The following is a 62,186-nucleotide window of genomic DNA, read 5'->3' on the forward strand; positions in this document are numbered from 1 at the left end:
CATCATTTGAGGCATGTCATTTTTGAAAACTACCCGAACCAAAATTGATATGTATGCTGAAACTTTATCTATAGAGTTTGCTGATATTGTTGTTCATTTTAACATTTTTTATGCGATGAAGTTTCCAGCTAAGGACTACTTTGTGTTTATGATTGATATTCTAGATGTTATTGTTGATAAATGTGTTGTTGAGGAGTTTGATTCTTTGTATGATAAAGAGCATTCTTTCCAATCTTCTCTACATACATGCATTGAATCTGAATTTGAGTTTGAATCAGGATATATTGATGATGGGGAATTTGATGTTGGTTTTGATCTTGATGGTGATGAATTCGTGATGGATATTGATTTTCAGTCTGATGAGTTGGGTGTTTTGCCTTTGCATGTGAATTCTATAGAGTCAGAATGCACTAACCACTTTGAAGGAAGTACAGATGAATCTGACTTGCAGGCACCCAGTCTTGAGCTGAATCAACTCCTATATAACTTCAAGTACATGTAATGAGAAGAAGCTTGTGATTATTTTCACCTCCCTTGATGTTGTTCAAGAGGAGAAGTTGATGAACGTTCTACGAAAGCACAAGAAGGCCATTGGTTGGACCTTGACTGACATACCTGTGATGAGTCAATATTTTCTTTACTTCACTTAGCTTATTGTACTACATTTAAGTAGGGAATTGTGGTTGAATGTCCATTATTTTCCCAATTTTGCTAATTGTGCTTAATTTGACCAGTAATTCTTATTTTATTTAATTTGAATTATCTTAGGCTAATGATTGTCATTATTAATTGCAAGGGAATTCTTGAAGTATATTTGGGACATCAAGAGGGAGGCCACGTCATTGGCCACATCATTTTCGTTCATCTACATCAGCATTGTAGTTTAAATTAAAAGGTAATTTCGTGTTTTTAGGTATTTTTGGGCAAGTTTAGGTTTTGGCCATTTTTGGCCATTTAGGATTAGGCCCATGACAATTCTGACCTAGGGTTGTGGGCAAAAAACGGGGCAGACCCTAGGGACTCTTCCCCATTTTTTTTTTTACGTTTTTCTTTAGAAGCTTGAACATGAAAGTGGTCTCCCATGGAGGTTTTCATTTTCTTTATTATAGAGTTTGAATGAAATACAATTTTGGTTTCTTTTCTAATTCCATTGTGTTGATTTCGTTCTACTGCACTTGTCTCAATTTCAGTTTCCTCTTCTTGCTTGTTGCCGCATTTCGTTTTAGGGTTTTTCTTCTATTTTTGTTTTAGGTTTTTCTTCTATTTTCGTTTTAACCTTACAATTTCGACTTGCTTTTGCTGTCCAACTTCAAATTCCGTTTTCATGGGTTCGTTTTAGTGTTAGGGTTTTCGTTTTCTGCATTGGGTGTTCGTTTTTGTGGATTGAATTTGCCTTTTTCTCCATTAGGTTTGTGTTTTGTGCTTTGGAATCCCCTTTCTGCATTAATGTTTCAATTCTGTTTTGATTGTTTAGAATTCGTTTCCATGAAGGGGTAAATTTGTTGTGTTGGTAATTTATGCAACTGCATTGTCTCCGTGAGATTAACTTGATGTCATTGTGCTTCCGACTTTGCATAGTATTAATCTGTTATGGGCTTTTCACATTAGGTATACGCTTAGTTTCCTAATTCGTGTGTTCAGAATTGATTCATCATGTGCAATTGCGTTTGCTTAATTCGTGATTCGAAAACCCAATTAATCTTCGCTTAGTCAGTTGATTGGTATTTGATTAAGGAGGGAGCAAATAATTATTTGTAATCAGGGATTGGAGTAATTGCAGGGAAACCAATAACCAACTTGTCTTTAATCTGTGTTTAATTTTGTGTGTTAATTAGTCCATTTTTGTTTCCCAAAACCACTTTCAAAATCCCCCACCATTTTGATTTAATTCTTGAACCACATTTGGTCCTTAAGAGACGACCTAGGGGTCATTCTCCTAGCTTATACTGCACTTTAATTGCATATTAATTTGATTAGGATACGACCTCGATCAAATTTGTCGTCGTTGCCAGGGACCAACTGTTCAATTTAGGTCTGTGTTAGTGTGTGTTTTGTGTTCAATTTGTGTGTTAATCAGTCCATTTTTGTTTCACAAAACCACTTTCAAAACCCCCCTAACCATGTGTTTGATCTAATTCCTAAACCACATTTGGTCCTTGAGATACGACCTAGGGGTCATTCTCCTAGCTTATACTGCACTTTAATTGCATATTAATTTGATTCGGGTACGACCTAGATCAACCTGGTATCAGCCCATCCACTTGCATGCATAGAATTCTTTTGAAGGATGGAGCAAAACTAGGTAGGCAGCCATAGAGAAGGCAAAACCTTGTGATTATGGATGTCATCAAGAAGGAGGTGACCAAGCTTCTACAAGATGGGATCATCTATCCAATATTAGATAGTTAATGGGTGAGCCTGGTCCATGTTTTGCCCAAGAAGACTGACCTCACTATGGTCAAGAATGAGAGGGATGAGCTGATTCCCACAATAATGCAGAACAACTAGAGAGTCTGCATTAATTATAGGAGGCTCAACAAAGCAACTAGGAAAGATCACTTCCCATTGCCCTTAATTGATCAGATGTTGGAGCGCCTGACAGGTAAGTCCATTTATTGCTTTCTTGATGGTTTTTCTGGGTATTTTCAAATACGCATTGCTCCTGAGGATCAGGAAAACACTACATTCACCTGCCCTTTGGCACTTTTGCTTGTAGGAGGATGCCTTTTGGCCTATGCAACTCCCTTGGTACCTTCCAACGGTGCATGCTTAGCATTTTTAGCGTTTTTCTTGAAAGTTGCATAGAGGAGTTTATGAATGATTTTACTGTATAGGGATCCTCATTTTATGCATGCTTAGACAATTTGGAAAAGTTTTGAAAAGATGCATTGAAACTAACCTTGTTCTCAATTTTGAGAAATGTCATTTTATGGTGGAACAAGGTTTAGTTCTAGAGCATATATTTTATAGCAAGGGAATAGAGGTAAATCCTGCAAATATATCTGTGATTTCACAATTGCCTTGAGAAATGTCATTTTATGGTGGAACAAGGTTTAGTTCTAGAGCATATATTTTCTAGCAAGGGAATAGAGGTAGATCCTGTAAATATATCTCTGATTTCACAATTGCCTTACCCCCCCCTTGCGTGAGAGAGGTGTGATATTTGGCCTGATTTTAATTCTTTGTTTGTGTTTTCCTATTATTTTCTGAGTGTTTTCTTGTTTATCTTCAGCTAGTCAAATCCTATTTCTCTTATGTTGTATCCAGCTAGTGTTTTAGGTTTTTACTTGTCCTATTCTCCTAATTTTATAGCCTAGTTTGACTTTCTCGTGATTTTATGTGTGTTAGACTTCTTTCAAAGGATCGACTATTTCTTTTCTTCTTGGTGTTTTAGACTTGTTGTGTGGATATTTGTTCTTTCTAATTTTAGGGTTTTTTGTCCTAACATTTAGGGTTTATTTTCTATTCTTCTAGTATAAGAGGTTTCCTATTATGTGGTGATAACAGTTGAAAAACTGTTATTTTCATGCTTAAAATTGATATTAAAAGCAACCTTTAACACTTAGAAACTAGCTTAGAATCATGCTTTTGTTCATATTTTTAGAAATAAGAGAGTTGGACAGGTTTATGCTTGATTTCAGTGTTTTATGCAGGTTTTAAGATGAATTTGATGAAAGAAGAGAAGAAGGATATAGATGGAATCAGAAAAGAACTCAAAAAGTGCAAAAGAAGAGAAGCTGCAAGTACCGCTCAGCGCCAGTTTACGTTGAGCGGCACTCAAGAACACCCGTTGGCTCCGTTGAGGGGTGAAAGTGCAGCTGAGGGGAGAATTGACTACGCGCTGGTACCGCTGAGAGGCAGTTTACCGCTGAGCGGTGGTATTTTGGGCTTAGGCCCACTTTTCTGTAATATTGCGAATAGTATATAAGCTTTAGGACTTTCTAGGGTTTGTATTTTTGGCTGGAGACGAAGCAAACACACACCTTTCCACCCCTTGGAGGAAGATCTTGGATGCTAAGGCTACCTACTCATCTTTCTAGGGTTATATCTTTCACTATCTCATTGTATTTCATCTAGTTTCATCACGAATATGGTGAACTAAACTCTTCTTGTTGTTGGGGAATCAATGTAATCTTGTGAAACTCTCATATATGGAATTTTGTGTTTAAACATCATCTCTTTGATACATGCTTTCTTTCATCATTAGTTAGGTTTTTTCCTCTTTGCTCAAAGCATGCATTGTTTAACTCATTCGATGTCATGATTATTGATTTTAGTGATATGGACACATACGGTAAAATCTAGATCCGGGGAAATTCTCCAAAAAGTAATATCGCCTAGACATAGGGATATGAGGGTTGGTTGCCTTTAAGCTTCTGTGCTTCAGAATTAATTATTAGGAATGCTAGGAATTATATGAACTCGTAATTAAGGATAGGCTTTCTTCGCCGAGACATCGAGTTTAAGGTAATTTAGAGAGCGGCATTAACGTTGATGAAAAGAATGATGAATTCCTAAAATATATGAGAGTGGATAAGATGAAATTGATTTCCCCAACAACATACTCATCCATTTAATTCATTCCGTGTTTGTATTCCTCTTTTCCATTGATCAAAACTCATGCATACATGTTTAATTATTGTCTTTTGCATTTAAAACTACAAGAATTTGTTCACAAGTCTTAAATAATCAACAAATCATATAACTAACTAGGCCGTGAGTCCTTTGGGAGAACGATATTTGGTCTTACCGAGTTTATTACTTGATACGATTCGGTCACACTTGCTAAGGGTTAAACAAGTTTTTGGCACTGTTTTTCGGTGTTCATAAATTTGTCATCATGTGGTTACCTGTTCTTTTTAACTTAGGGTTTTCTATCCTAGCGTTTAATGTTTGTTTCCTATTCTTCTATTCTATGAGACTTGTTATTATGTGATTACCTGTTCTTTCTAACTTAGGGTTAGCGTTTAATGTTTGTTTCCTATTCTTCCATTTTATGGGACTTCCTATTGTGTTGTTTAGTTAAACTTCAAAACCAAGGATCCTATAAATGAGCTTGTCTTATCCTAACAATCTTGACTTCTTCGTTCTATGTTGTTTAGTTAAACTTCAAAATTAAGGTTCCTATAGACGAGCTTGTCTTGTCCTAACATAGTTTGCTCGCTTTGTGATGAACGCGGTTTTTTCCTGGTGGGTGGTACACAGGGATCTAGTTGTACCCGAAGTAGGCATCCAAAAAACTTAGAACTTGGTGGTTAGACGCTCTGTCCACCAGACTGACTATACTGGGAATAAGATACGCATCATTTGGGCATGCCTTATTGAGGTCTGTGATGTCTTTTCACATCCTCCACTAGTCACTCTCCTTCTTCCCCATAACCACAATGAAAACAAGGAAAATAGTCTTAAGGCTCAAAGGGTTTTCCAATGGATTAATGTTAGGACAAGTTTATTTTCCAAGTAGCTAAAAGCAGAAATGTCTCAATCATATCAAATCATGCATATTCACCTCAATTGCACAACATAGAATCAATTTAAATATTAGAGTATCAACAAAACATGGGCAAATCACTTAAGTAAAATAGGTATGACACATGATGGTCCATCCGTATCATTAGGCCAAAAACTAACATGGTTCTAATTCCTTTCACTAATGTCCAACCAAACAGATTCAGACTACCATTACAATGGATTTAAACTCAGCAAAACGAACTACAAACATTAAAGACAAAGGCAAACAAAATAGCAACCGAAATTGGAATGAAAATGCACAAGCAAAAACAGCAAAACGAAATGGAAATTGCAATGAAAGCGATAACGAAATTAGAATTAAAACTGTAAATCAAAACTCAAAACGAAATGGAAAACATAACTATCAAACTGAAAACAAAATGGAAAATGAAGTTATCAAACTGGAAACAAAATAGGGAAAATGAAACTGCAATAGAACAAAGAGAACAAGAACACAAAATTAATTGGAACTGCAAATAAAAATGAAATTCAATACATAAAAGGAGAGAAGAAATGAAACTGAAACCTAAACCCCAAAAGGGGGAAGCTGTTCACGTCCTAGAGCACAAAAGCAAGAATGAATAAAGAATGAGAGTGTTTTTGCTGTCTTGGGGTAGTAAAACCTAGGCACCCAATCTTCCCTCCAAATGGGCCTATCTCAATCTAACCTAAAAATAGGGACAAAGTTTAATCTGCCCAAAATTACAAAAAGGAGAATAAAAATGAAATTACAATCTAAATAAACATAAAAAGTTGAGGTGGAAAATGGTCGCTAACGTGGCACCTCTCTTAATGTCTCAAAATATAATCCCAAAATTGCTCTGAAAATAATAATGAGAATAATTAAGCTCAGATAATTCAAATTAATTAAAATAAGAATTACTGGTCAAATTAAGAGCAAATAACGAAAATGAGACAATAATGGAGATTTAAACACAATTCACTAATTAAATTTGGTACGGAAAGCTAAGTGAATAGGACAAAATAATGATTCATCATCGACCGACAACATGCTCAGCCCTCAGCGCCGCTATCTTGATCTCATGCCTCTACTGCATCTCCTACATTTGTCGCTGCATCTCTTAGATAAAGATGTATAACGTCGTTATTTTTTGGCCTTTCACGTCGAATTCGAGGTTGACGTCATATCGGGAGACGTTAAATTGACATCGAATTTAAAAAATTCGACGTTAATCAAATTGACATCGAATTTTGTTAATATTCGACGTTAAGCAATTTTTTTTAATTAATTGTAATCCTTTTTTACAACTCTACGAGACCTGAAAAACAGAAAAACAACAAATTTCAGTTTTTGGTATTTTATAAAGCATGAACTATGAACATGTAGTATAGTATCAATAACAAACAATAATAACAAACAAAAAACAAGTTCAATCAAAATACAACAACAAGAAACAAGTTCAACCAAATAATAACAACAAACAAGTTCAATAAAAAAAAACAACAACAAACAAGTTCAACAAATAAGTTCTTCAAAACGAAAACGAAAACGAAAACTAACCTTCAAAAGGTGGGTTCGTCACAATAAAGTGTTTCCATTAGTGAGAGAGAAAGCAGAATGCGCCTATTAAGGACAAGAACACGAAAATAATCGATCAAAACAAACGAAAATTATACATAAAGTAGTTAATTAACATGCATTTGTATCAAATGAAAGAAAGATTACATGTGATGGTCGTCAAACTTCGTTTGAGAAAAGTTTGAGAAGAGAAGAAGGTCTCGCGCGCTAAGATAAAGAGAATCAATTTTCAATCTCCCGCTCAAATTAAAAAGGGGAAACTTTTGGCTGACAAATAATACGTTGAAGCTCCTACAAAATTCGACGTATTATATGTGGTTTAAAAGAAAAACGAAAAAAATAATTAAAAAGGGGTTACTTTTTGGCTTCTGGCTGACAAATAATATGTCGAAGCCCTTACAGAATTCGACGTATTATTTGTTGTTTAAAAGAAAAAAGAATTAAAAAGGGTGACTCGCTTCTGACTAACAAATATTACGTCGAACCCCTACAGGATTCGACGTACTATTGATGGTTTAAAAGAAAGAAGAAAGAGAATGACGCGCTGGTTTAAATAATTACCATCATAGAACGTCGAATTGAATGGGGCTTCGACATTTTACAATTGCATTTATTTACAAAAATGTCACCGGTCATTTTTAACATTGACTATTTAGTGGTTGGATGTTGAACGCGTGATGTTATACGCTGTTTTTGCACTAGTGATAGGATCTTGTTGATCGCCCATGTTTCTCGTAATCATCATTGGGTTTCTTCGTACATCCTCGGGCCCCATGGTTTCTCCTCACAATAGTCTTCAAACTCCAAGCTCGGGTCAAGATTCTTCCTTCACTCCACACTTGTCACCGTTTGGATGAATTGGGGAGTTACCTTCAGAAGACACTCCAATGCTAAAGTCAATAAGTGTCTGACACTATTAGCAATAAATGTGCAATGAATGTAACCAACCTACCACAATACCACAAACCTATATTTATAGATTTCGAGATTGGCTTCTAGTTAACACTAGCTTAATTAGGGCCCAATTGGTAATGGTCAGGCTTAGGCTTAACATAATCATCTTTAACGTTAACTCTAGTTTAGTCTGACCACTCGGCCACCTGACCGGTTCCTTTGGGGTCGTAGAGTGGTCAACCGTTTGGTTCTTATTAGGCTAATCGAACAATCATACTATACAGTTCTTTTAGGCTTCTCTCTAACAATCAACCATTCGGTCAATAACTGACCTAACAATAAATCGTTCAATATATGACTGACCAAACGATAAACCGTTCAATATATGACTGACCAAACGGTCATATGGTACAAATATGGTAAAAATATTAGGAATGCATGAACTTGGACCACGACTAGGAGAAGAATAATGCAGTGCGTTGGTTTTCGGTAGCATTAATTTGTGATGCAATTAATTTGGAGATAAAAGGATATTAAAGATAACATAATAGATATTAAAGATAGCATAATAGTATATGGTTAGCATATGGGTGGAAATTTCTTTATGGTTACGTAGACACCAAATTAAGACTTTTAATTTATTTAACTACTTTAGTTTTAAAAAAACAATTGTTGCATTAAATATTTAAGTAATACGTATTTTGTGAAAGTTATTTTCTTTTATAGGTTTGGCAAATGCAGCACTATTGTCTTTAAATAACTGTTGCAAGTTTTGTTTGATATTATTTATAAATATATTGTAAGTAAAAGCTAAGGTTGGTTTAACCAGTTTATAAGTTTTGGCGTGCTTCATTTATTATTTTATTGGTGTAGAAAAAAAAATAGATTTACAACTAAGATGCCATGATTGAACTAGAGGGGATGTTTCTATGACATGGTTTATAAAGTTGTAGTGATTTGGTATATGTGAGATTAAATTGAATTACATATGTTGTGATGGGAATTGGTAGATTGTATGAATTAGTCATTTGAATTGTGAATATGTGTGGTGATTCAGTAAAAGGTAGAGACACTCTATTAGTTTTTAGTAGTGAGCTTGAATGTTAACTTTCCTAGTAAGGCTCTTGGAGAGTAGAGGGAAGGATAACTTTGTGTATAGAAGTGGATTTCGCTAAAAAAAATTCTGAGAAAGTGATGAGAAGTGACATTTGTTTATTTCGTCCGTAAAACTATAGGTTGCATAAGGTTTAGAGACATTGTGATCATGCATTGTTGGATGAGTTGTATATTGTTATTGATGTATGTTTGTGATTATGATACTTGGTTTTTCTTCTATTAGTTCATCCTTGTGTCTTTGTATTTGACATACGGGAGCATAGTAATATATGATGTTGTTTTGGATTGCATAATAGTAAAAAGCTTATGGTTTGTATTGGGAATAAGGATTTGTATTTATGATGTTTTGAAACAATTTTATTTTTAGAAATAATATATATGTAAGATGATTTTGACTTTAGATATTTTTTTAATTTGAGAAGTTTATTTTTTATGAAATAAAAGGTTTTTCTTAATGCGATAAAATTTCTATGTATTTTAGTAACGTCCTCACAAAGTGTCATAGGCATCAAAACTGAAAGCAAATGCACGGGAACAACCAATTGATGACGCTGAATTGTGGCATTTAGTTGCTTGATCACCCTTATGTAGTCATCGATCGATTGGCCATGGTCACAAAAACTTGAAAGCTTGGAAAAGATTCGATTGGCAATTTTAAAAAGTAAGCAATGCGAGGCTGGATGAAGTTGTTAGAATTGTCACCATCAACCAAAACCATAATTGCAATATGCTCAATATGACCTGTGAACCCAATGGTGCTGACACCACCTACTCTTGTCATTGCATTGAGTCAAAATGATGTTTTTTTATTACAAATGTAGCATAATAGTTGGAAATTGTTTGGCCTTGAAGATTCAATTCATGACACTGTTACCATAAAAAACAAGGAAATAAAGTTTCATGTTTAATACCTACGACTTAAATGAGTTTGAAGCACATTGGAAGGACCCTTGAGAGGTAGAATTGCATGGCAACAGAGTCTTCAAAGCAATAGTAATTTGATTGAATTTGTTGTCATTCTCAAGAATGATAGTCTCCAAGATTGAAAACTAAGAATTTATTGTTTCCAGCTTTTGAATATGAGCTTGAAGGTATAAAGAATCTTCAATTAGTACGAATTTAAGGATAAATTCTCTCCAAAAAGAAGGGTATAACAGAGGATTGAATATATATGAGAAGAACTTGAAGAAAAGTATTTATAATTCAAAGGATTTATGACAAGGTCAAAGATTAAAGCATGTCTCCTTAAATCTTATAAGGTTCCATAAAAGAGGAAACTTAAATGAAGATCATGAGCACAATTAAAGAATAATTTAGAAAATTAAATAAATTGTAATTTTATTTTAATTTTACAGATTAAATTAGCTAGGCGAATTAATTTTGTGTTTATTGAGTGAGTGGGCTTCACTGAGAAAAAGTTTGCATCTATAGTATTTGTTTTCTGATATTTTTATGTGTTTTACACTTTAAGCATTATTTTAAGGTTTCTAGGTTTTTTTAAACTTATGTTCCTATATATAGAGAGGTACCAAAAGCTAATGTAAATATTTTCTTAAATTATATTTAGTCTTTTTTTAAGAGTCTTTAGGTTGTCTCATTTTTTTTTAGTCATATTATTTTTTATTTTTATTGTTTTAGGCTTCTTCTTTGTTTAAAAAAAATCCTTGGAGTTTTGTCTAGTTTTTTGTATTTTCTTTGACCTCTTGAGTCAATATTTAGATCTCATAACATTTTTCATACTGTTTGTTCGCTCTTTGCTTAAGCTACTGGAGTTCTCTATCAAGCACTAAAGGAAATTTAAGTTGAAAAATCCAAGAGAGTACTTTAAAAAAGTCTATAAGTGTGATATACTAGTGGAATTTAAGTGAAAATCTTATAAAAGTAGTTAAGGGATCTAAATATATTTTGTTATTTTGTTTTCCTAGCCTTTTGCAGGATTTATCGATTTTGAACAATGCAACATATTCCAATAGAGGCATCCTTCTGGAAATTGTGTGTTCGTGAGGCCTTGGTGGAGAATGCCAATGCCTTGTAGTCCAAAATTGTAAAGTTGAATGGTAAAACTTTTAGTATTAAGGAAGCACAAGCATAACAAAAATGTTTTCCCAAGGATTAAATCAAGTGCTATAATATCTTCCAAATATGAAGGTTATATGCATAAAACTCATCAGTATCCTAATTAGAATGCAAGTCCCATGACTACTAATGAAAACCTCAAAAACTACATTCTATATTTGAAAGAGGAGGAATAAAAGACTTTGAAAAAATTAGATGCATTGAAAAGAAGAAAAAAGTGGAACCTTAAAAGAGGACAAGAGAAAGAAGCATTAATAGAAAAAGAAGAAAGAGAAAATATATTAAAAGAAGAGAAAGAAAAGAGGAAGGGCGAAGAAAGAGAAAAAAGAGAAAAGGAAGAGAAAGAAAAGAAAGTCAAAGAGGAGAAAGAAAATAGAGAAAGAGAGCATAAAAAAAAAGAGAGCAAAAAGAAAACAATAAGAGAAAATGAAAAAAAAAACAAAAGGAGAGAAAAAAAGAGCCTCATAATTTTTCATTAAAAGAAAATACTAATTGGTCTCTTTTTGTTTTGTTGCCTAGGAAAGATTCATTTATCAAGGAACCATGGCATCAACAATGGAGGAAGACAGGATGACATAAAAGGAAGACACAAGCTTAGAACTCAAAGAACATGTGTTTGATAATCTATTAGTAGAATTTCTATTTTTTATTATTTTAGATTTGTGGCTTTGATTTATGTTTGTGTTTATGCTTAGGATCTTCTAAAATTCGAGTTGAATTCTCTCCAAATAGGACTGAATGATAAGGAGTTTTCAAGTGGTACGAATTTGAGGACAAATTATCTTCAAGAAGGACGATATGATAGAGGATTATCTCCTGAACATACATAAGAAGAACTTAACGATGATCATTTGTAATTAAGGATCTATAACATGGTCAAAGATCAAAACATATCTCCTTAAATTTTATAAGTTTCCATGAAGGAGGAAACTTAAATTTCATGAGCACAATTGAAGAATAATTTAGAAAATTAAATAAATTGTAATTTTATTTTAATTTTACATAATATTAAATTTGTTGGGCGAATCATATTTGTATTTGTTGGGTGAACAAGCTTCGCTAGGCAAAAGTCTGCATCTATAATTCTTGTTTTCCATTATTTTTATGTGTTTTGGGCTTTGAGTTTTATTCTAAGGTTTCTATTTTTTCTTAAACTAATGTGCTTATATACAGAAGTACCAAAAGCTTATATAAATATTTTGAGTCATATTATATGCATTTACTTTCTTTGGGACATGATTCTCTGAGTTCTTGGATTAGAATTCTATTCTTATCAAAGATTAATATATTTGTGAGAATCTTCACTTGACTTATATGTTAGATTGTGACCTTCTCAATCCTTTCTTAATTTGTATTCTTCTATGATTTATTTTTGTTGTGTCTTTTAAAATTTCAAATTCAAAAATAGAATCTTATAAGTAATACTTCTCTATGTAATAATTTGTCTAAAAGAAATAAGTTACAAAGTCATAATAGTTATATAAGTGTAGAAATACTTAAAACATATTACACATAAACAACACCTTAGATGAATCTCTCATGGTTTCAAGTCACCAACAAGAGGATATGATGAGAAGACTTGGTAGAATGGAAGAAGTGATGGCCCTTGAGAAGACTTTAAACATTGTAGAATGAATCACTATTTCAAACTTCTCTATAAATAAAAATCTAAAAACTTCCGCGATATTTTTTTAAAAGATTTAATTAATAATTGGTCCACATATTTAAATTTATGATTTATTTTAAATATACATAATTTTGAGTCCCAATATTTTTTAAATAAAATTAATTTAATTTATTATGTTAAATTAGGTTAAATCTATTTGATATGTGTTAAAATTTGAATATTTTTTATCTTGTGATTTTCTAATTTGTTATATGATACTTTCTAGATTTTAAAACGTAATATTTTTAAACATAATTTAAGATAATGAACCAAATTAACTCTATATAAAAAAATATTAAAAATTAATTGAATAAAAAATAAAGACTAAAGTAAAATATAGTTTAATATAAACTAAATTACTAATTAATCCTCTAAAAAAACAAACCACCAAATTCATCATTTAGATACTACGAGAGAACATTAGAATTTATGAAAGAACATTTGAACATCAGACAAGTGTACAAGAAAACCCTAAAATAACCAATTTGTTTCAATAGCATGATTATTTAAAATATATTCGTTAAATCAAATTTATTTTATAATATACATACCATATACAGTTGTTCTAGTTAAGTTCTTGAAATTAAAATTCTTCTAAAAATTCTATGTGCATTGAAGTGTAAATAAAAATATGAAATTGATATTAAAAATTAGGTGACATGACATTATAAAACCTAATTAAAATAAAATAAACCATATGGGATGATTTGAGAAATTATTTATCTGTTAAATTTTGAACGCCACGTGTACAATGGAGATTCGGTTAAATGTTTGGAGTGCTTCCCCCACTGGCAAAGTGTTCTCTTCTTTCCTTCTCCACACTCTCTGCAAAAATGCCACTCTCTCTCGTTACTATGGCGTCTCCATTAACACTTTCGCGTATAAAGCTCTTACTAAATCCACCTTCGCTTTTCTCCGCACTCACCAATCTCCGTAGAAACCAACTTCCACTCAAATCGCCGTTTACGACTTCTTCCAGCGCAATCTCATCCTCTTCGAAACGCCACGCCGATGTCGTCGTTTTGGGCATCGAAACTAGCTGCGACGACACCGCCGCGGCTGTCGTATGTAATCCGCGTTTGCCTTTCGTTAACTATTTTCCGTGTGACGGTTTCGTTTGTCGTTTAATGGTTTGTGTGTGTGGTATAGGTGAGAAGCGACGGTGAGATTCTGAGCCAAGTGGTGTCATCTCAGGTACGGTGTCTTATAATTGTGTTATATTTGCTGAATTCCCTTTCTTGCTTTGTTAGCCCGGTGTAAGAATATGTAAATATTGTTGAGATTGATGCTTGATTTTATTCTACGTACTCTTTTGTTCGAGTTGGAATGTTGATGGTGGATTTGTGTGAATTTGGATTGGCTTATTTAAAAGATAAATAAATTAGTAGTTCTCTTTAGCGAGTTCTTGAATAGGGTTTTTGAAATGATATAAACAATTATTGTATGAAAAATAAATTGAAAAGAACACGCAAAAGTTGTAATTGGTTCCATATACTTTTTTGGTGTCCGGTTTTTTCTTCTTCAACGACAATTTGTGTTTGTGCGCCTTCGTGCTTTTTGTCTCTTGTTAAAAGTTAGTTCAAATATCTTATTAAAAGAAATTTCCCTTAAGAAATCTCAAACAAACTGGTACTTGGTTAGTGATTGATAGAATTTATTTTGGTGTGGTGAGATTGCAGCAAACATTTTCATGAGGCATATTGGTTATACTGAAAATTGTGGTCTAATGCATTCCGCTTCAGCTTAAATATCTGATAGGTGGGTGGGAGTGTTATCTGAATGTGCTAATGCCACGCCTAACCCAGGCCAGAAGAAAAACTTAAGAGGGATATCCTAGGGCAGCATACTATGATGTAATAATGACCTAGTCAAAAGAATCCACATAAGAATATTGCAGAGGTAATTTTCATTGTTGTCTAAACTAGAATTAGGAACTAAGTTTTGTTAAATTGATTTTGCTACTTCTCGAAAGTTTATTTATCATTATGAGATGTAAGCACAGAGGGTGTTGATCTGCTGTGTTTGCACGTTCTGCCTAATGAATTACCACCAACGATCTAAGTATCATGTTTTTTATGAAGCACTTGATTTTATGGAACATGAAAAATGCTTAAGTTGTATCCTCTATTGGATAGTTTTAGAAATGTTGTTGTCATGTGGTTTTCACTTGTTTCTTCATGCAATCAATAATGTTAAATGTTTGATTGTATTTGAATCAAAAAGTATAGAATTTATTCTTGTAAAACATCTGATGTAATCTTTTATCGTTCTACTATATGTGCTAATTACGAAAGAATATCACCTTATATCTTCTAAAAAATGAAAAGTTTAAACAAAGAAAATAATCAGATTTCTTTAGACTGAATTTATCCTTACATCCAAGATTAGGCGGTGATAATGATTCCTGCCACCAAAATGGTGCTTCTTTTCCTTTGTCCTAAAAGGTTTATTCCTATCAGTGACTTAATTTTCTATTTATTCTTTTTTATTTCTAACTATGTAACTTCTCCAAATTAAGGCAGACCTGCTTGCAAAATATGGAGGAGTTGCTCCAAAAATGGCAGAAGAAGCTCACTCACAAGCTATAGACCGGGTACATCATTCCTGTTCAGTTCGTAATATATCCCAGCGGCTAGAACACATAGGGCACACTATTTATGTCCTGAGTATTTTCACATATTCATTTTTGGTGAACCTTTTGATAGTGTCTGCACACACACACCTCTTGTAGACCGCTTTTGTAAGTTTACTCATTTATGCACATTTACAATATTTCTTGCATATTAGGCTTCAATTATACATCTTCCTAGTGATTGTCTAGGTTGCTAGTGGAATTCCTTAAAACATAACCGTGGTGGAATGTAAGTAATTTCTGACTTACTTGGGGTGCTCTAGAATGATCTTTGGATAGTGCCACCAGGTTTTCAAATAAATGTTTAATATGACTTCTTATATGTTTTTCATTGCCTCTCTTTATCCCTCTTTTTCCCTTTCTATATGATTACTGACATGGGCATAACCTCTGGATAGGTTGTGCAAGAAGCCCTTGATAAAGCTTATATGACTGAGAAAGATCTCACTGCTGTTGCTGTTACTATTGGTCCTGGATTGAGTCTCTGTCTTCGTGGTAATGCATAATCTTAAGAAACTTTAAGAATGGAATTGCAAAAATTAGTCAGAAGTTCAGTGAGTGAATTTCGAGTAAGAATACTCATCATCTAGAGACTTAATAGTTATATTTAGAAGAATAAATACATTTTACATTTACTAGAATGAGAATAAAAAATAGACTACCTCCTTTGACTCTAATCTTTCAATAATAAATTAAATAGTCTAATTACCAACAGCACATGATATCATGTAATTTCAGCGTCAGCAACATAATGCCTGTTGAAAGGTATTAGAAGTGGACATTAATTGTGAAGAAACACTAATGTATGTGTCGCTTGGTGGAGATGCTATTTAACTAAACTTATCTGGTCGAAAATTAAAATATCAATTCAAGTTGTAGCTTTCTGATTCTCCAACTTAGCTTCTTATGCTATAAAACCACTATTTTAGGTAAAAGCACCACAAAGTATTTGCATGAAAATTGACAGTAAGTTTGTCTCCCCCTCCCCCAATTTTCTTGTAGACAGTATGAAACTATTGGCAGTGTCTCATTTTGTAATTTGGGCAACTGTACCTCAAAATACAATGAAATACGTCAAGCTTAGTCTCAGATATTAAAAATAGAATGTTCAAACTGTAGGCATGATATGTGAATGTCTGTTTTTGACTTCAAGTAATTTATTGGAAGGCATATCTCAGTCGCAATTATCCATGATTTCATTTTATTTTCTTATCATTCATATCCTTTAGAAGAATTCTTAATATTCAATATATATTCCTCAGTATTTGCTTGCACAATGCAGTGGGGGTTCAGAAAGCCCGTAGAATTGCTGGCAGATTTAGTTTACCAATTATTGGCATACATCACATGGAGGCTCATGCTCTGGTGGCCAGGTAAAGCGATAGTTCTCTAATGAATATGTAATCTTTTGCCTAATAGATAGATGTTGAGACCTGCTATTAATATTTGAAATGGATACCTTAAAGTCTTAAAAATAGAGAAACAAGAAACACTTGTTTGATAATAGTCAATTTAGAAAAAAAAAATAATATATACCTTTGTTTTGGAATCAGAAAATAAAAAAATCTCTTGAGTTTTTGTTTTATATTACACATGTTTTTCCTTATGCTTTCATATTTCCTTTTGTCTCTCTTATTTTCTGAAAATCAGTTTTATATTATAAAGGGTTAACTATGTTTTTAGTTCCTGAACTTTGATGCGAAATTGGAATTCGTTCTTGTTTGAAACTTTGATACTTTCATATATCCATTCACTTTTAAAGTTGGAGGACTAAAATGTATCAAAGCTTCGGACAGGAACAAATTCTAATTTCACTTTAAGGTTTAGGGACTGAAAACATACTTAACCCTGTTATAAATTAGATTTTCAAACTTAAGAACCAAAACACAAGCGAACACACCTTTAGTTATTGTGTGTTTTTATGCTTCTACATAGGAAATTACACTTTCTGTTGAGTCATACGTGACATTTTTGTTTTAGGTTAATTGAGAAAGATTTGCAGTTTCCTTTCACGGTCCTACTTATTTCAGGTAATACTCATGTTTTGGGTTTTAGTATTCTAGAATTTTTCTTACTCAGGTCTGTCTATTTTTCTTTCTTGGACCATGGAATAGTTGTTTCTTGTTATTGTTTGGGTTTCAAGGAAATTGGAATCTATGGCATGGCAGCATGGGTAATTAGGTCCATGGGGTATAAATAAATTAGGCTGGGGAAATTTTTAGTGCTTTTGTGATTTGAACATGAGTAGTTTGCAGGTTGACACTTGATTTTGTTTTTGCTATGATGATGAATACCTTGAGTCAAGCTTTGCCAGGAAAATTTGATGAATTGCATAAGAAATGCACATAAGATGTGACCAAGATATTTGGCAAGGAAATGCTATTGATATACATGTGCTTTAGACGTTCCATGATCATGGATTTTTGTGATGTATGTTAGACATTTGTGGTAGTATATCATACACTTGTGTGTATATATGGTAGAATCAATTAGTAACATCTTAGGAACTAAGTAGGGATTATGTATCATATGATTAGGATTGAACCACTCCTATTCATTCCAGAATCAATATATAGACATATTGTGTGGATTGTGCAGATTCACAATCTACCCCTAAATATATTGTTGAATTCCAATTATTTTGTAATCTCCTTGTCCTTATCTTTTCATACAAAGGAACATGTCTTCCACTTGTATTCTTCATTCTTTCCAATTATTTTTAAATAACTATGTTATGTATACTTGTTAGTAAATAACTACGGTTAGATAATTTTGTTTTCTACCCTCATTATTTAGAGCTTTTAACCATAGATTCTGTTACTGAGTCAGTTGCTCAGATATAGTTTGACATATCTGAGCAGCTGTACAACTGAAATTTTGATATCTATACACCGTTTATAAATGTTAGTATATCACTCCCTCTATCATATAGTTAGTCAATTTTATTGGAGATTTCATATCAACTAGAGATATGACAAAAATTACAATATACAAGTATAAATTTCACCTTACAAGTTGTTTTGCAAGGTTGAATTAGATTTAAAGTCCAATTTTTAAGATGATATCAAAGTTTATCCTAACGAGGTTTGTTAAGCCTACGGTACTACCACCAATTATCAGGTTGCTATCAAACCATTCACAAATATCTAGTCTCACATTTGAAATATTTAATCTTAAGCGTGAGGGAGTGTGTTGGAGATTTCACATCAACTAAAAATATCACCAAATTATTATATATAAGTAGATGCAAGCTAGATTTGTGAAGTTGAGTTATACTTTAGGCACGCTTTCTAAGATGGTATCAAAGCTTGTCTTAGCAAAAGTTTGTTGATCCTTCATGATATTTGCTATTGGGCATCCCTCTATTCCCACACTCACAATATTTAGTTGATTATGTAACCAAATTATAATATATAAGTGAGTGCAAATGATAGGGGTTGGAAAGTGTACAAGAGGAGAAGGAAAGTACCGAACGGTGCGGTTAAGGGAGTGGGGGTGAAGGACCAAACGGTTAGTGCGTTGGGGGAAAGGAACCGATCGGTTAGGGCGTTGGGGGGAAGGAAACGATCGGTTGAATGGTTGAACAATGGAAAGGTGGTGTCTCAGTTTGGGGAAGATTTCGGTTGTAAGGGGGAGAGGGTCAGAACCGCTATAAATAGAGCTCTTGTAACTCTGTCTAGAACGATTTACTTGTACATTGATTCTTTGGTTAATACAAACCCAGATTCTTTCTGTTTTGCTTCTTGTGATTGTGTTTGTGAGAGTGTTCTAGAGGTTTCTTTTCCCAGAAACCTAACAGCAAATCTTGTTTTATCAAATTTGTTTTGTAAAGTTGAGTTACAACCTGACAGTGACAGCTGTTCCAAACTACTAAAATACAATGATAATGATGACTGTAACTGACTCTCACAATAAACATGTAGACTCGTCTGTGTGGTTATCAGAGAATGGAACACATTAATTCTCATAACTCATGCCCTTCAACTCTCTCATTTTCTCTGTCCACTTCTATTATCTCTTTTTCACACTTTTCCAACATTTTCATACATTTGTTGTTCTTACACTCCCATTTCATATCTGCTTTGTTTGTTACTCTCACATTGTGATAAATGTCATTTACGGGGATGATTCTTGTGGTGTAGTTGCTGACTAGTCCAGTTGCAAAACTGTGATTTGATACAGCTACTGCTGACTGTATGTATATTCTTTAGGTATAATTACACTAGGCTAACTTGTGTGAGCTATATTTATAGGGGGGCACAATTTACTCATTCTTGCACGTGATCTTGGACAATACATACAACTTGGAACTACAATAGATGATGCTATTGGTGAGGCATATGACAAAACAGCAAAATGGCTTGGACTAGATTTGAGGAGAAGTGGTGGTCCTGCTATTGAGAAGCTTGCTATGGAGGGAAATGCTGAATCAGTCAAATTTTCTGTAAGTTAGCTGCACAATCTTATACCCCTCTACCCTCCCCTAGCTTGTGATCGTTGTCTTAGGTTGAATATCAATCTCTTCTGACGTTGCTTTGGCGGATGTCCTCCTACCAGTGGAAATTTAAGTTTATTACTTTGTCATTCTAGATTCCAATGAAGCAGCATAAAGATTGCAACTTCTCCTACGCTGGTCTTAAAACCCAAGTACGGCTGGCAATTGAGTCCAAAAAGATGTAAGTAAATATTTTAAGTTGTTTATTAATAGATTTGTTACTTTTTAAATAAATACATGGAACAGTGCTTGTTAGGGAGTTAATTGTATATAGGAGGAGGGGTAAAGTCACAGAGCCTAACTGCCTTGGCAGTTAGGAATAGTTTCTGTTAATGCTGTTAGTAAGTGATATAAAAGGGGGATTAGTGGTTGGTTGGGTTTAGTTTTGGAGTGTTATTGTTTGGCGGGAACTCTTGTAGTTCTTTGGAGGGAGGTTAAGCTCTCGGGTTACGTTGTATCACTATTCTTGTTGATTCTTTTCATTCTTTTCAATAAAAGGAGGCTGTATAATTCAGATAAGTGGTCTTTGTGTGTATTCGAGTGTTTTTCCATAGGTTCTTGATCCCAAGAACCTATCAGGATGAAGAAAACAGTGACAGAGTTCGTCGCGGGTTGTGTGATTTGTCAGCAGCATAAGTACTTAGCTGCCTCTCCTCAGGGTCTTTTGCAGCCATTACCAATACCACAAGCTATTTGGGAAGAAATAAGCCTTGATTTCATTGTTAAGCTACCCAAGTCACACGGGTTTGACGCAATACTGGTGGTAGTTGACAGGCTGAGTAAGTATAGCCACTTTATTGCTTTGAAACATCCTTATTCGGCTCGCACGGTTGCAGAGAAGTTCGTTCAAGAAATAGTAAGGTTACATGGGATCCCTATGTCAGTAGTCAGTGATAGAGACCCCCTGTTTTTAAGTGTATTTTGGAAAGAGCTCTTTAGGATGCAGGGTACTCAGCTCAGTATGAGCACCGCATACCATCCTGAGTCGGATGGCCAGACTGAAGTGGTGAACAGAATTTTGGAGGGATATTTGAGGTGTTTTTGCTCAGAACAGCCGAGGAGTTGGAAGTTGATGCTTCCTTGGGCTGAGTACTGGTATAATACCAGTTATCAAAGTGCAGCCAGGTGTTCCCCTTTTGAAATAGTTTATGGAAGAGCACCTCCGGCTTTGAGTCGGTTTATTCCTGGGGAGACAGCGGTGGAGTCGGTTGTTCAAGATTTGATGACAAGGGATGAAGCTTTGAAACAGCTTAAAATGCATTTAAGGCAAGCACAAGAGGTGAGGAGTAATCAGGCAAATAAAAAAAGGAAAGAATCAGACATTAAGATAGGCGATTGGGTCTATTTAAAGATTAGACCCCATAGACAATCATCCATGCCAACTCGCTTACATCCGAAGCTATCGGCAAGGTATTATGGACCATTTGAGGTATTACAGCAGATAGGGAAAGTTGCGTTTAGGTTGCAATTACCAGAGGCAGCCAGAATCCATCCCATATTCCACGTTTCCCAACTGAAGAAAGCTGTGGGGGAGAAGAAAGTGGAAAAAGAGCTTCCAGCTGAGTTACAAGCAGATGGACCACTGTTTAGACCAGCCAAGGTGCTGGACAGGAGAACTCGACAACTGGGAGCAGAGGAAATACCCCAAGTTTTGATAGAATGGCAAGAAGGGGGACAAGAGAGTGCCACATGGGAAGATGAGGTGACTATACAAGAGCAATACCCGGAGTTCAACCTTGGGGACAAGGTTGTTGGAGGAGCAGGGAGTAATGTTAGGGAGTTAATTGTATATAGGAGGAGGGGTAAAGTCACAGAGCCTAACTGCCTTGGCAGTTAGGAATAGTTTCTGTTAATGCTGTTAGTAAGTGATATAAAAGGGGGATTAGTGGTTGGTTGGGTTTAGTTTTGGAGTGTTATTGTTTGGCGGGAACTCTTGTAGTTCTTTGGAGGGAGGTTAAGCTCTCGGGTTACGTTGTATCACTATTCTTGTTGATTCTTTTCATTCTTTTCAATAAAAGGAGGCTGTATAATTCAGATAAGTGGTCTTTGTGTGTATTCGAGTGTTTTTCCATAGGTTCTTGATCCCAAGAACCTATCAGTGCTGTAACTTGATGGACTGTGTATCCCATATCTTATCAAATTTAATTGTCTAATGTGGTTAGTAGCGCAAATTTAATTCAACATAAAAAGTTCTGTATTGAAGAAATGTCTGATGACCATGTTCTGTTCAATGTTATCCTTTTATTTTTGTCAGCACAAATTTAATTTAATGTAAAAATCATTCTGCATTGAAGAAATGTCTGATTACCACATTCTGTTCAGTGTTATCTTTTATTTTTTCTCAGTGTGAGATTACTGCTAATATTCTTGTTAGGATATTTATCCTATTTTATCATCATTATATTATGTCAAGGGTTACTGTTAGGTTTTTGAGTAGGAAACCTAATTAACCACAATCATAGTAGGCAGAAAAGATAATGAAAGAATGAATTTCTCTTATTAATGGTAATCAAATTCTCTAAACAAGGATAGTTGGGAGTATAACCTCCCTTACAGGACTATAGCTGCCTGTTAACAACCTCAATAATCAAAAGCATAATCCTAACAATAAAATCTAGCTCTATTTATATTAAATATTTCTCGCCTATCTTATACTGAATATTTCCCTAGAATATAGCTCTATTTACTATAAATATCTTATACTGAATATTTCCCTGTAATATAGCTTTATTTACTATAAATATCTTATACTGAATATTTTCCTATAATATAGCTCTATTTACTATAAATATTTCCCGCCCATCCTAACTGCTACAACAGTTAGGATAGTAACTCTTCAATCGATCGGCGCCAGTTCTTCACCTCTTTCCACCGTTCGGCTCGAGCCCTCACCGCCTTCAGTTGTTCGGCTCGACCTCTCCCCGCCTTCCACCATTCGATGCCCTTCTTCTTCTCTCATATACTTTCTTCTTCTTTCGTATACCTTCCAACCCCTAACATTATCTATTACCTTATATCCTATCATTAGACCCTGCTGCAGAACAACCTTGTCCTCAAGGTTGGAACCGGGAAGCTTGATCTCATGGCTCCTCTTCATCCTCGTGTTATCATATGAAGGGGACCCACTGGCTACAGCCCTCCAATTCAGGTCTAGAGGCTTGGGTGGTGGCAATTCCTCCTCCAATGACTCCCATTCTTCCTGGATCGTATTAGCTTCCAACATTCTGGTCACCTTTTTTCCAAAATCGTAGGCCCTGAGAAAATGGTCTTCGAGGTCTTTCCATACTTCAAACAGCTCTCTCCCCTCTGCAAGTGTATCAAGAATTGCAAGTGTTAGGATATTTATCCTATTTTATCATCATTATAGTGTGTCAAGGGTTACCCTATTTATCATGATTATATTGTGTCTAGGATTATCCTATTTATCATGATTATATTGTGTCTAGGGTTACCCTATTTATCATATACTTGTGTATCAATTTATTCTTATAAATAGAAGATTGTGAGAGGGATCAATCAAGCCCTCTAGAATTATTTTACAGTTCAATCTTAAGTTGGTATCAGAGCGAGTCGATCCCGCTCTGGTTTCTGTCTCGTAATATATATTTGTCCGGTGCCACAGTTCTTCGTCGCCCGCCACAGTTGGGAGCTGGTGCCCCTTCCCCCAGGAAAAAAGGCGGTTGGTTGTCGATGGGTGTATGCAATTAAAGTTGGCCCTGATGGTGAAATTGATCGGCTCAAAGCTCGGCTTGTTGCAAAAGGTTACACTCAGGTTTATGGTCTTGATTATTGTGACACTTTCTCTCCTGTAGCCAAGATGACTACTATTCGTCTCTTATTTGCCATGGCAGCCATTCGTCACTGGCCACTTCATCAATTGGATATCAAGAATGCCTTCCTACATGGTGATCTTGAGGAAGAAGTTTATATGGAGCAACCTCCTGGGTTTGTTGCTCAGGGGGAGTCTGGTATGGTATGCAAATTGCATCGATCTCTATATGGCCTCAAGCAATCCCCGCGTGCTTGGTTTGGAAAGTTTAGCTCCATTGTTCAAAAATTTGGGCTAAAACGCAGTGAAGCAGACCATTCAGTTTTTTATTGTCATTCTTCTCTCGGGAAATGTGTTTACTTAATAGTATATGTTGATGATATTGTCATTACAGGAAATGATGTTGTTGGAATATCTCAACTAAAAGAGTACTTGTGTAGACATTTTCAAACCAAGGATCTTGGAAGTCTCAAATACTTCTTAGGCATTGAAGTAGCGCAATCAAAAGATGGAGTTGTAATCTCCCAAAGGAAGTATGCTTTTGATATATTACAAGAAATAGGCATGATTGATTGTAGACCGGTAGACAATCCCATGGACCCAAACCAGAAATTAAGGACAGGAGAAGGTGAATTATTCTCCGATCCAGAGAGGTATAGGAGACTGGTTGGAAAACTGATTTATCTCACTATTACAAGGCCAGATCTATCCTTTGCAGTTGGAGTGGTTAGTCAGTTCATGCAGGCTCCATGTGTTGACCATTGGAATGCTCTCATTCGCATCCTAAGGTATGTAAAGAAGGCTCCCGGGCAAGGATTGTTATATGAAGATAAAGGAAGCATTCAGGTCTCTGGGTATTGTGATGCAGATTGGGCAGGTTCACCTATTGATAGACGGTCTACTACAGGATATTGTGTTTTTCTGGGAGGAAACATTATTTCATGAAAAAGTAAGAAACATAATGTAGTAGCTCGATCAACCGCGAAAGCCGAGTATAGGGCAATGGCATCACTAACATGTGAACTTATATGGGTGAAACAATTCCTTCAAGAGGTTAAATTTTGTGACATCCATACTATGAAGATGTATTGCGACAATCAAGCTGCTCTCCACATTGCATCAAATCCAGTGTTTCACGAGAGGACTAAACATATAGAAATTGATTGTCATTTTGTTCGTGAAAAGTTGTTAACCAAAGAAATATGTACTGAGTTTATTAGGTCAAACGATCAACTCGCAGATGTATTGACCAAGTCATTAAGGGGTCCTCGGATTAAGTTTATTTGTTCCAAGCTTGGTACATACAATTTGTATGCTCCAGCTTGAGGGGGAGTGTTAGGATATTTATCCTATTTTATCATCATTATAGTGTGTCAAGGGTTACCCTATTTATCATGATTATATTGTGTCTAGGATTATCCTATTTATCATATACTTGTGTATCAATTTATTCTTATAAATAGAAGATTGTGAGAGGGATCAATCAAGCCCTTTAGAATTATTTTACAGTTCAATGTTAAGTGCAAGCCCCCTTTTCTGTTTGCTGGCCCACCTCTTCACAGAATCCATCCTTCTCTCCGGGGCATTGATTCTTCCATCCACCCTTCCCTCCAAAGCCTTCATTCTTCCTTCCATCACGCGTCTCTCCCAATGATCCAGCGTCCTTTCACCGTTCGGTTCGACCTCTCCCCGCCTTCCACCGTTCGGTGCCCTTCTTCTCTCATACTTTCTTCGTCTCTCGTATACCTTCCAACCCCTAACATTATCTATTACCTTATATCCTATCTGTTACCCTATTTATCATGATTATATTGTCTCAAGGGTTACTCTATTTATCATGATTATATTGTGTTTAGGGTTACCCTATTTATCATGATTATATTGTGTCTAGGGTTATCCTATTTATCATGTACTCTTGTATCAATTTATTCTTATAAATAGAAGATTATGAGAGAGATCAAGACCCTCTAGAATTATCTTACAGTTTAATTCTCAAGTATTCTATTCTTGTAGATGTAGCATTCACCTACAGGATAACTAATTGACTGATCTTGCAAAGTGCAATGTATAATGCAAGAAGTATTTTTGTGATGCATTGGTAAAATTAAATTATGCTGACACTTTTTTATTTTTATTTTTGCCTGCTCACGAGTGTATGAATATGAAAAATTGACAGTGATGCCAAAATTCCAATCTCTTCTGCAAGTGAGGAAGATAGAATGTCACGGGCTGATATTGCTGCTTCTTTTCAGGTTTGTTATACTTTCAAGTCTATTTAATGCACTCCGATTAGATTTCCTCATCTTTTTTATTCACCTTTAACCCATATTTTTTAGCATGTGTTATATAACTATTATGTATTCCATTTTCACAATGTTAAGCAGCGAACTGCTGTGTTACATCTTGAAGAAAGGTGTGAACGAGCAATACAGTGGGCATTGAAGATGGAGCCTTCTATAAGACACTTGGTAGTTTGGAATTTAAATGTTGCCAGGTCTAATAACATCAGTCCTCCTTTGTACTAAAAATCCAAATGACCTGTCTTTTTTGTTGTAGGTTGTCTCTGGTGGTGTTGCATCAAATCAATATGTAAGGGCTCGACTTGATATGGTTGCGAAGAAGAATGGCCTGCAACTTTTATGCCCTCCTCCTCGGCTCTGTACTGATAATGGTAATAATTTTTTCTTAATTTTGCTTTTATTTGTGAAAGCTAACTCAATACCGTGGTTCATTACAAATTTAACTGTCCGAAGTCAGAATAAGTAAGGGTTGTGTTAGACAACCAAATAAAAAAGTGGCCATGTTAGAATTGTATAGAGAGTAATCGAGAAAAACAATACTACTGTGTTATCATGTAAAGAAAACAGAGTAAAAGTAATGGGACAAGACTGAAGTGTGACCATTGTCACAACATTGATTACTATTATGCTCTGCATTATCGACCCTCTAAAATAACTACAGTGGTGTACTTTGCTTCTACCGATCCTCTTGCACAGTTTGTTGCTCCATAATCTGCTCCCGTCACAACATGCCATCAACAATCTTCAATGATTTCCTATGATGGTATGGGGATTGTCAAGCCTTTTGTTCCACTGCTTCTGTTACACACCCCAATAATTCTGTCATTAACGTCTTTTACTCTTTGGGCTCTAGATCCTTCATTTTGGAGCCATTGATCATATATCTGGTAATAAATATATTTTTTCTTCTCTTTCTATTTCTGGATTTTCGCCTTGGCAAATGGTTCTTAAGCACAGTCCTAGATATTGATATTGTCCATCCTATTCATTCTCTTACTATTCATAATGTTCTTTACATCCTTAGGGCTCCTTTTAATCTATTGTCGATCATTAAACTTACAAGGTCTCCTAATTGTGTCATTTCTCTTACTAAAGATTCTATTTGCTTGCGGAATTGGAGGATGGAACAAATGATTTGCTTTGGATGTGAGTCTGTTAGGCAATTAAAGGTTTACGTGAGAAGGGGTAAAAAAGGGATGAAATAAGTAGTGGGAGACGGTGGTTAGTTGGTTAGAAGAGAGAGAGGGAATATAAATAACAAACAGATTAAGGAGAGAGGGAATCGAATATTATTTTGGAATTGAGACTGGACCTCTTGGCCAGTGGAGGAAGGGAGGCTTCCTTGGGGGAGAGATAGACACCTGTATTCATCTTTTCTACACATTACATAGGAAATAGGAATACAGATACATGCATATTTCTTTATACTGTTGAGTGTGTGTGTGAGTATTTTTGCTACTGTTCGGTTCCTTGCATAAAGGAACCTAACAAAGTCTCATGGCCTCTGTCACTTGATCAAGCCTTCTCTTTTTGGATCAACAGTAGTAGATCCCCACCCCCAATTCATGCTTACTCAGGAAATCCAAGTCTTTGAAAATTGAAACAGTTAAAGCCCAGTCTTTCCACGTTAAAATCTGTCTTGTGAGTCATGTCCAAGGTAGTCAAAATCATATCTTACTCAAGATTATAAAATCCTACAAAATTTATGAAATTTATATAATATATATATATATATATATATATATATATATATATGTTTCAGTATCTAAATGAATAGGGCCGAGAAACACACCTTTCTGCTATCACCTTCCATTCTTTCTTGCTCCTGAGTCACTTGCTCCAAGCTCTTCGAGTCCAAACCGAGCGGTGGGTATCTACTAAAGGCACTTCGACGGTCAAGTCAGATTTTACTCAATGAACTTAATTCACAATTAAGTATTAGAATTCAATTAAGCTACCCTTACCTCTATAACTTACCCTTATATTTATAGGTATTTTTTGGACCCTAAATTGATGTTAGCCCAATAATATAGATATTTTGTGGACCTTACATTGATGTTGGCCCAATAATACTAATATTCGCACTGACCCAATTACAGCCCAACACTCACAGGCCCAATTCACCTGCTTACATATTAACTTAAGGAATACACCGAACGACCTTGACCATATACCGTTTGGCTAATAGATCACGTTTGTCATTGGCGCTGACTTATTACCTTGTTAACCGATTGGATTAGACACCATACCATACATATGCCCCCCAAGTCCGAGCTAACCATAGTTAACAATAGGACTTATAATAGGCTTATGTATTGAACCTCACTCGAGACAACCCTGTAACCGTTACTGCAGTTATCATGCAAAAAATATACCTATTCCTGTGTCTAGCGAAACAACAATTAAAAGAATTTTGCACCGTTGGATCTAGGTTATACATCCTTAGATGAGCATTTTATTTTCCCGCACTGTTGGAAGTTGCAGTGTCTGCCAACCAAGTCCGGTAGATCAATCTTCATCCTACGACCCTTGTTGTTTGCCAGCCCGCAATTTACTCCGGATAAATATGGTAAGACCAGTACAATTTTTCACTTTACAGTGATAATTTCAGAGCATAGCGTTGGGTCTTCATAACACAAGGTAAGAATGAAAACTGTAAACTTATCGTCTTCTGAAGAGTCAATGGGAAGGGGGAGGCAAGGCATCGAGGGTGGCGCGTCACCTGCGGTAGCGTCCCAGTCGTTACCTTCTAGCACCAAACCCAGTGGGCCAGAAGACATTAAAGAAATAATGCTTAGTGGCAAAAGGGCTTTGATCTATGGTGGCGTCATGGATGAAGGCCCTTGACAACCTGCCTCACCATCTCCCTTCCCGAAAACTGATAAATTGCCTTGGATGGGATGGTATGATCTGTCTTTTTGGTATTTTACTTTTGACATGTTCATGATTGGTCTAAATTTCATGTTATTTTTCAGGCATGATGGCAGCTCAAAAACCAAAGAAGAATTGGTTTAAATCTGTAGCAGATAAATTTGGACTAGGGGAATCATCGCAATAGCAACCGAGTTCTTCTCGTACCCCTGTAGTTCCAAGCCGAACAGCCACACCCTATCGAAATCTTGGAGTGGCTACAAGGGCTATGACAACTCGTGCACCGACCCTTGAGCCAATTCTGACAACTTGTCAACCTATTCCTAAACCAACTCTGACACCTCTTCAACCTACTCCCGAGCCATTGTTATTGTAGTTGGGCCAATTAGCACCATTCCTGCTGCCACCCAAACCGAGAAAGAAAGGAAAAGTGGTCGAGACGTGACAAAGTTGCTCATAAGAAAGGGAAGAAGGCCGCCCCCTCGTATCGTCCACGTCTTGACGGGATTTGGAGTTCAACCTTTCTTCTTGGTCACAAAATAAAGTTTAACCTGGCGGACGATGAACAAGGGGTTGTGGAAAACATGTTCGAACAACAATTAGCCGACTCAACACTCGAACTATCCTGCCGAGCGAATCTTGCTAATTGGCATTTAGCATATGCCTCTGACAGGGGTAGACTAAGGGCTCAGTTAAACGAGTCTTAGGGTGAGAATGCAACCTTATAGCTAAGACTGGAAGAAGCAATTGCTGCTCATTCAAAATGTGAGGAGAAACAAGTAGAGTCCTCCTAATTACTAGCCGACGTTGAACGCATAATGGGAGATGCTTAGAAAACCAGTCGTGAGCTTAAAAGACAAAACGAGGAACTGGCAGAAGCAGTTGAAGGCCATAAAAATCGAAACCAGGAACTCGATGAGACTGTTTTGAAGCTGAAGGAGCAGATGAATGAATTACTTGCCTTCAATTGGAACCTTAGTACAGTTGGGCACGATGTGCGACGTGAAAGGGATGCTTGATTGCCAAGTTGCAAGCCCAAGACATACAAATTGAGGAAATGAAAAAGGCTATCTATGAAGAGCATTCCCTAGGTTTTGAAAAGGCAATGAGGTAGATCCCCTACCTTCTCAATGTGTCCACTGATGGAGATGGTTTTGATGTCATGAAGGACATATATCAAGGACAATTGGTTCCTCTGAAGGACATTCCAAATGAAGAGCTTGAGGTAGAAATTATAGTGGAACCAATAGAGGAAGTGGTTGTTGAAGAAGGCAATGAAGGAGTAGACGTGACAAGCGATCCAGAAGGAGTGGATCCATCAGTAGAGGGCGCAGTTGCAGACGAGATTAACATAATAGATTAACCTGTGCCCACTTACAATATTTTTGTTGCATCTTGAAAGTGTGGTTTAAACTCTGTGATTTGGTGAACATTGGTTATGAAATCTACACTCTTAGTATTTGGAAACTTAAAATGCATGATTGTTAGTGAAAACAATTATCTGTGTTGCTTGCTATTTATTATATCAACTCGTGACAAATACACACATTCTTGCAATATGTTATCTATGCTGAAGTTAGTTGCCTGTAACATACCACCAGTGGAGTGAACATAGCAATTAGCCATACATATTAAGTGAACAAAAGTTCACTTTATATATTTACCAAACGTAATGAGAAAATGATAATGCATGTGTGTCGTTATGCACTAATTAGTTAATGACAGGCGTTCATTTAGAACATTTCCTAGACTTCATGAAAGAAGGAGAGTTCGCTGAGAGCCTTCATCACCTATCGGTTGACTAAGAGTTAACCAAGGATGTTCCTTAGACTTGATAAGAAAATGAAAGTTCCCTAGCAATGTTCCTCATCGCTCGGTTGTCGCTAAGAGTTTTTTCAGAATGTTCCCTAGTTTTCTTGAACAATAGTGAGAGTTCACGGAGAACGTTCCTCACTGCTCGGTTGATGCTAGGAGTTCACGTAGAACGTTCCCTAGACTTCATGAGAGTGAGAGTTCTCTAGGAATCATTCCTCATTGCTCGGTTGATGCTAGGAGTTCACATAGAACGTTCCCTAGACTTCATGAGAGAGTGAGAGTTCACTAGGAATCGTTCTTCACTGCTCGGTTGATGCTAGGAGTTCACGTAGAATGTTTCCTAGACTTCATGAGAGAGTGAGAGTTCACTAGGAATCGTTACTCATTGCTCGGTTGACGCTAGGAGTTCACCTAGAACGTTCCCTAGACTTAATGAGAGAGTGAGGAACGATAGGTTGATGCTACTGACTAAGATACCTCCGTTAGTGAGGAGAGAACTATAGGTTTTAGCCCAAAATGTTTCAGTATCTAAATGAATAGGGCCGAGAAACACACCTTTCTGTTGTCACCTTCCTTTCTTTGTTACTCCTGAGTCACTTGCTCCAAGCTCTTCGAGTCCAAACCGAGCGGTGGGCACCTGTTAAAGGTACTCCGATGCTCAAGTCAGATTTCAAAATGAACTTAATTCACAATTAAGTATTAGAATTCATTTAAGCTAACCTTACCTCTGTAGCTTACCCTTATATTTATAGGTATTTTTTGGACCCTAAATTGATGTTAGCCGAATAATATAGATATTTTGTGGACCTTACATTGATGTTGGCCCAATAATACTAATATTCGCGCTTGCCCATTTACAACTCAACACTCACAAGTCCAATTCACCTGCTTACATATTAACTTAAGGAATACACCGAACGGCCTTGACCATATATCGTTTGGCTAATACATCACGTTTGTCATAGCGCTGACTTATTACCTTGTTAACCGATCGAATCAAACACCATACCACGTTTGTCATTGGCACTGACTTATTACCTTGTTAATCGATCGGATCAGACACCATATATATATATATATATATACATATACACACACAAATAACCATATACATGTGCGTATTAAAGCAGCATAAATTATTGTATATTACTTGAAACTCATAATTGAAGTGGACTTAAAATGTAGTACTAAAATAGCAATTAAAGGATCAAGCTGTATCATATTATATAGAAGTTGTATTTCCGTTGAGGGGAAAAGTTGTCAATCAAACTTGTTTTAACCCATGTGGAATGGCATTGACAAATGATATAGATGAAATCTAGAGCGAGTCCTTTCCCCATATTCCGTCTCCTTGGTGCACTTCGTGAAGATATAGAAAAAACACTTCATTTCTCATTTGTAATATTTCAATTCTCTCCTTTGTAGATATTCTGCCAATCCAGAATTAGCTGTTGCATGAATTTTCATTTCGTTTATCTAATATCCTTTTTATCCAATGTTTAAAAAACAGATTAGGATGGTACTAATTCAATATGGACAAGTTTGTTTATGGTTCATGAAAGCTTTTGAACTGAATAGGTGTAATGATTGCTTGGACTGGTATTGAGCATTTCCGCATGGGAAGATATGACCCTCCTCCGCCTGCCGAAGAACGTGAAGATTTTGTGGTGTGTTTTCTTGAACATTGACAATTTATTGATTAAAGCACTTTTATATCAGCTGAATTTGCTTTTCTATTATAATTCTCTCGATGGATTTGAATAATTTATTATCCTAACTATATCTCTAGTTCTTGTAAAATGAGTGAGTTTTGACTTTGGTCCCTTATTGATTTTAATCCTTGTAAATTATTTTTCTTTGTTTGTCATCCTTCCAAAATTCTAATTTTGATCTCTAAAATCAATTTGGGATAGACAAATAGCGTTGTAGACATCTTAAAAGGTTTTTTAGAGCTACTTGCTGACATTCTATCACTTTAGCTGATACTGCCTAGAATGATTACTTGACACATAAGCAGTTAACCAGTGTCATGTAATAGTAACAGGATAAAATACAATGATTTTTAAGTTTAGAAAGTACACTCATCCTATTAGGACTAAGCATATTTAAGCCTAATTTATTTAATTAAAAAGTTTGAATAAGTTTTTAGACTCTGCAAATTAAGTGTTTTGATTTTGTTCCATGTAAATTTTTTATTTGTTTTTAATCTCTCTAAAATTGAAAGCCATTTTTCTACACGTAGTTATTATGACGTTGTTTATGTATTAAATGAAAAGTCAAGTGAGTATTCCAAGCGGTGTTTACTAATGTTGTTATCTAGTTTGCGTAAATAACACCTTAAATATATATATATATATATATATATATATATATATATTATTTATCTATTCTAACCAAAATTAGTGATTTCAATTTTTAAAAGATAAGAAAAATAGTTTACATCAAATAAAGCCAAAATTCATACATTCTATAAGGACTAAGTATAATTATTTCAAACTTGCAATGATGAAAAATAAAGAAAAAGATTTGTAGGGGCCAAAACATAAATTTACTCGTTTTAAAGTACTCAACATATTTAAACTTTGAAAAAAGATGTATGGTCGACACTTTTTTGTACCATCAGGCTGAGTAATAATTTGAACCAACTCTAAAACAATGTTATATCCATTTGTGGGTGAATCTTGCTATGAACTCATTTGGGAAATCCTGTTAAGATGAATTTAACCTCTTATAATTCTTTTCTATATCCGTATCTAATCCATTGTTTGCCTGATTGTGCTTTGGGTTTTTCACGTATCACAGTTGTGTGATTTTATTCCTTTGAATTTGTATCAATTAAACTCGGGTATTATAAAGGTGCAATTTCAGTTATGCCATCTATTCATCGCAACTATACGAGTTTAGTCCTTTTCAAAATTGAAATCTGCTTACATCGCATCAATTTATAACATGTATGGGGTATTACAATTTCACAATTAGGATATCTAGGGAATGGATCCAACTGGGAACCTGAGGGACTTAAATAGCAAGTTTTTACAATACCTCAAGGACTCGGTTGGCACAAGTGAAACCTGGAAAACTAAAACCGCACAATCATAATAGCCTGATAGTCAAAAGTGCAATTAAGCCTTTCATTTTTAACCAAATGTACTAGGCCATAGGATTTAGCATACTTATAATTGATGCTGTTGTTGATGTTACTGTTAATAATGTAAAAGTCACACGAATTTAGTGCAACACTGGACCTTCTCTTCTCTTAATTTGAGTTAACCTGTGCTGCGTACTATGCTTGTGCTTCACTAGTCTCTAAAATTTGTTGAATTATGATTTATTTCAGTATGATATACGCCCAAGGTGGCCGCTGGGAGAAGAGTATGCTGAAGGAAAAAGTGAAGCCCGTTCCTTAAGAACAGCTCGTATTCATCCATCTCTTACATCTATAATTCAAGCATCATTGCAACAGTGACACTGCTTGAACTTCCATGTTGCTTCAGCCCCTGTATGAAGATTCTCTGCAGGACAAGCCTCGCTTTGGACTTATCTATGATTTGCCCTAATGACATCCGTGGCCTGATTTTCAATATTACGTGAAAATATGTGTCCACTTTGTTGCTTTGCTGTGGAAATTGGTCATTGGCATCGAGCAGTATGTGGAGAAATTCCAGCAAAGCAATGTCACTGCAATGAGAAACATTATAATGATGGTTGGTAGAAATGAAAACAGGAGTGAGTTGGGGACAGATACAAATTGATTATTCTTTAAACAATTTTACCACTTAGAATAGGAAAAAAGGCAAGGAAATCTTGCATTTAAATCTTGTGATTTAGGCAATCTTCTGCATAACCTCTGGATGTATGTTTAGGTTTTCTTCTTTCACATCCACATTTCTCATTTCTTACCATGCATGACAAAAGTGTTAATATAACATCTGTGTAAGTCTTGACATACTTCTTTTCCCCCATTTGTATATTATGATTTTGGAAATTTGGCTTGATAGCATTCTTTGATATTATTACTCTGCATTATAATACGATAGTATTCACTTGGATCAAATTACACCCGTCAATGAAAAATTGATACCATTTAGGGTTACCAAATTTAATAATCGTATGTTAAGATTCTTTTTTTCTTAGTAAAGATGCATGTTGGTTGATTCAATATTCATTTGATTTATGAAATACGAGGAAAACCATAATAACGTTTAGCTAAAAGAACTGAGAGATAGAAGCACGTGATATATTATTGAAATTGAAGTTTTAATTATTTTTACTGTATATGATATTGTTTTAAAATGTAGATGACTATTTTTTCTTTTAGATAACTATTTTATTTATATAGTTTTTTGTGTTGAAGGTATATTTTTTACATAAAATATTATCGTAATTTTGGTGTTTTATTGATGCAATCAATATTAATAGACTTAAGAAATGGTATTACGGAAATATTCTTATTTACTATAGTTCAAAAATAATTAATATTATGAATGTATTTAGTTTCAAATTTAAAAAGTTAATTAATAATATTTTCTCTTTAAACGTTAATATTTAAGGATAACTTTGAAATAAAAATTACACAATAAGGTCTCAATATCTCATATTTACAAATGAAAAATATTAAACTTCATAATGCTCAAACAAAAATTACCAGTTTTTTTTTAATTAAATTGCATTGGAATTAACGTTTTAAAACATGCTTAGTTTAAAAAACTGCATAAATTTATGGAATTAGAGTATTTCATTGGGATGCATATTAGTTTTATTTATACTTAATTTTAATTCAATTTTGACTGAAATTTGTAGTTTGACATGATAGTTAATATTTTAACTATTATTTATTAATATTATCACAATTTTAGACTTCTTTAATAGAATTTGCAAAAGTCAAATTATCTAATTCAATTCAAATCACTTTTCCAACTATTTAGCTTAAGCTTTCAAGACACTAATTTTGGAAGTTATAAAAACTTATTTAAATTTTATTGAGGTCATAAGAAAACATGTGTTTTTTTTTTATTTGCTTGCAGTTTTGAAATTACAAAAAACAAAACACCCTGCGAAAGAACACAACACCCTGCGAAAGAACACAACACATTGATCTTCTTCACTAACGGTAACGGTAACCCTCTCTTCTTCTTCTTCTATCTCACTGTCAACCCTAATTCATTTCAATCCTTCAGTATCATGCACACATAAAATTTTGTTTGTTCCCACTTGTTATATCTATATCTCTATATAGGACTTAAGAGAAACCCGACACTATATTATTGCCTTTCGTGGATCATTGGCAAGTCATGTTTCGTGGACCATTGGCAAGTCATGTTTATCCTGTTTGCCAACAAACTGAGATTCAGATACCCTTTAAAAATCCCACTTTTAGGTCTCCTTTGTTGTTTACACACTCGTTCCTTGTGTCCTTATGTGAAACCCATCAATTGGAACACCTCCCACAGCTTCGTTCGAAACAACCCTCTCCTTTCTCTCTTAGAAAGGTGTCAGTCCTTGCTCCAGTTGAAGCAAATCCAGGCCCAGATGATCCTGACTGGCTTCATTAACGACAGCTTTGCCGCAAGTCGTCTTGTTACATTCTGTGCTTTATCTGAATCGCAGGCCCTTGAGTATTGTACCAAGATCTTGTATTGGATCCGAGAACCAAATGTATTTTCTTGGAATGTGACAATTAGGGGATTTGTGGAAAGTGGGGACTTAGAAGGAGCTGTTTTGTTGTACAAGAGAATGTTGCAATCTGGTGTTATGAAACCAGATAATCATACTTATCCTTTCTTGCTCAAGGCTTGCTCTTTCCCATCTATGAATTGTGTTGGTTATACAGTACTTGGACATGTGTTGAAGTTTGGATTTGAATTTGATATATTTGTGCACAATGCATCAATAACTATGTTACTCTCGTATGGAGAGTTGGAGGCAGCGTATGATGTGTTCAACAATGGTTGTGTGAGAGACTTGGTAACATGGAATGCCATGATTACGGGATGTGTTAGAAGAGGGCTAGCTAATGAGGCTAAAAAACTCTATCAGGAAATGGTGGCAGAGAAAGTGAAACCAAATGAGATTACGATGATTGGGATTATTTCTTCTTGTTCTCAACTGCAGGATTTGAATCTCGGCAGAAAATTTCATCTTTATGTCACAGAACATGGCATTGAGTTGACAATCCCACTCAATAATGCACTTATGGACATGTATGTCAAGTGTGGAGACCTGTTGGCTGCACGAATTCTATTTGATAAAATGGCACACAAGACCATTGTTTCATGGACGACAATGGTTTTGGGGTATGCTAGATTTGGTTTTCTGGATGTCGCTCGGGAGCTTTTGTATAAAATTCCAGAAAAGAGTGTTGTGCCTTGGAATGCAATCATCAGTGGCTGTGTCCAAGCTAAGAATAGTAAAGAGGCCCTGGCTCTGTTCCATGAAATGCAAATTAAGAAAATCAAACCTGATAAAGTTACCATGGTTAACTGTTTGTCTGCATGCTCACAACTAGGAGCACTTGATGTAGGAATATGGATTCACCATTATACTAAAAGGCATAGTATTTTTCTCGATGTTGCATTGGGCACTGCACTAGTTGACATGTATGCTAAGTGTGGAAATATTGCAAAGGCTCTCCAAGTTTTCCAAGAGGTTCCTCAAAAGAATTGTTTGACCTGGACAGCCATTATTTGTGGTTTAGCACTTCATGGGAATGCCTGGGATGCTATATCCTATTTCTCAGAAATGATCCGTAGTGGCTTAAGACCTGATGAGATCACTTTTCTTGGTGTCTTATCAGCTTGTTGTCATGGAGGTTTAGTTGAAGAAGGCCAAAAATACTTTTCCCAAATGAGCTTTAACTTTAATATAACTCCTCAGCTTAAACACTACTCGTGCATGGTGGATCTTTTAGGAAGGGCTGGTCATTTGGAGGAAGCCGAAGAGCTTATTAGAAATATGACAATAGCAGCAGATGCTGCTGTGTGGGGTGCTTTATTCTTTGCATGTCGTGTTCATGGTAATGTTTTAATAGGAGAGAGGGCAGCTTTGAAACTTCTTGAGATGGATCCTCAAGATAGTGGTATTTATGTTTTGCTTGCTACTATGTACAGTGAGGCAAAAATGTGGAAGGAGGCAAGGAACGCAAGAAATATAATGAAGAAGAGAGGAGTAGAAAAGATTCCTGGTTGCAGCTCAATTGAAATCAATGGCATTGTGCACGAGTTTGTGGCAAAGGATGCGTTACATCCACAGTTTGAATGGATTTATGAATGCCTGGTTTCATTGACAAAGCAACTAGAGCTTCTTATGTTAAAATGTGAAATTCCTGCTTATGGAGATGAATTTGTTTCCTAAACTTGTCAGTTTGTTTTCTCTATTTCTTCTGCTCATTTTATTACAATCTTCCCTGGATAGCCTGTACCAACTTTTCATTCTACCAAGGGGGTCCTACCTTAGAAAATATATGTAAATACCATGAAGACATTTGATAGGTCTTGGAAGGTTTATGTCAGAAAACATAGAAAGAACAGTTAGTAAGTGGTGGTTGGAGGAGTTTTATAGCAGTTAGCAGTAGTTTCTTTGTCAGTTATGTTTTGTTTATGTCTTTTAAGGAGTTGGGGGTGTATTGTGTTGGTTGTCGAGTGTTTTATTTCTGAAACAGGATTTGTCCTGTGTAAGGGAAAGTTTTTCCCTTGACTGTTGTTGATTGCTTTCACAGTTTTCCATTCAATAAAACTGTTTTTCCCTTGTGAGAATTCATAAACTTGTTGTGATTATTGACTCTAAGATAGTATCTAGGTTACTTGATACTAAGAAACCTAACAATTTGGCCCAACCTACCAGATCAAAAAAACAGTGAGAGAGAGTCATGGAGGGTAGATTAAGCATGTTGGAGAGGACAATGGAGAGAGGAATCTATAGCCAATTTTCAAAGGCTCAATGAAATGATGGAGGAATTAATGCGCAAAAGGAAAAATTTAGAAAGAGACTATGAAGGAAGTAGAGGATCTATGAATGGAGATAGAGTGGGAAAAAGGAATGAGAATGACGAAGAATCGGAGGATGAATGAAGAGGGAATCAGTGGGGATGGACGAGGAGAGAGAACTTCCCACATTTGAAGGAGGAGATCCTGTGGGATGGATAACAAGAGCAGAAAAATTCTTCAAAGTTCAGGAGGTTACATCTAGAGAGAAAATCAGATTGGCCTTTATTAGTATGGAGGGAGTAGCCAGTCATTGGTTTCAATTTTGGAAGACAAAAACCAATAACCCCACTTGGAAGGAGTTGACGCAAGCACTTATTAGGAGATTTGGGGGAAAAGAAAGATCTTCAGTATTCAAAAAGTTGGCATCAATTAGGCAGAAAGGCGAAATAGAGGAATATATTCAATAATTTGAAATGTTGGTGGGACAAGCAACTAAGTTGACAGAGGAACAATTAATGGGATACTTCTTTGTGGGTGTACATTCTAATATATGAAGTCAGATTAGACCGCATAATCCTAAGGATCTCATGAGGGCCATGGAGATAACGAGAGATGTGGAGGAAGCTTCGAAGGAGAATAGAATGGGGGGAAAGAACTATTAATAGAAGTGGAGGTTATCAAAATCGTTATCATGGTAGTGGAGGGGTGATCTCCAGGGTTGAAACTTTGAAAGGGACAAGGAACGAAATAGGAAGTTTCAATAATGCCAACATGTTTAGGAAGGAAGGAGGAACCATGATGGAATCCCGAGTTGGGAGTAATGACATAGGGAGTAATGACATAGGGAGTTGCCGAAACATGGGAATGAGGAATCTACCCTATCCTGAATACATTAGAAGAAGAGAAGAGGGGCGTTGCTTTCATATTGGGGGACCTTTTAGTCCGGGACACAAGTGCCCTGAAAAAAATATTAGAGTTCTCATTATGGGAGATGACGAGGAAGACATGGAAGAAGATGAAGAGGAGAAAAAACAGAATCATATGGATTTGTCAGTCTTTTCTGTAGGTGGGCTGGCATCTTCTAATAGTATGAAGTTACAAGGGGTGCTCAAAGGGAAGAAGGTGTTAGTTTTAATTGATAGTGGTGCTAGCCACAATTTTATTTTAACCAAGTTAGTGGAGGAATTGAATTTGGAAGTAGAAAATACTCCTTCCTACACTGTTTGTTTCGGAGATAGGCATAAGAAGCATATTGTTGGATGTTGTCCAAATTTGCTTTTGCAATTGAAGGGATTGATGATTGAGGAAAAATTCTATCTTTTTGAATTAGGTGGAGTAGATCTATTTTTGGTAGTTTCGTGGTTGGCTACTTTAGGAGAAGTTAAGACTAATTGGAAGACTTTAACTATGAGATTTAACCAAGATGCTAGGGAAGTGAGAATTCAAGGAGACCCAACTCTAACAAAAAGAGTTATTACACCAGCGACATTATTGAAAGAAATTGAGATTGAAGTGGTTTCTTTGGTATGGAATATGGGCTGTACAGAATTAGAGGAGAGGGTGGATGAAGGTGAAACATTGCACCCAGAGCAGCAAGCAGAGTTGGAGGACATTTTGGAAGATTTTGAGGATATTTTCCAAGAACCAAAGGGATTACCTCCTAATCGGTCAATGAACCATCAAATCCGTGTCAAAGTAAGTGTGGATCCTGTGAATGTAAGGCCTTATCGTTATCCCCATTTGCTTAAAACAGAAATTGAAAAACAAGTATCTGAAATGCTAACTTCTAGAATCATAAGGCCAAGTAACAGTCCATATTCAAGCCCTGTTATCTTAGTGAAGAAAAAAGATGAAAGTTAGAGGTTTTGTATAGATTATAGGGCATTAAATAAGGCCACCATTCCGGATAAGTTTCTCATTCCAGTTATTGAGGAGTTACTAGATGAATTAAATGAGGCTACTTATTTCTATAAAGTAGATTTGAAGGCTGGATACAACCAAATCAGAATGGAGGAGAAAGATATTCCAAAGACTGCTTTCCGTACTCATCAAGGGCATTATGAATTCTTGGTGATGCCATTTGGATTATCTAACGCTCCTACCACTTTTCAATGTTTAATGAACACAGTCTTGAGGCAGTTTTTGAGGAGATGTGTACTAGTCTTTTCTGATGATATTTTAATTTATAGGAATTTATCGGAGGAACATAGGGACCATCTAAAGCAAGTTCTCCAAACATTGAGACAACAACAACTGTATGCCAATAAGAAGAAATGTGACTTTGGCAGGCTACAAATAAGCTATTTGGGACATGTTATTTCTAGAAAAGGGGTGATGATGGACCCAGAGAAGATTAAAGCTATGAAAGAATGGCCTGAACCGCATAATAGGATCTGTGTAAGGGAAAGTTTTTCCCTTGATTGTTGTTGATTGCTTGTTTCCCATTCAGTAAAATTGTTTTTCCCTTGTGAGAATTCATAAACTTGTTGTGATTATTGACTCTAAGATAGTATCTAGGTTACTTGATACCAAGAAACCTAACAACATCTTTCTCCCATCATACATCTTTTTACTGTTTACCCCCTAGTTTTTGTCCTTGCTTAAAGTTTCCTCCTTATGTTGGTCAAATCTCGTATGCAGCTCATGGCTTGGTTGTGATCTATTATCATTGCAAATCTTTAACGTGATTATGATGGATTTACTAATATGATTTCTATTATAATATTGTTTAAGACTAACTTTTATGATTCTCCATGCTAAAAAACAGTCATATGGCACAGAACCAGAACCAACTATGGCAATCATTGGCCAGAACATTGATTCTAATGATGCCATGTACATTTTGGAGAATACTTGCATAGTTACGGTGTTGGACTCCAACTTAAATGACTTCATGACTTGGTTCTACTTCTAGACTCTACGGGATGAAGAGGTCAAGTTAAAGAAATTCTGAATGTTATGTATAAACTCTTGGCTCTTGTATATTGGATTGTGGTCATGCTTACATTTGAAAGCTTATGAATTTATCTGATCAATATACTGCATCAACAACACAAAATAAATATTGCTTTAAAAAATTTGTCCAAATCCAATTGCTGACGCTTTCTATTTCTGCTTCTTGGTTTCATATTATTGCTACCATACATGATTCACATGTCTACTCATGTTTGCTTCAATGCATTGTTCATTTTTTAGTTTTTTTTTTCCTGCTGCTTCTTTAGTAACATTTTTTTTAATATTAATATCAACAACTAAATTATTATGCTGTTTCTGGCTCAGGAGGAGTAGGAAGAAAACTGATACTGTAAATTCTGTCTTGAAATTGACCAAAGAAAGTGGGAGCTGGATTCAATATAGGTTATCCATGTATCACTGCCAAAGTGGACAACCGTAAAATGGTATGGTGGGCAAAATCTTTGGTTGCTGCTACTACTGCCCCAAACAAGACCCATTTTACTTGTGAATTGGGTTCAGGTCGTCTTAAGGCTCAAGCAGGTAAAACCCTTGTTTTAGGTCTTCAGGAAAAAAAAAGGCTTCAAAAAATATTTTTTGGTACTAATTTAATAGATAATTTTACATAAGAAAAAGCTTGAAAAATAAATTTTAAATAAAATTGTGATACATTTTAACATAAATTATTTTATTAGTAAATAAAAATGTCTCATTTTAAGCCTCCCAAACCTTTAACCGCGCTTTATTGGATTGAACCATTGAGGTTTACTTGCAGTTATCTGTTCAATGACAGGCTTTCACACTAAGAGTTACCAAGAACTGCACAAATTCACCATGTGAGTTTCCCATCAGGAGGTTTATGAAACATGTGATGATTCTTTTGCACTGGTTGATGCTCTTCTACCGATTGCTATAACCTGCTGGAAGATTATCCATCATTGTGCATGGAAATGGTGACAACAAGTGTTGAATGAGAAAGCAAATGATATCTGATACTAGGATGTTTTGTCCTGACAAGTTGTATGTTTTGCATTGCATGGCACGCAGAATGGCTTAAAAATACAGCAACCAATTCTTACCTTGTTAGCTGAGGTCAGCTATATGGATCAATTGACACCGTGAAACTTTGTGAAAAACTAAACTATCAATAAAAATCACTTTTAGCAAGGTCATTCTTAGTAGTTTCTTGTAATATTTTCTTTGCTTTTTCATTCCATTTAATTGGGTTATCTTCCATTTGATCCACTTCTTTTTACTTTCAGTACCTCTTTTATTTGTTCAAGATCCAATTGTTCTCTAGGCCAGAGACTACAGATTGTTAGTGTTGATTTAAACCTTGTCTTTTGTGTTAAAATCCTGTGATATAATATATTTTTACTGCTCATATTGGCAAGTACAGGTATATATATTCAGTTATTTAAAAAAAAAGGTTTTTTAACTGTACAAAAATAAAAGTAATTAACTCTCATAATTAAACAGGTCTAGATTATATGATTTTATTTTAAAATAAAACCATAAAATAAGCTTTTTATTAGATTTCTTTTAACATTTCATTTAATTAGTGTAAAACTATTAAATAAAACATTATAAAATTGATAATGCAAAATAAATAGTGAGAAATATATATAATATTAATACAGATAACCAAAATAATAACTATAATAATTATAAAAAAAAATTAGTTTTTGATTTCTGAAATTTTACATAAAATTGAAAATGGTTCCTGGTCGTAACTTGGTCATTGTTTTGTACTTTGAAAAACATTGATTTTGATATCTACTTTTCAACAACGTTAAAATTTATCATGCCTGACAAACGACGTTCCAACTCATTATCAAATATTGTGATATGTGTGTTGACACATATGTGACACGTGTTGCTTTTTTAATTAAATTTTCTTTTTCAAAAACCATTACAAAAGACCTTGGACACAACAAAAGATCTTGTCCACCACAAAAGAATGTAACTAAATTAAGAAAGGGTACGAGGAGCTCTCTGAAAGAACTTCGACACAATAAAAGATCTTGTCCACAAAGACTTCCAACAGTTGTGCTTCCTATTCACCAATCTACTCAACAAACATAAGTCACAATACCTCCACCAACACATGTGCCTACTGATTAATCTACTCAAGAAACACTAAGTCACAATACCTCCACCAACATATGTGCCTATTACTCAGGAATCTACTGTGCTTCCTTCTAATCAATGAACTCATATTTAATTTGTAGAAAATGTTTGCACTTTCATTTTGAAGACAATCTTTTAAATATCATGTAATGTTTAATGATCAAGGAACAATGTTTTATCAGTTTATTTTGGTGTATTTTGATAATGTAAGACAATGTTGCTATCAGGTTTCTTTCGATTATAAAACAATGTTTTATCATGTTTATTGACCATTGCGTATTGATGAGGTGATCATTCTTGTATGATGTTTATTGACCATTACTTTATGATGTTTCTTTTTCACTTTCTTTACCTTATTCACTACAAGTGATCATTCCTATATTTAATGACCATTATAATTAAATAAATCAAATTAGACAGTATTAAACAGTAATCACTCATGTTTATAAATAAAACAGACAATAACATTACAAATAGCAAATTACAATACATAAACTTGTACTAAATCAACCAAGTTTCATCAACATTGATATTACAATTACATTACAAACACATATAACAAAGACTATCCCCATTAAAACCTTCAACCACTTTCCCAACATAACAACATTTTTTTCTAAACAAGCTAATTTCATCTTTTCAACATATGTTTCTTCCATCTTCATCAGACTTTCTTCCATCTTCATGAAACTTCCACCCACTTCTTCATTTCTTGCACTTGCACTCCTTGATTCTACATTCACCGCATTTACTTCAAGAATTCCTTCTTCATTGCACCATTGAAAGACGTTGCAGCCAACAAAATCTTCACTCCCACCCTATTCAAGAAGAAAAAACACTCCCTCGTCAAAACCCAGAATAAAACTAACATTTCTGCTTCCATTAAACTTACCTTGAAGTTAGGGCAACCCCAGAATTTTTTGTCCTTGTTTTTAGGGGTTCTCGCAATGCGGAACACTGCATTGTGACCATAGAAGTAAGTGGGTTTTACACCCAACATGCTACCATTGCCACTACTCTGTTGAAAGCCTCAACCCGTGCATTTGCAAGACGAAGATGAACGAGACATCCTCAGCTGAATAGTGCTTCCGCAAGCTCTTCTTTCCTAAGACGAAGATGTATAACACTTTGGATGTCACGGGTTCCCTTTGAATGTTAGGGCTACCAACCATAAAAAAATTACTTTTCCACGTGGAATTGTTCATTCTACAACATATAACCAATTCAATTTAGGTTTAATCATTCAGGAAGTCCCTATTTTCGGGTAGAATCTCAATTTGGTCCTTTTCTTTCTGGGCGTCTCAATTGGGTCCAATTTTTGTGAAAATTGCAACAATTCGGCCCCTGCTGTTAAATTGAGCTCAACGACGTCAGTCTCTGGTTGACGTGGCACATTGGACTGACTTTTTAATTGACGTGGCGGGGCACCTGGGTCTCACGTGAATATTTGTATTTTTTTTAAAATAAAGAAATGGAAAGTAGGAATGAATGACACCAAGGGAGACCTCTATTTCCTGCAAGGCGTGATAGACGATGGAATGAATGGCATACAGATCATGATCAGAAGACCTCAAGTAAAACAGAGCCTTCTCAAAATCCAAATGCAACATCGCAGACACAGCCTTGTTCAACTTGTACTTGAAAAAGTTCCACCGCTGGACAAACTCTACAAGTTGCTTCTACTTCAGCAGATTCTTTCCCCCACCATGAGTCTCGACGCTTTGAAGAACATCAATCGCACTGGTTATGCTGTAATCTGAGTTAAAAATAGACACAGGCACAACCCTAACAAAATCTGGTGGAACCGTTTCGAATCCAAATACTCATAATCAAAGTATAATTATCAAATTAAAACCTAGAGGTATACGAATTAATCGACCTCACAATAGCAAACGAGCAAATCGAACACTCTGAAACCTAATTCCATAATTCTTAAAACTCAACCTTTGATCTCCTAACAGCAATCCATTATTGCTGTTATTAGTTCCAAACCTAAAGCTCTTCTCGATCAATTTCCAATCGAGGCCGGAGCTACCCGTGCTATCAAAATCGCTGTAGATGTGGATGAACTGGACGGTGAGGGAATTCTCGAACGGAACAAGTATCCGGAGGGAGGGAGCGAGGAAGACATTGTAGGTGCTTCAGATGAGGGAGGCGAGGTCGGCACACAAGCCTTTCTTGATTTGGGACAGCCATGGACAGAGTGACGAGGGGGTGAAACTCGCCGCGGGGGATGACACCGTCATCGGAGATTGCGGGGCCGTAGTCAACTGGACCGGCGTGGAGGTCGATTCAGAAGTAGCGATCTCCGGAGGTGAAGAAGGTGTCGAAGCATTTGGTGAAAGCGGGGGAGGATTCTCAGGGGGAGTAGGTGTAGGCGTAGGGTTTGGGATCCATGGAGTTGAAGAAGTTGGTGGTGTGTTAGAAGAGATGGGTGATGTGTTATTCATTTCTTTGTTTTTAAAAAAATACAAATATCCACGTAAGACTCACGTGCCCGCCACGTCAATTAAAAAGTCAGTCCAGCGTGCCACGTCAACCAGAGTGTAAAGACCTGAAAAATAGAGTGTTATAGAGCAGATTGGTGTATTAGAATAATGAGATAGATTATTTTACTGTAAAATAATCTGATAATATAAAATGAAATTTTATAAACTCTTCTCATTATTCTAAGAACACTTCATCTCTCTAGAACTTTATTCCTCAGAGTTCTCTCTAAAATTTCTTCTTGCTGAGTTATTTGTTCAACGATCAGGAAGTGCCTAGGCGATCCTAGCGTTGAGGGCTTGAGTTTGGACCGATCAATTTCTCGTTCTTCAGCTGGTAAGTTGTCTCCTTTTTTCTGTCCGCTCTTCTCTGTACTGTGAGCATGCAACGATTCTAGTTGCATGTGATTAGTAGTTATTCCTTCCATTTCTAGCTCAATTTAGGTTCTAAGTGTGGTTCTCTATCACCAATTGGTGAGTTGTAGGTTTCTGTGTAGTTTCCTTGTTGTGCAAGGTACGGTTGAAGCATTTCTGTGAGCTGATTGTCTATCTCTGAGGTAAGGGGAGCTAGCCACTGTATTGAATTGTTCTATGAACTGTTTATGTGTTGAATTTGATAGTATTTGATTGTTTGAGACTAAATGGTTAGTTCTAGAGCAATGTGAATTGAATGTGCTAGAAAGATGAAATTATGAAACTGTGATATGTTGTTGATGAACTGGTTTGGATGAATATGTGCTATGAATTGTGTGAATTGGAGGTTGTTGCTGTATGAGATCTGTTGTGGGGATGAGGTAGTAGAGTGTGAAGTGAATTAGAGTAGTTTAAGGTATTTTAGAGGAAATGAATTTGAAAATTGGTGGTCAAGGACTGTTGGTGACTGCTGGGATAGTGTAAATAGGTCATATGGGACTGGTTTGAGTCATTAAAATGGTCAAAAACAGGTTCCAAGTGGTAGAATTGGTTTTGGGTCTATAAGTTGATGAATTGGAGGTTCTATAGTAGAGATTGGTGCATAAACACTTTATATTGGTGTTAGGAATGTTTAGAATCCTTTAGTTAAGTTTAATTTAGTATATACATCGAATTAGGAGTGTTAGAAGTTGGCCAAGTTGAGTAGAATTAGTAAGGAGTGGTTGAGTTGTGTAATTCTGCAGAATTTCGTTCTGCAGAATTTCGTTCTGTAGATTATGCAGACTCGCTGTGCGAATGGATTCGCATAACGAGTTACCTTGGCGAGGTGCTCTCTACCAAGGTACTCGCATAGCGAATGGGTGCGCTGTGCGAGTGATTTGAGAGGGTTGCTCTCTGTTTGTCAATCCACATAGCGAGTGTAATCGCTATGCGACTAGTTGAGGTCTGGAACCATTATTCTTTTTATTCGATCAGCGAGTGGGTCTCGCTCTACGAGTGCTTGGGGGTTCAAGTCTCTGGATGAGGCTCTTGCGTAGCGAATTGGGTCGCTATGCGAGGGATTGGGGTCTGTAGCATTTTATAATTTTATTCGCATAGCCAATTTAGTCGCTATGCGAGAGATCTAGAGTAGTTGGTCTCTGTCTTTGGCTTTCGCAAGGCGATTTAGGTCGCTGTGCGAGAAGTTTATGGTCTCGCTATGCGAAGGTGTGCGCTGTGCGAGGGGTACGTTCTAGTTCAAGTCTTGTGTGTTCTTATGTTGTTGGATATGTATCAATAAGTATTGTATGAAGTAAGTTGAAGTTGTAACATGTAATATCTGTGGTGATTGTGGTATGTTGTAATCAAAATGGTAAAAGTTCAAGGGTGGTTTATGGACGTAATTCCATGATCCTCAAGGAGAGGAGACATGGTGGTGCCCTATGTTGTGATTCAAAGTGGAATCTCTAGTTGAGATTCAGGTAAGTTTAGAATGGATGCAGGAGCTCAGTCTTGGGGGTTATCCTGAAACTCCAATGGTCATTCATTCTCAAGTAGAGAGGATTGATCCATGTCATGAGGAGTAGCAGGAGGTCCTAGTCTTGGGTGCTTCTAGTATGGCCTAAGGTGAGTGATAACGGACTAACCTCGTGAGTGTGGTAGGGTGAAACCCATTGGCAATGGCTTTGCAAAGCAGTAGAAGCCACCACGAGTGCACGACCCGCCATAGCTCGGCAATCATTCTAAGTCCGGACAGTCAGAGTTAGTGTGTGTTATGTGTGAAGGGTTTAAGTGATGTGAATGTATAATATACTTGTATGAATTTTATTGATTGTGGTATGATTAGTCTTTGTTTAAACTAGCTTACCCTGTTGCGTGCTTATGTTTTATATGTTCTGTTGTTCTTCTTCTGCGATGACCATCCTTTGGATGTGAGCAGCGGAAGAAGATGTTTCCTTGGAGCAAGCATTGGATGGAGGTGGTGCTGCTGCTGAGTAGTGGTTGTTGTTCTTTATAGCCTTGTGGCTAGTTTTGGCATAGCTTTCAGTCTGTATATAAAGTTTTAAATTTATAGTTGTTTTTGGATGACTGTAAAGATATCACTTTATATTTTAGATGGATAATTGTACTACTTTATCATGCATGTTGATTCTCTTTATTATAGTTTACACTATATATATTGGGATGTTATACAGAGACTGTCGCCGTTGGGCTCAATTTAACGGCAGGGGCCGAATTGTTGCAATTTTCTCAAAAATAGAACCCAATTGAGACGCCCAGAAATAAAAGGACCAAATTGGGATTCTGCCCAAAAATAGGGACTTTCTGAATGATTAAACCTTTAATTTAATATGCAATGCCACGCCATTTAAAAAAATACACCTCAACATCTCTCAACGTCGCCTGTCAAAACTTAACAGACAGGACAAAATTGACTCAATTTTTTAAATATATGGATCCAATTGAGACAGTTTAAAAAACGAAGACTCACTTAAGATTTTCCAACAAATACGAGGACGATGCAAGAATTTAAACCTATTTTTTAATAATTTTTTTAATAAATACTTATTTTGATTTTAGGTTCTTTAAGTAACATTATTTGAATAAATCATAATATATTCAAAAATATTATTTATTTTGAGACATTCGTTATAATTTTATTTTTAAAAAATGTTTGAAAAAAAAGAATATTTTATTTCACTTCGACACTAACTCTAAATTCTTGGTAATTGAGACAACTTTGCTTTTTCTAAATTTTAAAAACGATTTTTTTAGAAATAAAAATAAAACAGAAGTGATTTTCTTAAACTATGCAAGTCCTTCAGTCACTCATTTTTTGTATGTATAAAACAACTTGTAAATAAAAAGTCAAATATATAATGAATATAAAAAACTTATTCAAAGTGTAAAATCTCATTATTTGTTTAAATTCTAATTTAAAAAAAATTCAAATACATACAACAAATTGAAGAATAAAATACTTTTGGACTTGAGATTTATTCAAAGTAAAATGAAATATTAAATATAAATTTAGTATAGTCCGATTTAGTTTTAAACATAAGAACAAAACATCAGAAAATATCGAAGTAATTTTTTTTTCTTTTTTCAGTGTTTTCTATTAATAATCAATTTAATTTTCAAAATTTTATTCAAATCACTTGAGCAATTTGAAGTGTTTCTGCACCATGAACCTATGATTTATGTCAATTTTGACTCTTCTGTGATCAGAAAAAGTGAGAATCTGAAGAAAGAAGAAGAACATGGTGGAAGGTAGAGAGTGAGAGTGGGAAGCATGGAAGTGGGTATGCTTCCAATCTCAGCTTCTAAGAGAGGAAAACTCTTGGCTGCTGGTTACACCACTCTCGATGCCATTGCTCGTGCCTCCGCCTCCCACCTTGCTCGAGGTTTTCCTTTCAATTTCAATTCTTAACCCATTTTTCATTTTTCAATTGGGTATGCTTTTATGTTAAAATATATTTCTCTTTTCTTCACCTACCCTCAATCTCTCTTTCACAGATATTGAAGTTTCTGATAGTGAAGCCTTGGAAATTCTGAATCTTGCAGCCAAAACTGGTGTTTTGGATAGACCAAATGGGACTCAAACTACTGTTGTTGGTGGTATGTATTGTGTTAATTTCTATTAGGCTATTTAGTAGTTCTTTTGAGTAATAATTAAAATTGTTTACTTTCATGTTATGCATATAAACCATCTTTGCTTACCTCTTGCATTCTCATGACTTTGGATATGAACTGGTGAAGTGATGATGTGGACTACATTGGATTTCAATTTGGTCGCCATTTGGTTGTGAATTTGTGTTGGAAGTAATGTGTGAAGAGGTTACGGATGTGTGTTACTCGGTTGTGCAGTTGGAAATTATATGTGGTCCTAGTGTCGTATGATTCTTATAGCGACCTCCTAGTGGGAATACTAGTTATACCAAAAGCATTTCCAATCTATGATATCAAGTTTTTTCAAGGTGGAATGTGATGTGTATTAAGAATCAGGCTTATGAAATTTGGGAAGACTTAGAAGCAAGAAGCAAAAGCTTTCATTAAAATAATTTTTGGAGCTTCCTGCCATGTGAAAAGTGCTGATGGAGGAGTTTTACAGACAAATTGTTGTGGTGAGACAATTGGTTTTCCTACACAATAGCTTAGCTTTAGATAGTTTGTAAAATTATGTATTAGATAGCATCTCATTTGAGGAAACATCCCCTTGTTACTATGCTTATTTAATGGGGGGAAAATCAAAGAGCTATCAAGTATCTTCTATGCTCAATGAAAAAGCAAGTAGACAGTCTATTCATTTGGCAATAAGTGCTTTGGTTTTACTTGATATTAATCTCTTATGATTGATGTATTATTTTGTTTAGTGTTATGTGAATTGAATTCAGTCCAGTGTATTCAACAGAGCATGATTCCCTCAAACACTTAAAGTTTTTTTCTTGTTTTCCTTTTCCCCTTTGTGTTTTTTGTGTCATGCAGGTGGTCAGACTGCCTGGGATATGCTCAATGATGAGAAGTTTTCTTCTTACATTACCACATCTTGTGTGGATCTAGATAACATCCTTGGCGGAGGAATTAAGTGTAAAGATGTCACTGAAATAGGTTAGGCTTCGTCAAAGAGTATGAAGTCCATAATCGTGATTTCAAAGAAAATATGGGGCCTGGTTTTTGTTCACTTGAATGGATTTAGGGGAGAGTGATTGTATGAATTTGAGAGGATTTGAAATGTATGAATTTGAAAGGATTTGAAAATCAAATTTTGTTGTTGTTTATTTGAGTGGATTTGGAGGTAGATGAGAGTGGATTTGGAAGTAAATTTTTTTAATCTGTCACATCAATCAAATCCTACACTAATTCTCACAAACGTTGCTTTCAATTTCACTCTCACTTACCTCTTAATTCACTCAAATAAACAACAAAAAAATTTATCTTCAAATATTCTCAAATCCACTCAATCACTCTCCCCCAAATCCATTCAAGTGAACAAAGGGTTAAGCTTTTTTCACCAAAGAATCACTTCTAAAAAAAATAATCACCTTTTTTAGTTTCTTAAGTTTTTGTTCCAAAATAATCAGAAGCGGACTTGATTAAAAAAGTTTTTATCATAATTATTTAAAAGTTAAAATAACTTCTCATAAATCAGTTACTTCTTTGTAAAAAAAGTGATTATTCTGGTTGTAAATAAACATGAATTAACTTCTACATTTTCTAATTTTCTGAAAAATAATCACCAAATTATTTTATAGCAGAAACCATTTTTTAATCTTTAAGAAACTAGCTCATATATTACTTGTTCTGTTGCATGCATGAATACCTTGTAGTTTGCTTTCTTTCTTCCCTTTTCTGGTTGTAATATAATTCTTTCTTTCTTTAATTAGGTGGAGTTCCAGGTATTGGTAAAACACAAATTGGGTATTCTTTGTGATTCCAATTTTCTAGATCATGTTGCTATTGTTCTTTTCCATCCTATATTGTGAAATGTTTGGTTATTTTGTAATATTGAGTGCTATGTATGTTTGCAGGATTCAACTTGCAGTAAACGTTCAGATTCCTCAAGGATACGGTGGCCTAGGTGGGAAGGCAATATACATTGGTAAGAGCCTTAATAAGATTCTAATATTCATTCAGCATTTGATGCAGACCATTCATTGCACTTTGTTAGTATATAATCTCATACAGTTTGTTATATCTGTTAATTTAACAGATTTCTCTCCTCTCTCTATATATTTTGTATCCTTTTTTCAATGATCAATAATACAGTTCTTTCTTCCCTCATCTCTTTATCTTACAAACTTCTTGCGCCAATGGATACTTAGACACAGAAGGAAGCTTTATGGTTGAACGAGTTCTTCAAATTGCTGAAGCATGCATAGAAGACATGGCTGAATATAGCAACCACTTCCACAAAGATTTGCAAGCTTGTGAAGTTAAAATGCACCCTAATAACATCTTGGAAAATATATTCTATTTTCGTGTTTGTAGCTACACCGAGCAAATTGCCTTGATAAATTACTTAGACAAATTCGTCATGGAGAATAAAGAAGTAAGGGTATTATTTCATCAATTGAATAGATATTTTTTTCAATAAACATAGTGAAGATGATACTTAACCTCATATGTTGCATCAATTGTAGACAAGGGCAATACTCTTGCTTTCACTTTCTTTCCTTTTGCTTTTAACCATTTGTTCTGTTACACCTTAACTAATCCATTGTGATCTGTTTTTACATACATAATTCCAGGTAAAGATCATCATTGTTGACAGTGTTACTTTCCACTTCCGCCAAGACTTTGAAGATATGGCTCTCAGGACTCGATTACTCAGTGAAATGGCTTTGAAGTTCATGAAGCTTGCTAAAAAGTTCTGTTTAGCAGTAAGAATCAATGCAAGATGTATTTTTTCTTAACTTAATAATTGGTAGCAGCTGAAACACGCCAATGCAATTTATGTATATCAAGTGTAAAACTTGCAGTGACACTTAAACACCAAGTTAGTAGATAGGTCAAATGGGGTGTTTAACTAAAGCAAGAGAATATAAAACATAAGACAATGAACAGTTACTTGATTATGTGTAAGATAGGAGTGATGGTATTCTGTTATTCAATCATCCACCTATTTGCCTGAATCTATGGATTTGGATTTGTTCCAGTGAGCGTTGTACCATGGAATTTTCCCTGCTTCCTTGCTTGACTTAATGTCCATTCCTTGTTTTTCTTTATGTTCTTGTTTTCATCCTCCTTAGTTTCCAACTGCAAATGTGATTTTCTGGCAGGTTGTTATGCTGAATCAAGTGACAACCAAGTTCATTGAAGGTTCATTTCAATTGACCCTTGCACTAGGTAACTGTTGTTTCATCTTGCACATCTCACTTGAACTTTTAGCTTGTATGAATGACCAATATCTTTTTTGTCCCATCATTGAAGAAGTTTGTTGTTTATGCTATACTGAACAGGAGATAGCTGGTCACATTCATGCACAAATAGGATAATATTATTTTGGAATGGCAATGAACGACATGCATTTATTGACAAGTCCCCTTCTCTTAAATCAGCATCAGCTCCATATTCTGTGACCAGTCGGGGCATACGAAATTCTACTTCAAGCTGCAAAAGGATCAAGATGATGTGACCTTTCGAGTAAGATAGTCTATAACTCAACCTTCCTCACCCTTTTTGCTTATCCCCTTGTAAAATTTTTGGACACAACAAGAATTATACAGCATGTTTCACCCTTTTTGGCTTTCCTACAGTGCTTGTTTTGTGTTTTGATTGGTGTTATAGATAAGGCTCATCTGAATTGAGTTTGTGTTGAAGTGAACAAATAAGGGGTACCTACCTTTGATTTAATCTAAGTGCATAATGATCTTTACTTACTAAAATTTAATGACTAGATTCATAACTACTTTCTCACTTTGGAGATGTACTTACTTTAATGTTTTTCCTTGGAATTATATTCATTATGAAAAAACTATTCAGATTACAGACTAATTAACCCCATTTAATTTGCTTCTTCTAAATAAATGGTTTGATTACATTGTACTTGTCAATAATGACCATCTTGTAAATATATTATCTAAGTTTGGTTTTTTCTGCCTATTTTACCATTATATTTATATGTTTTAATTTTGAATACTTTACTGATCAATTAAATATGTAATAACATGCAGACATGCCATGAGAACAGTTAAAAGAAATAAAATGACATTATTTCAGTGCTGTTTTTTTTTTTGTTTTTTTTTCAAAACATGATTTTTCTAACCTTTTTGTGACATCTCAGGAAAACTTTGTGAAACGATGACAGTTGAATGATGCCAAAATAGGCAAAATTGAAAAAATGATAAATATACTGAAAAATAATTTGGATGGTAAAATTTGGATGATAAATATACTGACAAATGAAGGATTCAATATTTAATTATACCTCAAAAATAAGATTACAAATAGGTTAATGTTCCATCCTTTGATGCTGCCACTGGAATCAGCAGTTGTATATGAATATACGTGTATGTACAAAGAAAATACTCCTATTCATATGAAAATGAAAATTGAAAATTTTAACTACAAAATGAAGATTGATGGTGATTTATCATGTTATGTCAGTCATTCAGTTTTCTTATTTATATTCTTTTTTTTTTCTATCACAATTTAGATATTAGGTGTTTATGTATGTTTAAAATGTCTTAGATGGTTAAGAGTGGCAATTATGGATAACTAATATACAGTCACTCTCATCCATCCAGTAACCAAAACGTTTTTTTAAGGACAAAACAAAATCATAATAAAAGTATTGAAACTCAAAATGAACATTATTATTTTAACAATGATTTCATTTTGATTTTCATGAGAAATATTTGAATGATGGATATTGAAATTACTATTTTGATTTTACTGAAAAATATTTATATTGTCTAGGTAAGTATAAATATAAATATAGATAATATTTAATATTTTAATCCTTTGTACATTTAATCCTTTATATATATATATATATATATATATATATATATATATATATATATATATATATATATATATATATATATATATATATATATATATATATATATATATATATATATATATATATATCCTTTGTACATTTAATCCTTGAAAACATCGTATTTTTTTTGTTTGTGATATATTTTTAGAAAAAGTATAATTTATTTAATTTTTTTAGAGAAAACATCCTTGATTTTTTTTTTGTCTTTTTAAGATTTAAGACATGAAACTTAAATATGTGCAACACTAAACACAAATTTAGTCCCTAGATTTTGAAAGTTTGTTTATAAGTTAATAAGATGATATATGAATGAAAAGGAAGAGAAGATAATAAGAAGCATATGGTATAATCGGAAGTTATTAAAGAGAGAGTAAAAAAGATAACATTGTCATGCCATTTGAAGAAGTTCTATTATAAGAGTTGTTGAAATCGTCACTTGATCAAAGGATCTAAGACAAAGAAAGAAGGAGAAATAAGTGTAATAGAAGCTATTTAAAAATCACTTTGTCATTCAATAATTTGAATTAGGAAGTGGATATAAGGGAGAGTAAGTGGATGGATTTCAAGAGATGGAGAGAGAATTGTGGTATTATTTAGATGAAGGGATTTGAATGAAAACTTAGATGAGAGTTTGTGAAAGATGTGATAACTGTGATAAATTAAAAAAAAATGTTTTAATTGATAAAAATAGATGATTACCAATTTGCCTTTATGTAGAAATTTAATATTAATTTAAATTTAAGTAGTGGAAATTATATTAAAATGAAATTATAATTATTAATAATAAAAAATTAAAATTGAAAAAATACGAGAAAAGTTTATAAAAGGGGTTTGTTAGAATAAATTTGAAATGCATTTTCTTAAATAATAATTTGTATATTATTATTTAAATTATTGTTAACAAAAAATATATTCAATTTGACATAGTAAATAAAAGGTTTAATCCTTTTCGACATCCCTATTTATGTACGAATGTCTCAGATGAGTCCTCGTTTTCTAAAGTGTATCAAAATGGTCCTTAATTTTCAAAATTGATATCAATTGAGTCCTTTCCGTTAAGTTGGCTAGACGGCGTTAAAAAAATTGATGAGTGGATGCTGAGATGACGAACGAACGCTCGTCCACAAGCGAACGAACGCTCGTCCACCAGCGAACGAACGCTTGTCGACCCCCGAACGAACGCTTGTCGACCCCCGAACGAACGGTCGTCCAGTGTGGAACGAACGGTCGTCCAGCAGTAAGAGGTCGACGAGCGTTCGTTCGCTGGTGGACGAGCGTTCGTTCGCTGGTGGACGAGCGTTCGTTCGTCATCTCAGCATCCACTCATCAATTTTTTTAACGCCGTCCAGCCAACTTAACGGAAAGGACTCAATTGATATCAATTTTGAAAATTAAGGACCATTTTGATACACTTTAGAAAACGAGGACGCATCTGAGACATTCGTACATAAATAGGGATGTCGAAAAGGATTAAACCTAAATAAAAAGTAGAAAGTTTCTCAAAGTGACTGTCACCACCTGTCATTCAGCACAAGTAGAAAGTTTCTCAAAGTGAGCATCTGTTCTACCAAGGTGTTCCATGAATACTTCTAGTCGTGTTGTGAGCGATGAAAATTGATAATCAACCATGAGAGATTTTCTTTTGGACCTGTCAGACGACGAGGTCTCAACAGATGGTGCAAAAAGAGTAAATGGCACTGATGGTGTCAGTCCAAAGTTATATGAATCCACATGAGGAAGTGGTGGTGGTGTTGGTTGTGACACTTGATGATGTTCAGGTAAGTTAGTGATGTAATCCATCATTTAAATCCATGTTGAACATTTGCATTTGTACCTCTTATCTTTCTTTATGGGCTGTCCGGTACCTGGTTTCCGTAGTGTGATCAGACCCCCACAACTCCTTCATTAAGTTCTAATATTTTATGGAATTCACTATCAATTTCCCAGAGCTTGGCTTTGCTTGAAATTGATTGATCAAAATAAAGTAGTTACAAACTCTTTGTTTTCAGTGATAGAATGGATAAATTAATGTTGAATGATTACCTTAATCAAGTCACTCTAAACTTTGTCTTCAGCTTCGAAGTGCTTCGTTGATTAATTCCAAGAAAACTCACTTAACCCAACAAATAAGTCATGGACCTCGCGCCACTTATTCGTAAGAACTTTTTGTGTATTTTTTATATTATTCTTATTTAAATGCACTAAACTAAATTAGTGGAGATTTTAAAAAATGTTGTTGATGTTTGGGATGTCGAACTCTCGTCAACACTATTACCCAATTGAACTTCATCTACCATAACAGATAACAGTCAGAAGTCTATATCCTTCGTCCATTTTGTGAATTCACGACAGATGAGTCTGAGACAATACCTTTTCCCTATTAATGATTACCTATCAAAAAACTAAAAATCATGATATGATATGAAATCAAACTAACTTTTAAACCACAAATTGCAAAATTCCATACAATTCCAATAAAAAAATAAAATTAGTTCAAACACTTTAATTGTTTTCATAATCTCTCTGCATTTGATTTGTTATTTCATCTCTAATGTTACAACCATGTTTATAGTTAACTTCATGATCTTGAGTATTTGAAAAATCTTTGACTTGGTCCATCAATTCTTGGTCAACTTCTTCGAGGAAGGCGTCATCGTTGTCTACCCCTCGTAAGAAGTTGTGAGTAATGCAACATGCTAACACTATTGTGGTCATTGTATCGAAAGAATAATGAGACTTTGTTCTACTTGCTATAATGGAAAATCGTTTTTTAGCACGTCAAATGTCCTTTCAATAACATTTCGCAGTGATGAATGACGATGATTAAACAAATCTTGGGGTTTTGTGAACCCCTCCTGTTGTACTCTTTCAAATGGTATCTTACACCTATATATGACGAAATTATGTTTCTTTTCAACATAAACTCTGCATCTCTAAGACAATACTTTCCCATAATTAATTGAAAAATCGATGATAACAACTAATTCAGAACCCATAAACTTCCAAGGCATATTAAGAAACATTTTGCTAACCTGTCGGGATGACCAAATGATCCTCTATAATTAGTGCATCCTTCAAATTTTTTTGTATGAGAAGTTGTTCCCTTTCACCTAACTAGTACATATGTAAATTTTATGTTAAAGTTACATGATGTAAATACATTTTTTGTTGGCTAATCTTTCCTACCTCGATATCTTGCTGTTTTGGACATTGGAACATTAACTCGAACATGAGTTCCATCAATGGTCCCTATGAAATCCTATTCATACAAATAATTGTGTAATTGACGACGGTAACACTTGTACATATACTATGAAACATTTTCATTGACCATAAGGGGTTACCTTAAAGTATGGATAAAACCTACCACTGTTAAGGATATATGGGTGGATTTCGTTTCCTAATGGCTCACATGAAAAATATGATTCTAGCATCAAAATTACATTCAATACATTGTGAAAGTGCTTATTGACGGTTTCTCCGGATTGATGGAAGGAAAATGACACACTTTGATTCTTCACGTTATGTCCAATGATGTGCAAAAATTTAGCAACTTGTTTCTTAACTATTGATCAAAATGCGTCCTTCAGTAACCATGTTGCCGTTAAACATTGACTTAAATTAATAAACGTGATAACTTGGTTCTAGCCGATTAATCAGTGAAGCAGCGAGTAGAAACCTCTAGTGTATATTCACCACAAACCATCATTTCTTCACCACAAACCACAAAGAACCACCGTACTGGACGTCTTTCACCTTACAAAAAAAAAGAACACGTTAAATATCACATGAACATAAAAAACAACTACTAGAATATATTTCACCTGCATGTTATTAGACCATGGAATCAATTTCAATCTCATTTTATTCATTAAACGCCATAAAATCGATTCTACAATAACCATAATTGATTCCATAATACCTAGCATACAAATAGTATCAATTCCATTTACATCATTTATAATACCACAAAATTGATTCCATGTTATTTGATCTCCACAACCACAAGCATATAATCGATTCCATAATCTTCCTTGACAACACAATCAATTCCATCGTCTTCCTTGACATCAAAAAATCAATTCCATTATCTTCCTTGGTAGTGACAGCACGGGAAAAACACTAAGGGAGGGGGGTTCGGGGTGAATTGTGTTTTTCCAATCTTTTCGTAAAGAAAAGTCTAGTATTTTATAAAGATAATTTTTGTAGATGAATTGAAAAAAAATTAGACGTTGGTTTTTAATCAAGTGAATAAATGGAAAATGTTTTATATAAGAAAATAACAAATAACATATTTTTATACTAATTCACTCAACCTGAGCTACGTCCAATTCTCCCTTAAGAACTCTTATGGGGTTCCAATAATATTTTCATATTACATGAGTTTTGCTTCTCTAGGATCCCACTAAGTATTCCCGCCACACATGGTTACAACAAGTATTAGTACCACTCCTGGTTCCCTAGTCAACACGACTAGTCTGAGTTTTGTCTCTCTAAAATTTACACTTAGACAATTGTCTAGACGTTCAACTCAACCTGAGTTGAACAACCAAGTTTTTGAGTTTTCTCCAGAACTTACAAAAAATCCACAGATGGATTTTTTCAAAGGTACAAACAATTTACTCTCAACTAGAGGATATGTAATCTATTACAATACAATATGTAACACTTGAAAGTGTATCTCTCTTTTACAAATATTTTTCTCTTAAAATATATTGAGCTTTTATACGATGTATTAACACTTGTAAGCTTTTCTCTCTTTTCACGTTGATATTCTTCTTTTGTTATCTTTCTTGTGCTTTTTCAACAACATCTTCTCTTCGATTTTTCTTCTTTTTGTAGGCTTTCTTGAGAGATAATCGTTGGATAGAGAAATTGACTTCTTGAGAGTTGGTGGCTTTTGTATGTGAAGTTTGTCTTCAGTCTATTTTGTAGGGTCTAGAGTCTTTCCTTATAGCCTTAAGCAAAATTTGAACTTGTATGATGTGATAAAACATATGGCTTCAAGGAAACATTCCCAAAATGTTCTTCTCTCACAACATTTCTTTCTTGGGTGTCGTGATTCTGACCTTATCTTTATACTTTATTAACCTGTACAGATATCAAGAATTACAGTAACAAGTATCGAAGCACCTTTTTCTTGCATGCATTAAATGTTTTGAACATTGATAAACGTTAATCCGAGTAACATGTTTAGTACATTTTGTCAATTATCATATCATTAATAAATGCATCGTTTGATAAGATAAGTAGCATGTATATTCATTATTAGCATGTGTATTCATCAGATGATAACCTACATGTATATTCATTAGATGGTATTAATATATATATATATATATATATATATATATATTCATCAAATGATAATCAAATGATAATCAATATGTATATATTCATCAAATGATATCAAGATATTTTGCTTTCTCAAGGCTAAAGCATTTAATAGTCATCCATCAGGCGATGTTTTCTTTACAAATACTTTTGCTTGCTATAACACTATTTTGATTGAAGATTTATTTTAACCTTAGTGTTATATGAGAGATAGACTTATGCTGCCATAAGATACTGACTTATTTTGCTTATATAGTCTATTGAGAGATTTCAATGAGAAATCTTCTTTCAAACACTGCTTAAGATTGTTTTAATTCATTTAAACAGTTTGGTCTGGTTTCTACTCTTGTCTTCGGACGTTACATAGTGTTTTTCACATTAGATACTACTTGTTTTAAATAGCTTTTCATCAATATTTTGTTAAGTGCTTTTTGTTAAACTTCAAAACCTGGGATGTTTAGACGATTTGTTCTCTAGACAATTTTGTCTTAACAAGCAACACAAAATCGATTCCATCGCATTCCTTGGTAGCACAAAATCAATTCCATTGTCTTCCTTGGCAACACGTAATCAATTCCATCATCCTCCTTGGCAACATAGAATTGTTTCAAACAAACACATAATTGATTCCCTTTTCACTAGAAATTGAAAAGTAACAAAATGCCAGGTGTGGAGATAAGCTTCGCAAGAATAAATGACAAGCTTGACTAGGCAAGGCTAAATGACAAGCTCGACTTGACAAGACCAAACGAAAACAAGCTTGGCAAAACCAAACGACAAGCTCTGCTTAGCAAGACTAAAGGACAAGCACGACTTGGTAAGACTAAACAATGAAAACCTCAACAAAAGAAGAATTTTGTTGATTTATTTGACATTTTTCACCTCAAGAAGTTTGTGTGTGGATTGAGAACACCATGTCTTCTCTCTTATATGGGTTGCACCACGAGAACCCAACAAAACTCCTTCTCAATTACTACTAGGGCTAGAAGAACTCAACAAAACTCCTTCTCCTCTATGACTAGGATGACGAGACTCTCACATAAGTGCCCCTCTCAGTCAAAAGATGTATTAGCTAGAAGAATTTCCATTGTGCTACATAAGAAATCTCCACTGTTTATGCAAAGTGTTAACATCTTTCACACACATGACAACAATGTAATTTCAAATAAAAGACAAAGATATTTTAGTCTTTGAATGAAGTATGTACATAATGATGAATCTATTCTAATATGTGTGGATGAATTTATAATTTCTCTTACAAATTTGTACTTTTAAATCACTTAAATTAGTGAAAATAAACACATAGATCAATCGTAAATTCGTCTTTTTATACGTGTAGAAACCTTGCATTTGCAAAAACAAACATAACATAAATTTTTTTTACATACAAAATGAACTACTATTTATAGCATTGATATGCTCAAACGCAAAAACTAAATGAATCATACATTATACAAATGTAATGGAAATCTACATATGATAGTCTAAAACATGTGGCCAAAAATTATAAAACTAAAGGAGGGAATATTTAAATTCCAAAATTGAAATTAAATATTAGGGAAGTCTTCATTGGCTAAATATTTTATCTTTCAATTTTTTGTTCTTTATAAATACAAAAAATAATTTTTTTAATAATTATTTCACTCTTAAAAATGAGTTGTCTTATAGTGGCTATTTGAGTGTTAAAAAAATCATTTTCGGAAAAATTGTTGGACCCAAGGAAATAATCATTAGTATTGATAATAAAAATATACATAGAATTTGGTATCACTAAGGAA

General features: G+C 34.8%; 3 protein-coding genes across 12 annotated transcripts; all 3 read left to right on the forward strand.

Annotated features, from left to right (window-relative positions):
- The first annotated feature begins 13,566 nt into the window (after positions 1-13,566).
- On the forward strand, positions 13,567-34,678 carry LOC108319673 (probable tRNA N6-adenosine threonylcarbamoyltransferase, mitochondrial). 5 transcript variants are annotated; one of them, XM_052868417.1, is made up of 13 exons: positions 13,569-13,871; positions 13,953-13,997; positions 15,322-15,396; positions 15,834-15,930; positions 16,718-16,808; positions 17,416-17,465; positions 19,689-19,879; positions 20,026-20,111; positions 25,876-25,951; positions 26,081-26,167; positions 26,256-26,370; positions 32,264-32,352; positions 34,023-34,678. In XM_052868417.1, exons 1-13 carry the CDS (start codon positions 13,815-13,817, stop codon positions 34,149-34,151), a joined length of 1,188 nt encoding a protein of 395 aa, XP_052724377.1. In that variant the 5' UTR covers positions 13,569-13,814; the 3' UTR covers positions 34,152-34,678. The 5 variants fall into 5 exon arrangements, with proteins under 5 accessions (XP_052724376.1, XP_052724377.1, XP_052724375.1 ...); XM_052868413.1 differs by having other exon boundaries at positions 13,571-13,867; XM_052868414.1 differs by having other exon boundaries at positions 13,571-13,867; positions 26,084-26,167.
- A 1,129-nt stretch (positions 34,679-35,807) lies between these two features.
- Positions 35,808-42,731, forward strand: LOC108319674 (pentatricopeptide repeat-containing protein At2g22410, mitochondrial). Of its 4 annotated transcripts, none has more exons than XM_052868612.1 (4): positions 35,808-41,004; positions 41,375-41,567; positions 41,887-42,102; positions 42,353-42,731. In XM_052868612.1, exon 1 carries the CDS (start codon positions 36,002-36,004, stop codon positions 38,033-38,035), a length of 2,034 nt encoding a protein of 677 aa, XP_052724572.1. In that variant the 5' UTR covers positions 35,808-36,001; the 3' UTR covers positions 38,036-41,004; positions 41,375-41,567; positions 41,887-42,102; positions 42,353-42,731. The 4 variants fall into 4 exon arrangements, with proteins under 4 accessions (XP_052724572.1, XP_052724573.1, XP_017406375.2 ...); XM_052868613.1 differs by having other exon boundaries at positions 35,808-38,039; XM_017550886.2 differs by having other exon boundaries at positions 35,808-37,997.
- A 6,906-nt stretch (positions 42,732-49,637) lies between these two features.
- LOC108319666 (DNA repair protein RAD51 homolog 3) lies at positions 49,638-53,953 on the forward strand. 3 transcript variants are annotated; one of them, XM_052868827.1, is made up of 10 exons: positions 49,638-49,654; positions 49,797-49,972; positions 50,085-50,186; positions 51,054-51,176; positions 51,953-51,986; positions 52,097-52,167; positions 52,391-52,623; positions 52,817-52,948; positions 53,348-53,414; positions 53,528-53,953. In XM_052868827.1, the coding sequence occupies exons 2-10, from the start codon at positions 49,861-49,863 to the stop codon at positions 53,701-53,703; spliced, it is 1,050 nt and encodes a 349-aa protein (XP_052724787.1). In that variant the 5' UTR covers positions 49,638-49,654; positions 49,797-49,860; the 3' UTR covers positions 53,704-53,953. The 3 variants fall into 3 exon arrangements, with proteins under 3 accessions (XP_052724787.1, XP_052724789.1, XP_052724788.1); XM_052868829.1 differs by lacking the exon at positions 49,638-49,654 and having other exon boundaries at positions 49,715-49,972; positions 53,627-53,953; XM_052868828.1 differs by lacking the exon at positions 49,638-49,654 and having other exon boundaries at positions 49,719-49,972; positions 52,391-52,617.
- The last annotated feature ends 8,233 nt before the right edge of the window (positions 53,954-62,186 follow it).

This window comes from Vigna angularis, chromosome 9 (assembly GCF_016808095.1).
Source record: "Vigna angularis cultivar LongXiaoDou No.4 chromosome 9, ASM1680809v1, whole genome shotgun sequence".
Taxonomy (NCBI): Eukaryota; Viridiplantae; Streptophyta; class Magnoliopsida; order Fabales; family Fabaceae; genus Vigna; species Vigna angularis.

Bases quoted from the DNA above. Each gene is read 5' to 3' on its own strand.
- LOC108319673 (XM_052868413.1), top strand. From the start codon at position 13,571: ATGTTTGGAGTGCTTCCCCCACTGGCAAAGTGTTCTCTTCTTTCCTTC. The intron at 13,998-15,321 runs GTACGGTGTCTT...CTCCAAATTAAG, and splicing joins GCCAAGTGGTGTCATCTCAG to GCAGACCTGCTTGCAAAATA. The intron at 32,353-34,022 runs GTGTGTTTTCTT...GATTTATTTCAG, and splicing joins AAGAACGTGAAGATTTTGTG to TATGATATACGCCCAAGGTG.
- LOC108319674 (XM_017550886.2), top strand. From the start codon at position 36,002: ATGTTTATCCTGTTTGCCAACAAACTGAGATTCAGATACCCTTTAAAA. The intron at 37,998-41,374 runs GTGAAATTCCTG...GCTAAAAAACAG, and splicing joins AGAGCTTCTTATGTTAAAAT to TCATATGGCACAGAACCAGA.
- LOC108319666 (XM_052868827.1), top strand. From the start codon at position 49,861: ATGGAAGTGGGTATGCTTCCAATCTCAGCTTCTAAGAGAGGAAAACTC. The intron at 52,624-52,816 runs GTATTATTTCAT...ACATAATTCCAG, and splicing joins TGGAGAATAAAGAAGTAAGG to GTAAAGATCATCATTGTTGA. The intron at 52,949-53,347 runs GTAAGAATCAAT...ATTTTCTGGCAG, and splicing joins CTAAAAAGTTCTGTTTAGCA to GTTGTTATGCTGAATCAAGT.